Source organism: Sphaerodactylus townsendi, linkage group LG09 (genome assembly GCF_021028975.2).
Source record: "Sphaerodactylus townsendi isolate TG3544 linkage group LG09, MPM_Stown_v2.3, whole genome shotgun sequence".
In the NCBI taxonomy this organism is placed as follows: domain Eukaryota; kingdom Metazoa; phylum Chordata; class Lepidosauria; order Squamata; family Sphaerodactylidae; genus Sphaerodactylus; species Sphaerodactylus townsendi.
Window position 1 is genome coordinate 59,679,820 of NC_059433.1, and position 63,063 is coordinate 59,742,882.

General features: G+C 40.9%; 2 protein-coding genes and 1 non-coding gene across 3 annotated transcripts; all 3 read right to left on the reverse strand.

The window, feature by feature from the left end:
• Nucleotides 1-13,259: 13,259 nt before the first annotated feature.
• Nucleotides 13,260-36,316, reverse strand: MYBL1 (MYB proto-oncogene like 1). The gene is made up of 16 exons (XM_048508352.1): nt 35,991-36,316; nt 33,121-33,226; nt 32,969-33,040; nt 32,634-32,726; nt 32,154-32,374; nt 29,843-30,026; nt 28,864-28,938; nt 27,096-27,194; nt 24,193-24,423; nt 23,084-23,437; nt 21,030-21,175; nt 20,726-20,840; nt 20,002-20,118; nt 19,809-19,913; nt 18,904-19,080; nt 13,260-17,705 (listed from the first exon to the last, which is right to left on the reverse strand). The coding sequence occupies exons 1-16, from the start codon at nt 36,008-36,010 to the stop codon at nt 17,577-17,579; spliced, it is 2,244 nt and encodes a 747-aa protein (XP_048364309.1). The 5' UTR covers nt 36,011-36,316; the 3' UTR covers nt 13,260-17,576.
• A 482-nt stretch (nt 36,317-36,798) lies between these two features.
• On the reverse strand, nt 36,799-36,892 carry TRNAY-GUA. Its single transcript has 2 exons — nt 36,856-36,892; nt 36,799-36,834 (listed from the first exon to the last, which is right to left on the reverse strand). It is a non-coding gene; the product is annotated as a tRNA-Tyr (tRNA).
• Nucleotides 36,893-43,039: 6,147 nt separating this feature from the next.
• Nucleotides 43,040-56,725, reverse strand: VCPIP1 (valosin containing protein interacting protein 1). Its single transcript, XM_048507951.1, has 3 exons — nt 53,830-56,725; nt 51,498-51,584; nt 43,040-48,047 (listed from the first exon to the last, which is right to left on the reverse strand). The coding sequence occupies exons 1-3, from the start codon at nt 56,510-56,512 to the stop codon at nt 47,197-47,199; spliced, it is 3,621 nt and encodes a 1,206-aa protein (XP_048363908.1). The 5' UTR covers nt 56,513-56,725; the 3' UTR covers nt 43,040-47,196.
• Between the last annotated feature and the right edge of the window lie 6,338 nt (nt 56,726-63,063).

Genomic DNA, 63,063 nt, shown 5'->3' on the forward strand with positions numbered 1-63,063 from the left:
GGCCCAAAACGAGCTCCTCATGCGCCTCGCAAAGGAGAACGCCTCCACGGAGTGCCGCAGGGCGATCACGGGCCTGGGCAAAAATCCTGAACTGGCCGACATGCTTAAGGCTTGCCAGGACATCGGATCCTCCGCCCACCAAGCTAGCCTCCTCGCCGCAGCACTCTCCACCGGCGGGAGGCAGTCTCAGGATGACTGCTTTAACTGCGGCGGATCCGGACACTTCCGAAGGGAGTGTAGGCAGCCCGGTGGGGGGGCCTACAACCCCGATGGAGGAGGGTCCTCCCCCAGGAGGAGAAGGCCACCTAAAACCCGGTGCCCACGTTGCCAGAAAGGCTTCCACTGGAGAAACGACTGCCCGTCGGGAAACTCCCGCCCGGGCGTCTCCCCAGCCCAGGACCAAGGAGGAGAGTACTAGAGCAGACCCAAACACCAAGGCCCCTGCCAAAACCACCCCCACCCCCCTCTCGTGGCATCTCGCTCGCATGCACCCAGCCCATCTCCTTTAAGTTCCCCCACGAGGTTCTTGTCGCCCCAACCCAGTATAACGAGCCTATCCCTACCGGGACTATTGGGCTGGTGCTGCCAAAGGCCTCTGCCGCTGAACAGGGACTGTTCATCGTCCCGGGAGTGATCGACTCCACGCACCAAGGACCCATCCATCTCCAGGTCTGGACAAACATCCCACAGGAGTTGCCTGCCGGAGCCAGCTGCGCTCAGCTGATCCTCTTGCCCCATGCGCTGCCCGCTGCCGACCCAATAAAGGCTACGAGCCCCAGCAGCCAACATGGCGCAGCCTACACCACCGTCGCAGCGGTGGAGACGCCTATCGGGAGCTCCCGCCCATACCTGGAGCTCGCCATAGAAGGATGTAAGTTCAAGGGCCTGGTGGACACCGGCGCTGATGTTACCGTCATCAGAGCAGCCGAGTGGCCCGACCAGTGGCCGACCGAGGCTTGCCCGCACATCTGGGGGGTGGGGGGAGACAAACCGCGAGACGGAGCATCCGCCCGCTCACGGTCAACAGCCCAGGGCTCGAGCGGCAGCTCACAGTCCGCCCCATCGTTTTAGACATCCATGTCAATCTCTGGGGAAGGGACCTCATGAGTCAGGTTAAAACGACTCTGGTCTGGGATGGGTAAAGCCGTCACAGATCACTGATCCCAATCGTGCCTTCCAAAGACTACTTGCTAATTTCCGTAAGGAAACTGTTTCCCTCTCCCCTCCTCTTCTCCTTCTGTTTTTTCGACCAGTAGAGGCGGGAGGGCCAATTGGCTGACTGGCCCTCCCTGGATTAAAATCTGGGCCCGTCCTGATACCGCAGCACTGTCAGGACAGGCCCCAGTTTAAAAAAGGGGCTGCCGCCATTATGCCGCTAATACCCAAACCCGTTTGGGTTATGGCTGCCCAGCGCCTGGCAACTTTATCAGTACCACGTTAAAGGCCAGGCGCTCAGCCGAAACCGCCCCTTAAGGAGCGGTCTCGGCGGGCGGCAATTCCCCAAGATAATTCGGTCAAAAATTTTAGCACCATCCAGCTTCCTGCATTGGCCACCAAGGTCACGGTAAGTGCAACTCCCTTGCAAAGAACCCCCCCCTCCTTTCCCTTTGTGTGTGCGAGGAATTTGCCTCTAATTGCCTGATTGCTTCATTCCCCGGATGCGCCCATCCCCCCAAAAGGCGCCCCCAAAGCCCCCTTTGTGTTGCTGATTAAGCATGCATACCCACAATCCCCCCAGGACCCGCCTGCTCCCTCCCCCCTCGAGGCTCGGACCCTCGCCTTGACGCACCCTGATGACGCTCTGAAGCCAATTCCCACCAGGGTCGCCTACCTCCTGCCCTCCCTGCCAAACAACTAAAGAAAGAGGAGTAGGCGGCCCCCAGGAGGATTGCATTAAAAGCAACCTTCACAGGCTGCAAAACAAGCCTTCTTCCTTCTTATACTAAATTCTAAACACTAAACTCGATCCCAATCTCCTGCCATCCGCTCTAAACTGAGCCTGGCGGGACCCGGGCCCCCCCCCCGTAACCTGGGAAAAGGGGGTGTGTTTCAGTCCCTCTTCCTACAGGTCCCTGTGGACTCCGACTCACCATGACAGGCCAACCCATGGAATGGCGCCAAGAGGAAACCAACCCCATCCCGGAGATGGAACGCATCTCTCTAGAGGATCCCGCCCAGCGATCTCAACAGGAACGCCGTCGCCAGCGCCCAAAGACCCGAATGACCTGGGGAGACGTCAAGGCGACCACCAACCAAGCCCTAGAGCTGCTGCGCCAGCAGGACCACCCCGAGACACCCGAGAACCTCTGTGCCGCTCTCCTTGCGATCATTACCGCCAACTCGGCGACCACCATCCTTTGCCTGCTCTACTGCCTCCTGCCGATGGCGATCGGCCACCCCCTGACGAGCTTTCACCAGACCAACATCTGGGAGCAGTTTGCTGCCGCTGCCAACGTCTCATCCTTCTGCCTGGGCCAGTACCTAGGAGTCGGGAGCCTGCTAAGCTCCTGCCTGCTCCCCGTCTGCAAAGCGCCCGGAGACTTCCTAGCGGAGTCTGGGCTAAGCCCCTTCATGAATGCCTCATCCATCAGGTACTCTATGAGCGCCGACTGGGGACCTGTCGTCCAAACCCTCCCGGCCGGCGCTCTCTCTCTTGTCACCAAGACTGTCGCTAACCACGAATCTAACACCTGCGCCCGCATCACCGGCGCAGCCAAGCGGGGAACCGACCCGGGCCCATTCATCGGCTCGGCCAATTGGAACTGCACAATTTATTTATTTATTTATTTATTTATTTATTTATTTATTTATTTATTATACTTGTATACCGCCCTCCCCCGGAGGGCTCAGGGCAGTGAACAACAAGGTATACAATAGAGCTCAAATAAAATCAATAATACCAAGGCTAATTAAATAAATAATTATAGCTCTATACACATTAAAACCAACCCTGTTAAAATGCAGCTTCCAAATACCAAACATAATACCAAACTTTTGCAAATGTTTTAGGTGATTTGTGTGGAAAGGACCTATCAGTAGTAAATAGGAGGGGGAAAGGAAAGCAATATTATTAATTTTTGTGGGTTGCCAAGCTTAAGTTCAGGAAAAGAGCATGGAAAGTGATTACATATATCCCCAAAAGATTTCACTGTTGATAAACTTGACTTTGCATTGCCCATAAGTCTCTGAACAGTCCCACAAAGAGTCCATTCCATGATTTGCTCCTCCCCTTCCTTTGCAGGAATTTCTTGCAAGAGGCTCTTCTCCCACACAACTTTCCCCCTCACCTCCCCTATGGCTCTTCTGGGCAGTGAAGATGTACTTTCTGCTGTGTTCATGCAGGGGGCTGAGTCCAAACAGTAGAAGCCCTGGCAGTTCATAGGTAGTTACGTCACTTTCATGTCTGTCGTATTTATTCAAATAAAGGAGCTCTTCTGTTGACTGAATGCCTCATGCTAAAATTCGCTTTGCATTTATTATGTATCCCCCCCCAACAATTGTTCCATATAGTGTTGCAATCCAAATCTCTATTAAGAGAGTGTTCTTTGTACTGCATACCAATAACAATGAGATTTCCCAGGTGTCTTAAATGGCCCAACAGTCTGCGTGAACAGCCAGTAACTTGAGTAGGTCACATGATGTGCCTCCCTTTTGTGCGTTCTTTGGAATTAGGACAAACTAATGCTCTGTGTACAATAATAATGCTCTGTGTACAAAAGCAAATTTAAGTTGTCCTGGTCCAGTTAGCACACATCTCCCAGCAGCTTTTTGGTTTACATTATAATCCACACTGCACATTAGGACAGAAACTCATTGTTTGGTATCCCAGGTTTTAATAGCCTGAAAGCATCCAAAATCTGATTCCTAATGCACATTTATTTCCACATTGGAACATCAGCTCAATGAATGGCTCATGATAGCACATGAGTCATGAAATCCTGAGAGCTGCCTCCACCCCAACAGGTGACTACCACCAACCGCTTCCTATTGTGTTCTGGTAGAGGCTGAGAGACAGCCAAAATACTAAAAAAGGAGGGTTGTAAGGGCTATAATTACCATGCCAGTGTCCCCAGAAACCACAACATGGCCACCAGAGCAAGTCCGGGGTTGTGACAATAGGGCTGTGACAGACAGGGCAGAAAGAACCAAAAACAAGCCACCAGGAATGGTGACATGGTTCTGCTCATAAATGCAGCTAAGGGATGGGGAGGGGAAGGCCATGGACAGCAGGGCAATATCCACAGTACAGCTACTCACCCATCTAAAGGAACAGGGTCCTTCCAAACAGCAATGGGAAAGATAACAGACAGTAGCTGGCAACTTTCCCACCAGCAGCAACTCCAAGAAGGTATACACCACATGAGGCCCTAAGGCTGCAACCTCAAAGAAGGTGTTCAAAGAGATGCAAACAGGGTGTACTGGTTAGGGTACCTCCCAGCAGGCCAGATATAGTGCTGAAGGCAGCCCCAAGGCTTCTCCTCAACCTCCCTTGCCAGCAGCGAAACAGGAGAAAGGACCAGGAGAAGGGCCTGGTGTAGGGGCAGCAGCCCTATCCCCAAATAGCACAGCCAACAGCTTCTCCAGAAGCGCAGCAGCTATTGCCACACGTGCCAATAGCCCCTCCAAAGATTAGTGACCTGAGGAAAAAATATATCTCCATTCACAGCAGGTCTTTAGTTGCTCCAGCTTGACACAACCCTATCTCCTTTCCCCTCTCACCTTGCAACTACAGTCATCTTCTACTATTAGCATTAGAGACCTATATGGTGGGTGGAGACTTGCTAACACCTGGCCTACTAACCATTGTGATTTTCACTTGTACCAATTCAAATGCATTGTTTTGTCTCACAAACACCATTATTACAACACAAGGTCAAGGAAAATAATACTGATCTTGCAGGCAGTTATAGGACGGTAATAAGTCTGGCAGCTCCCCAGCAGAATTAAGTACAATTCTGTGGAATAAAGCTTAATTCCTCCCAGGTGGCTCGAGGCCATTTAGCATCAGATCTGCATTCACCTTCCTGGCAGCTATCCTATTGTTCAAGAAAACCAATAGTTTAAAGACTGTTAATCACATTTGATGAAGAGTTGAAAAGACAAGAACAAAAATACAATGTTTTGACAGGCTAGGGTACTTTTAAGACATTATGCTGAAGAACTCACCTGTGGTTGTGAATGAAAGCTGCCACCTGACAACTTATTCTGGAAATATCTTGACAGAAATGGAAATAAACTTTATTCTATTTTTAGAAAGATTTATAACAGGAAGTGATGTACTGAAGTGAAAGGAACTGCAAAGATCAGCTTCCACCCTGATACTAGGTGGCTTATCCCTTGTGGACAGAAAGCTTACAGACAGTACATGTGTCTGGGAATACAGATATGTACTGCACATGTACATATAGGTTCTTGCAATATACAAGCCCTTCTCCAAGAGCAAAAGTTCCCCAATCGCCCCTCACTCCACAGCACAGGCAGTCAGAAGGACTAGCCCATTGGTAACAAAGTCTATTGATACCTATTTGTAGTTGTGGAAGAGACCTCAGACACTTTATTGGGAACTGTAACAAAATAGTTTCAACATATTCATACATGTAAAAAAGCAACCTCGCTATCTGGTAGTGTTACCATACCCCCCACAAACACGTGAACGTCCAACCAGACTGACAGGAGAATCAGCTTGAATATCTGTAGAGGGAGCAGAAAATCTAAATCATTTACCAGAGAGGTGGTTGAGAGCAGTGATTTTCAGCAGGGAAAAGATTAAAGAAGACTGATTGAAAAGTTTAAAAGGAGTATGTAGTTTATTGAGGAATATATTGGGGGGGGGGATTCTCTTAAGCAAATACTAAATCAAAGAACACATGAACAGCATATTCCTTATCGAAACCAATACAACAACCAAAAATAAACCAGAACAACTGAGGTCTGGAGTAGGAGTTATTTTTAAGCTAAACGTGTAAATGTGGGGAAGATGGAGAATAGAAGTGGAATACATTTTGGACAGAAGTGTCCAGGCTTCCAGATGTGAGGCCTCCCTGTGTGGTGGTGTGCAGTTTGGAGAATAAACGGAAACAGATCAAGATGGAGAGTTAAAATATACCTGCCCTAGACTGTATAGAAATCAGATGAAAGGAGAAGGGGCCTAGTGCGCTGGGAACCTGTGTTATAGTCCGTGTTATAGCCCAGGTCAGACTCAAATTATTGGCTCTAAAGTCAGGCCAGTTATACTCTTTTAGGTGCACAGTATAACATGGGTTCTTCTCAGGAAACAAAAAATTGTAACAAAGGATGAAAGAATACTTGAGAGTTCAGCAATTTATCAGGAGAAAACTATAGAACTGACTGAATCACCAGGGAAGGGAAGTTTTTGATTGAATTATAATTCAGAATTACAAATCTAGAGACATGATGCTTAGAAGGACATTCTTCATCTACATACCATAATTGAGTTCCCATTATCCACAGTGCTCCTGTTATCCATCCCAATTTACCATATATTTCCTATATTGCTGGAAAATATTCAGCAGGAAGTTTGGGACAATGGGAAGATTCCAGTTCAGGATCCAGGCTGTCACAGGGATAACATCTGAATTGTATTAATGGTCAGTGATTGCCTATCATATGGGTGGAAGCATCTTTGTCTTCTAGCCTGGTATGGCTTAATTGCTTTCATCCTATTGCCACACAAAGAATTTGTTGTTGAAGGCTTTCATGGCCAGAATTATTAGGATGTTGTGGGTTTTCCGGGCTATTTGGCCATATTCCAGTAGCATTCTCTCCTAATGTTTCGCCTGCATCTGTGGCTGACCACAGATGCAGGCGAAATGTCAGGAGAGAATGCTACTGGAATATAGCCATACAGCCTGGAAAGCCCACAACATCCTACACAAAGGATTCTTTCAAAGTTGACATTCCTGCAAGATGCATCTAGAGATGCAAAACATGAAGATTGCTCCCTATGGTCTGTGCTTGCCTCACAGGGGTTGGGACTTGCGCATGTTGTTACATATGCAGCACAATACATGCAGGCTGGGAGGGAAGTGTCTGCAGATTAAAGTGGCAGCAATAGCACTTCTACTTTCCAGAATCAGGTAAATGCAGAAAAGTGTGTTAATATATAACCACTGGGTGAGATCCAACCAGCTTTTCTGCAGGGAAAAGGATGCCCTTTGCAGGTCCTAAGACGTGTGAATGATGGCTGGAGAAAAGAGGGGGATTTGGTCAGAATGAGGAAAAAAGTTGGCTGTATCTAACCCACTGCCTCCATAACGATGTAAAGGCTTGTGATAGCTCCCCAGGACATTCTTATTCTATTTACTATAATTGATTTCCCATTATCCACAGCGCCCTGGTTATCCAAACAAATTTATCGTATATTTCCTATATCACCAGAACTACCCAGGAAACAGTCCTTGCTTAAATTCTGGATTCTTCTAAACATTTGGGCTTCCCCACAACTATTCAAATGCAGGAGATTCTTTAATGTATTATAGTCATCCCTTTTTTTTTCATTTTACACTGGAGGCATTTCTCAAACACAGGTGTACTTCCTCTGAAGTCCTGTAGCCTATCACATTCAGATTGTTTATTTCCTGCTCAAAAAATTTAGGCCTTTCTTAAAATACCACCTGCATGTTTCTCTCTCTAAATTAAGACGGTGGGAGGGGTCTTAGCCAAATGTAGACCATTTCAAATGTGCTGAGTGCTTTTGGTTCAGAGGTGTGACCTTCTGCAGACCCAGATTAGTCATCATTATTCTCCACTTGCCACTGCAGCTGGTGCCTTTTCCTGGCAACAAAGAGACCAACTTAAAATGCTTGTTTGAATTGAGCTGTCAAAGCAGAGCTGAGCAGTGAACTTTCACTGGGCGGTCACCATGTGGAGGAGATAGCAGAGCAGCACTGCAAGGTTCCTTAACAGCTCTCAGGTTTATTTGGAGCACAGCTTGGTTTAAGTCTTCCTAGTTCTCCATACTTCAAGGGACAATAGTTTTGCTACAATTACATTTGGGGCCTTAGACGATTACATCGGCTTCAACTAAGGTTATGAAAAGAGAAATGGCAATGCTCCTGTTCATGACAAACAGGAATTCAACTATTGAAAATCACCCCGCTTATGCTGACTCCCCAGGATGGGGGGGGGGGGATCCACCTGATGAATTTGCAGCATTTGTCACAAAACCATTGAAGCCCTGACAGCAAAATGAGAAAGAGAACATTTGCTCATTTGGACTAAAATGCAGCTACTCTTATTTTTTCCAGTTCTTATGTTTTATTTTATGAATATTTTCCAGTTCATATGTTCTTATGTTCTTACTCTTTATTATAATTATCATGCTGGGAAGCTTAGGCAATCTCTAAGGGACTGCCTAAAAATATCACACTCACTACACATCCTCACTCTACAATGGAATCTTGCTGGGAGATCTTGGACCAATCATACTCTCTCAGCCTAACCTACCTCGCAGAGTTGTTGTGAAGATAAAAATGGAAGAGAACGATGTGAGCCACTTTGGGTCCCCACTGGGGAGAAAGATGGGATATAAATGAATTAAATCAATCAATAAATTATTTTTCATTCGATAAAATGTTATACATTTGATTGCTTCCTTCTTTTCTTTATCTGTAACAGAGAGATGTGATGATAGACCAGAGGTGGCCAAACTGTGGCTCATGAGCCACATGTGGCTCTTTGCCATATAATGTGTGGTTTGCAGACAGGGAGACTGGTTGGTGGAGTGGGTTTCCCCCTCTCTTGGCAGGTCTCTCACTGTGCACATCCTTGTCCTGGCTGCACTGCTGCTCTTTGCTGAGGGAAAAGGAGGCAGGCAGAGGTGGCAAGAGCTTGGGAATGGGGGTGGGGGATGTCAGAGGCAGAAGTGCCCAAGGCCTCGTAACCCCTGTCATTCATATAAGCTTGACAACATATCTGATTTTAAATGACTCACAGCAAAATTTCTACTCCCAGTAACAGCCAGTAACTACTGTGTTTTTACCCCTTTTGTTTTTTTATTTTTGGCAGACTCATTGAATGTTAATAAAACTTAATAAAATTAAATACATGAATAATTATTACATATGAATATTTCTTAATGTTCATATAAAAGGTTTGAACAAAATGTGCATGTAACAACAAAAAATATACGTGTAATATTTGTTCATGTGCCTCTCAGACATCTGAAGTTTATTCTATGTGGCACTTATGTTTGAGCAAGTTTGGCAACCCCCGTTATAAATTAATACAGCTACCCTCTGAAAGCTGCTTAAAAGCAAGTGTGTGTCTCTTTATTCTACCTCTCAGAAGAACCAGATTAATGTTTCACCCTGCCAGGAACACACAATCGTTAGTGAACTGCAAGCACATCTGCCTTGGAAACAGGAGAATGAGCTTGAGTAAACTACAAATGTCAAATAAAACATTTACTCATTCAGCCACAGCCATTTGCACGCTGAGGGGAAAAAAAGAACGCTTCCTTCAGGGACTCTGCTACCCACTGAAACAGTTAACATTTTTAAAAAGTCAGAAGGAAGTGTTGTTCCCGCCAAAAATTATGCCAGCAGAGCGCCTGGCAGATGACCTGCTTGTCGCATTCATAATTGCGTGCCATCTGGTGTCTGGCATGCACAAAGCCTGGCCACTTGCCAGAGCAGGACAAACCTTGCAAGTTGATCTGATTCACTTCTTATGTGGCAGCCTCTGGGGGATACGGTCATCCCCCTGTGCTTAATACTTCCGAGTACGCTGCATTCACTCATTCATAAAAACTATTTTACTCTGCTCTAAATAGGCACCTAGGTGTTCGAATGAGAAACATCAGTAGATTGGACTTTTTTGTTGGACTTTCCCTTGAAATTAATCCAAACAATTTAATGACATATCTCACTGGGAGGTGGACAGCAAGATTCTGGCTTCTACCCTAAATGCTCACTCTGCAGTATTGTTAAAAAGCAATTTTTAAAACACTGGCTGGCCTTCAGATCAATGAACTGCAGTGCTACATCTTGACAAGTAGCTTTCCACATTTTTATTACACATCAGTGCATTTTCCTTTGGCTCCGCCCTGCAAAACGTTTAAAGGTGCTACCCTGAACAGACAGAAGTGATTCATATTTGTGTGCACCTAGTGAAGTTAAAGAATATCTGTTTACTGCCCATCAGATTAGTTCGAAAGAAGTCATAGTGTGGTTGAGCAAACAATATAGAAATCAAACTGAGTTTTTGCACTTTATACATGTCTGCTGTACAGATGCCATACTGGTCATATTCCATGGTCCATGCTGATGGATCCCACCACAACCTAATCTGACCTTTTGCACAATTACTCAGGAATAATCCCCTCTAGACTCAGGCTTTACAGCTAAATAAAAGTGAGCATAGGGCTGCAACCATAGCCTGATGGTTAATCAAGCTTTATGTGTGCCACAAATTTTGTCTTCCCATCTGTCCAGGGTTCCTGTTTCTTATGACTTTTCCAAAAGCTTGATCTAAAGCCATCACAGCACATAAAGTTCCACATGTTGATTTTTGGAAATCAAAGCACTGAGCAGGCCAGGTGATTTTTCAACCTGTCACCTGGCAACCCTCCTATAAATTATAAAACTGAGAAAATTAGGCCACCAACTAGTTGCATTCAATAATGTTAAACCCATTACGTTCTTTATTTTTGATAATTTGAATTGGTGTGTGCATGTTCAATCCCCTCTGGAAGTTGTCAACACATTAAAAAACACACACAGAGAAAGGATCCCCCCCCCCCCCGCCCTGCTTATCTAGTTTAAGTACTAGGTTATTTCAAGGGTTCTTTTGTGACAGATTTCATTAATATTAAATCAACACTTTAAACATATTCCACAGAAGTGGTAACTCTCTTCACTGGAGATGGAAAAACTGTGAACAAAGAGTTGTCGATATTTTTTTGTAGACATGGACACAGTGAAAAGCAACTTGAAGATCCTGTTCCAATTTAACACTATACTATAACAGCAAGAATTGCCCAAATAGCCCAGCTTAGCCTGAGTTCATCAGAGCACGGAAGTCAGCCAGGGTGGACCATGGTTAGTACTTGGATGGGAGACCACTCAAGAAGACAACGAGAGTTGCTATAGAGATGAAAACAAAGCAAACCACCTCTGCTAGTCTCTTGCATGATTACCATTAATAAGTTGCAACTTCATGGTACGTTTTTCATAAAAACTGAAACATTTGGAAGGGCCAGGAAGATTAGTAGACAGCATGGGCATTAGTATTCCAGCAGTACAGGCTTATCTAGTACTCTAGTTATACTGGAACTATACCCTACAAAGGCGTAGAATCATGGCGTAGAATTGACTTATCTGCAGGACCACCTCTCATGATACGCTTCACTGCAGCAACTTCTCTCGTCTGAGTGGAGCCAGAAGGTGGCATGCTGCATACCTGTGCATTCTCTGTTGTGGCTGGTCTATCTGACAAGATGAAGAAGGCAGCCAATATTTTTGTCATTCTGCAGAATGCGGAAAACGATCAGGAGGGCATTTTTATGAGGGCATTGTTGTTATTATTTGCTGCTTTTAACTTAATTCTTTTAAAACCTATATGTAATTATAATTTTGTTGTTCACCGCCCAGAGCCCTTCGGGGGTTGGGCGGTATATAAGACTAAAAATAAATTAAAAAAAATAAAAAATGAAGGGAATAAGATAGTAGTAATGAATGTGGAAAATTTAACCCAATTTTCATTACATTATTAATGCTTGAACTGTTCTATTGCATTATTCTGTAGTTTTGTTCATTCTTGATTGCATTGCCTGTTGTATAATATATTGTATTGTATAATTGCTTTTGCAATGTTTAATTCTGTAATCCAGTTTTCATACATTATTTGTATTGTATCGTTATTGCTGCTCATTTCTTAGCTCTACCGTGATCCTCTTAAAAAAGAAAGCTTGTAAATGAAGTGAATCAAGTAAAAATAACAATAACATTTCTAAAAGCAGGTAAAGCATACTACAGATTGAAATGAATTGCCAGTGCTCCAACTAAACAGGCCAATTCCAACAAGACGTTTTCAGAAGCCATGTAATGGTTGTTTGTTTTTCAATCACCATCCCATGACCCCAGGAAAACTACTGTCATTGCTGAGAAAAGCTACCTCTGAACTGTTGTTAATACCTGCTGGTAAAAAACTTAAGGACATCCATATGTTTCCCCAGCAAGACTAAAAGCAGCTTGGGACTGTCTTCTTCCAGTGAGAAAAAGGTTACAGTTTCCCTTCCTCTCTTCATGCCTTTCTCCTCTTTGATCAACCATGACACTTGGGGGGGGAGGGGGGTTCAGCCCTAAATCAAGATAAATTTGACAAGAACAGCACCAAGGAAGACATAGAACTGCATAGGTTCAAGAATTGTTTTTCACATTTTTTGCTCCCTTAAAAATACTTTAGGGACAATCTTGACTTTTACAGATACCGTTCATCAGGTCTAAAAAGCTTACATAAACACAATTCATTATATGTCTCTTCAAAATAGTTACAAGCAAAGGTGTATCCTTGTTTCCAAGTTTTACATACACATGGTTGTCAGTCTTGAAAAGATCATTCACCACCTTACAATCAATCAAGAAAGCATCAATCCCAAGTCTAAATTAAATGGGTGTTTTTAGCGAAATAAAGATCCCTTTTTCATTCAATTTACATTTTATTTCGCTCTTCCCTCCTTCATAACTTGAGCATTTCTGAATTCTTCTAGGTTATTCTCTCCTACAAGAATCTGTCAGGTTTGCCCTTGTTTGCCTTAGGAGATCTGCATTCTCTCCTTCCTGTTTGACAAGATGCTGGCTATCCATCTGCTACCCAGTTTTAATCCCCAGGCACCTATAGATTTGATCAGTTGGCTTCCATTTTCTTAGCCCAGATTCCAGCTCTTTGTCTTCCATCTCCCATCTGTTACTGGGTTTTGCCCCCAACACTCCTCCATTCTAGCTCTTCCATATCACTGTCACATACCAACTTGCCTTTGCTCAGACCCTAAGTGTACTTGCCACTGTCAAAATAAGCAGCCCCTGGTCTCGTTCTCTTCACCAAGGGAACAATAGAGTGGCCTGTATCAAAAGCTGGTTCCTGTTGCTCCCATTAGCCCAAGGCATTAACTAGGTTGAAAGATGTTGTCTCAATTAATGGGGAAATGTTAAAACATCTACAAGTTAGAAAAAGACATACCTCATATTTTGGGTAACAAGGAACAACATAACAAATAAAATACACTTGTATCCAGCAGATGTGTTCATAAATGTTTTATTTCTGATGTTATTACGGACCTGCATTGCATGCAAAATACTTTTAAATGAAACAAAGACTGCAGTAAAACAACAACAAACACAACAGAACTTCATCAAAATTATTCTTATAATTAAAGCCAAAACTTTAAAACAAATGTAACTATTAACAGTTGCTGTCAGTTTCCAACATATATGTTTGGCTGCTGCAGGTATATTCTACTTATAAACTTAAAAAAATACAACGTTCCTAAGATGGATAAAGTATTTTTACAAACAAGAGATGCCTAATGTGTCATAGGTTTTAAACCTTCTGCTAAAGCAAAACTAAAGCACTTAACTGAAAAATTCAACCAATACCAAATCCTCTTGGTACTATGTACCCAAGACTTCTGTTAAATGCTGGTAATGGTGGCTTTGGTACCATTTTTTAATGTCAGAATAATTCACATACCTCCTGCAAACCAGCAGAAGGATCCAAAGAGCCGCAGGCAAAGTTTACTAATATCACAGAGCTTGAGTCTCCCCACCCCAATCCTACTCTTTCATATCTCTTTTCTAAGAGCCACTACATAAAATCAGGGGATACTCCAAAGGAGGTGCTAAGGTAGCACTGGGAACTTCAGCCAAAAGGCACACACGAGGATATATACACAAAGGAAAATCTTTGGATCCTGGCATACTGGCTGTAATCCAGACAGCTGATTTAGGTACAAGTTAAGTACTCATATACACCCTGAAGGAGATGTCACTCTCCTACACGACCTCATAACATGCCACTAAGCTTCAGAATTGGTTTTCCAAGTGACTGAATTGCAATTTAAAAAGCTATGGCAGAGACATGTTCCTGGATTGCAGCTTTACTATGCCTGCTCCATTCACTTAACTCCTTTGTGCTTCAGCCAGGGAGTTTTCAGAAGAAGCTTCCTAAAAGAGTGACTACACCAAAACTTACAGTGCCATAGAGAGTTCCAAACTGGTTCCTCACATTTTGATAGAGAAACAATTCTCTTCTTTAGAGAATTGTTGTGGAGGGGGGGGGGGGGGGGGCCCAAAACAGTTTTAAAACTGGACAAAACTTGTGTGCCTACTGAAGGCAACTAAGTGAACATTCTATATATAAATATTCCTTTAGAATAATAAATAAATTATTACGGTATGGGGCTTTGAGCTTTTTTAAAGGTACTCTTATGTTTTACAAACCACACAAAACAAGGGAATTCATTCTGAGATCTCGTGGTGGTATCACGTTTCTTGCTAGTAGCTGTGTTATTCCCCACACCAAAACTTGAGAACATGCCATCATTCTATTTGTCATTTACATACAGTGCATATGATGCTCGCTCTTTCCATCTCTCATAGCAGCAAGCAGATTCTGCTGCTATCTATAGCAGCACACCCAGGAGTGGAGAGGAAGAGTGTCAGATTTATAAATAGCTAACATCTACAGTATACAATTCTATCTACCTGTCAGTATTTAGGTTGACAGCACACCATTATGTTCTGCAAGAAATTAACTAAAAATAGCTACAGTACAAAGCAAAACCAAGACATTCCTTCAAACAGGGTAAAATAAGTGCAAATTTCTAAGGCAGGTAAACTGAAGCAGCTGTTGTAACCTGTGATGGCATGAAGCATACATAAAAGACTTAGCTTTTAGAAACAGTTTAGGAGTTCTGTAGTTGAATGTTCCAAGGGCAGATATTAATGTGTTAGAACTTGTTCCCATTCTCACGATCCCTCCCATAGCCATGCACATGCACATGCCTACACGGGAAAATATCAGTGCAACCCGAGCTGTAAGCAGATTATTGGCAACAGCAAATACAGCAGTTGCAGAAGCACTTCTTCCAGCTACTAAACATGGTATGTACATAAAAGCATACCTACAAGCATACCTACAGCTATATCGGTCTACAATTTAGTTCTTGCCACCAGTTCTCAAAACAAAAGCAGGCAAAGGTAGAATCTGGAAGACCCATGGGGCTCATGTGCAGAGATTATGTGAACAAGCCCACAATTTCTCTCAGGCGCATAAATAAGTGTAGTATTAACCTATGAACAGGATCACAAGAATTAACGCTGATGGTCACCAACTTCTGTCCTTACACAAATATGGCCCTCTATAACCAAGTTATTGGAATACTTGTAGTATAACCAAGCTGAATTTAAAACTACTATGTAGACCAACATGATTTAAAAAGGGGACAGTGCAATTCTGAAGTAGATCAAATGTAAGCTTATGTACTTCACAGCATATAATGTTGCTGCTATTCTCTGCACCAAGGTTAAAATTTGCCTTCTCATTTCTGCTATGGTCACTTTATCAGGAAAACATCAGCAGCTTCTAGACAACCTGCATAAATATAAATAACTACACATCAAGGCTGCAATCCAACATAGCATTTATGCCAATACAGATGTTTTTGAGATGCTGATATTTACAGAACTTCAAGCACTCTACCACAGCAGATCAACCACCATGATCCTTCACATACAGTACCATACATTTTCCCTTTTCCTATTTACACTATGCAGACTACAGGAAAAAACAACCCAAGCCTACAAAAGAGGAAATCTTCCTCTTGGGGAAGTGTTCACATTTAGAATGCTTCTCCATTACCTCAATACAACATGCTGTCCTCTACTCTTGAAATGATCAGACACTGTGGGACAAGATCAGTTCCAAGCATCTTAAAGACACCCTTCCCTAACCAGAGAAGACTCACATCACACAACTATTGAAATCGGTTTGACAAGGAGAGTTATCATGCATTTGTGAGAACTGGAATTTAGGGCACTTGCTAGAAAAGACAAGGATAGATGTGGGCCCTTCTCATTTTCAAAGCTTGTTACATTCTGCCAGGCTCAATATTCTACAGTCCTTCCGCAAACTGCCAGTTATGATATGTTATGTGGTGCTGGAATTTAGTCTCCTTCACTTCCCTTTTTTGGTGGGAGATGTGCATCCAGTATCAGTTTGCGCCTCATTTTCCCAAATACATACACTTCAGTATTTCTGGGGTTAAAAGATATTCTCAGAACTTACAATACAGTCAGCCTGAGTTTGAGCATAGCTGGTAAGAATGTCCTCTTCTCTCTCCGCATGCAGTCCATGTCCTTCTGGCCCACAGTCCTTACAACTTTCCTTGGGGTACCCAAGCTAGGACTTATCTCATATTTTCCTTTTGCTTTCAGCTTCCTTGTTAAAAGAAACTTTTTTGCTGCCCTGAATTGTATGTTTCGCACAGTTCTTCTAGTTCCTATCACATGAAGGCAGAACCTGATGTTCTCACAGCTTAGACATGGGAAGAAGGAGTTCAGTTGGCAGAGTACGTTCAGATTTGCTACCCCAAGGAGATGGACCGACTACCTTCTCAGAACTGAGAAACTACCGTATCTATTCTACAAATACTGAGCTGTAAACATTGGGAATAGGGGGCAAAAGGAGCTATCAAAGGAGTTGAGGAAGAAAGCAAGAGATACAGGCCCTCTCAAAGAACTAGAATGGACTGGGTCTGAAAATATATTCTTTTGCCAAAAAACTGGAAGAGAGCCAAGGAGGTATAGTCTGAGGTACTGGTGTGAAAATACTAACAAATCTGCATGTCGTAAGTATGCCACTGGCTTTGCAGTACAGGAATGTGCACATGCTTTATGAGATTGCAGCCTTCAATTTTATAATGAAAATAAATTAAACACTAATGCCCTTCCAATTTACAAAAGCTTTCCTACTCCTATATGCTGTACAATACATTCAACAATGGTCTCAGTTAAACATTTATGAATACTGATGCTTTATCCTAATAAAATTCACCTCTATTCTTATACCATTCTCAAATAAATATATTTAACACTGTAGTTAAGTCTATGCAGCATACTCTAGAACTAGTAGTGCAACGTTCTATTATTCCTTTAAGTCTCTTTTGTAATTATAAAATTGCTACAGAAGCAAATAAGCTTTTAAGCAAAAGTGTTTCCATTGTGTAGGTTATTCTTTCTCTAAGTACCTATAACCCTATTCTACATTAAACCTTTCTTGACAGAAAAAACATGTACTACTAATAATTTAAAATTGGTTTAAAAAGACAAAAAGGTATTTCTTTCACAATTTCCTTTCGATTGTTTTAAAAAGACCATTTAAAATTCACTTTTTAAAAAGGTGTACATATGACAGTTGTCATTTGCTAAAGAGACTTGTTCTCCCTTATAAGCATCCTTATAAGGCATCCTAAAAGATTCAAAATGTACATCACTGAAAAAAATTCAGCATATTGTCCATAGGAAAAATGAAAAGGCAGATTGGCACATTTGTAACAATCACAAGATTAGAGCTCTTGAAGTGCTGCCGGTAGCTGTGTATGTGTTCAGGTATCTTCTTGCTTGCTCAGTCATAATAAGCTGATCTTCTGTCTTCCCATAAACAACAGTTTCCCATTCACAATTTGCCTGTAATCCAATTGACAATTAGTGTGAACAAGAACAATTCAATTTACTTGGTGGCTTTAGAGAAACTGCTATTTTCAACCCCAGACTCAACACCTCAGACCCTTGCAATACAGAGACTGCAATAAAGGTTACAATAAAATTACCAAGAATTTATGCAAAAATCAACTGAGATATGATCTAGGTCATTGCAGGATACAGTCCACATGTGGAGAATTCTGACAGGCAGGCAGAGCAAAGAGGTCTGTATACAGTTCCCACCCACCACTTCCCTTCAGTTGGGTGGGAAAAGGCTGGTTGGGAATGTGGGAATCTTGCACAGATCTTCCATGCATTCTAATGGCTCCTTGCATTACTCGTGTGCACAGACAATGGTAGGAAAATAAAAACAGCCCACAGAGTCACTCATCTGTGGGTGCTGGATTGTGGCTGGTTGCAATGTGCTGTTAGCAGTATATAATGCTTCCTGCTGAAACTTCAGTAGCAGTTATGCTAACAAAACAACACGTCACTAGAAATAGGCTTGTACAAGGAAGGGACTCTTGCAAGTAGGGGCGGGATCTCATTTTCTCCTGTATCCCCTTCCCTGACTATTTCCTGTTTCCTTTCTCTGGCAGCCCTCATAGTCTTTCCCCTTTCCTGCTTCCTTCTCTACTTTCCTGCTCCTGGCAGTCTCCCCCTGGAAGAAGTTGGGCACAGTTGTTCAGTGGTCACTGCCATTAGGGGACACGCCAGGGGTGGGGAAGGGAACAGAACTTTTTCCAAGGCTGTTTTGGCTTCCAAGTTACAAATTACATGCCAGAATCTTCCATTCTTTTTTTACTTCTGATCATACTGAAATGCATAGTAAAAGCAGGAAATGGTTGCTATTTAGATTTTTTAAAAAAATAAGAGTTTGTGTATTTATTTTATTTACTATAATTATATCCCGCCCTCCCCAACCAAAGTTGGGCTCTGGGCAGTGCGCACATATTTTTAAACAATTCCATTAATACATAAAATAGGCTATCATTAAAACTCAGGATGATATCAAAATTTACTTGGTGGCTTTAGACAAACTGCTATTTTCAACCTCAGTCCAATACCTCAGACCCCTGCAACATAGAGACTGTAATAAAGGTTAAAAATTGAATATAATATAATATAATATAATATAATATAATATAATATAATATAATATAAAGATAACCAGAATACAGACCTGAAGCACCTTTTCTGTTTTGACATTTTTTGAAGTGCAAGTATTCAATTTTTTTTTCAGTGCTATACTCGGCTTCGCTGAGTTGGAATCCTGCTTCTCTGGAGTTAGGTTTCCCTTGTTGTCATGTATTTCCAACAGTGGAATCATAAGAAGTGATGTAGTATAGATATTTTCTGACTATACGGAAAAAATGTAAAAAAATAACCTGTGCTGTGGTAGTTTAAGAACAAAAAGCTGATGTAGTTAAAATAGTGGACGTAGTAACATCCAGAAGATTTATACCTCACAAGCCTGTAGTAACTTTAGAAGCATCTCATTAACATCCTTTTAAAGTTGAGGACCTACATCAACACATCATTACAGGCACTACAGTCAATAAAATAAATACGTGAATCTTTGTTATCCAGCCCCCAAGGTGATATAATCAAATCTGCTGGATACCCAAGCTCTCACCATCTCCTACCCAGAGGAACAGGCAGTGACAAAACCCACATCATTGGGAATGTCACAATGACAGTCTCCACAGATGATAGGACCCCCTCCGCTTCCGCCCAAGCCAGGGACCCATCCTATGGAGCAGAAAGACAAGCAAGCCAGTGGCCTAGAGGGCCTCCAATATGGCTGGTTTCTGATAGTTTGATGCATACAGTATGAGATAGATGCAGAATGATGTGAGATGCAGCACCAGCCTTCAGAAGCCCTGCAACAGCCAAGGGCAGAAAGCTGGCTCACTGGAGAGGCAAGAGCTCTGTGAGAATCCAGTTCCAGATAACAGAACTGCTATTGTTTTTGTTTCAGATGCTAAGCAGTGGCCCAATCAAGCAACAATAAAAAAAACTTCAATTAATTGCAAACAGGTTTCAAGTTTCCTCAAATATCAGCATCATGTGTATCACGCTGCTCACCTGTACATCTAAAATACTGTCTTCTGTAAAAAACTGAGCACCAAGCTCTTCTTTCTCCCAAGGATCCAAGACTAATGACTTCCTGACTTTCTTTTCAGAAGAGTTCTGTGGCCAACATTTAAAAGACAAGGAAACCATTACAATTGTTTCCAGAGTTCTTGCCACTCCAAAGATGTAATGTAGGATAATTTACCTCTTGTTTGCAGCTCTTATAGACAGGCTCCTCCTCCTCTTTGAGAAATATATCAGTTCCTGTTTCCTCCTTTAAAACTTCTCTAATATCTTCTTCCAAATAGGCAAGGGGCTGTGACTATACAAAAATGGCAGAAGACACACATTCCAAATGATAATTTTATGACTCCATGTTCTTTTTTTTCTATAACAGGAATGGAACCATCTCTACAGATTAAATTATTTAACACAGATTAAGTTATTTAAATTATTTAACACTTGCAGTGATTCAAATTTTTGAACATCACCCAGAATACTAAACATCTATATAAGCTTTTCCTCCATTCTGCAGACAAAGCTCTTAAAGATGATTCCTTGTAAAGGTCAGAATCCAGTTTATGCCACTTAAAAGCCTATTTCATTCTAGTTCCAGGCAGCCCACTATAAGAGAAATGTGACACTGAAAATGAATGTCTGCACAAGCTTTTTATTATTCAATATCATAAGAATAACTGTATTTTGAATTTGTGTACATGTTCACACACAGAGAAGGAGGGAAGTTTGCCATCAAGCCTCCAAGCTCAACTTAAAGCTAGGAAGATGAAGCAACGAACATAGCTAGTTTGGAGCAAAAAGCATAGGCTATGCTTACATCTTAATATTATTTCTTCTATTGCTGTGCATGTTCACCACCAAATTAACTCAGTGCACAGGGTAAGGGAAATACAGACCAAAATGCCACATACCACAATTTTCAGAGGACCGTATTTTTTTTCCTGAGCAGCTAAAGCATTCTTAAAGGGAGTTGGAGTTCTTGGTGTTGTACCCAGAAGAGATCTTCTAATAGTAGGCGTCCGAAAACTGTCCAAAAGCCAAAATATGTTACACTGTTAAAAGCCAATGATTTTGGGAAAAGGTTTCTCAGGAGGGTCAAACCGATTTTGTTCTTTTGCTTTAAATGCAGGTAATTTAAAAGAAAAACACAGCTCTATTTATTTTCACTTTAAAATAGACCCAGTCATCCTAACTAATTATTTAATATCAACATACCCTGCATTTTCTTTTTGATCTTTGGGTGTTGTTTCTTTATTATGCAAGGGAGTTGTAATAAGAACTTTCTGTCCGCAGATTGGTGTTGACGTAAGTGCAGGATTTTCAAGGTTAAACTGCTCATTTCCAGAACAGGTATTAAAGAACTGCACATAAGACAGACAAGAATATGAATTACTCCACGCAAGTCAAGCAAATGATTTCTTATTATTCTTTTCAGAGTAAATGCACTGAATTTGACAATATGGCCTTAATTCCCCCCACCCCCTGTTATATATATATACATACACACACACATTTGTGAGAGACACATTGATGGGAACCATGATGTAGAATACTGATTGACCGTTACAGCATTCTGGAAAAATCCAACTACATCATTCCAGGTAAATGGGATCAAAAAACCCTGGCAATGATAAAACCGGTTTGCTAATTACTCATTTAAATTATTACACCCCTGTAAATTATACCTTTAAATTACCTCAATCAATTTTGTATATACACAGTTTTAAGAAGGCTTTGCCATATTTTCTGTGTTTTTCTCTGAAGTCAGCACACTAGACATTGGAAACAAACTATACAAAAAAACTGTAATCTAGTCATTCCTGCCGTGAGTCAACTCAAAATCTTTGGCAGGAAGGAGGCAGAAATCTTAGGTAGAAAAGACTTCATTCACCAGACAGAATAAGGGAAACATGAGGCTTAATAACCGTGTTTCCCCGAAAATAAGACAGGGTCTTATATTAATTTTTGCTCCAAAAGATGTGTTAGGGCTTTTTTTCAGGGGATGTCTAATTTTTTCTCATGATTTTTCACCCCCCACGTGACCAGATCAGCTGTGCCGGGGAATCTGTAACTAGGGCTTATTTTTGCAGTAGGGCTTATATTTCAAGCATCCTCCAAAAATCTCAAAAAATCATGCTAGGGCTTATTTTCAGGGTAGGGCTTATTTTCGGGGAAGCAGGGGACTTCTAAATCGCAGTGGAATCAATTTGCACTTAACTAATTTTTAGTAGCAGGTTATCTATCCAGCTATCTATCCAGCTATCACAACCAAATTTATTATTAGGTTAAAAAATGTGGAGAACCCCCAAGACTTGTGGGTCACTTCATTTTCCCCACACTATTTCCTTCCTCCTGCCAGCCCCTATATCTTCTGCTTCCTCTCTTTTTCCCACACACCCACCTTCACTTCAGCTTTATACCCCCTCCCCCTGCCTTTTACTTACCGAAACCAAGACTTGAAAGCTTGGCAATATTACTGGGATCATCTAGCAACACCCACAATAACCACAGACTTCTCAGAAAGTATTCATTTCTTCTATCATAGAGGAGTTAACCACCAATGTAATTTTTTTCCAGATCTTTCTGCAGACATGTGGCTTTTCTCAAGTTTACAGAAAGAACTGCTTTGTCTGTCCATATGTCCCCATTTGTCCATTTGTCTGTCCATATGTCCCAATTCGGCCTCTGCGTTCTGCAGAGGCCAATCTGCTGGTGGTCCCCGGCCCCTCTATGATGCGGCTGGCCTCCATGCGGGCCAGGGCCTTTACGGCACTGGCCCCGGCCTGGTGGAACACCCTTCCTCCAGCTGTCCGGGCCCTGCGGGACCTGGGTGAGTTCCGCAGGGCCTGTAAGACCGTGTTGTTCCACCGGGCCTTTGGAGTGTCCAGCTGCTAATATGATGCCCCCTCACTGCTCTGTGCCTGGGGCAGTTACATCAGGGTCCCCTCATATGAGGAGCCCCCCTGGCCCTCCCTCAGGGAGGTAGGTTTTTAAATTGGGGCCAGACACCTTTTATTTATTTATTATGTATTATGGTTACTCGCTGTTTTTATGAGTTTTAAGCTATTTTATGGGATGGAGCCTATGTATTTATATTTGTATGATTGCTCCTGTTGTTCACCGCCCGGAGCCCCCCGGGGATCGGGCGGTATATAAATTGAAAAAATAAATAAATAAATAAATAAAATAAATAGTTTCAAACTCTGAATTTAAGTATCCGCTGATGGGGCCGGGTTGAGATTTAGATATACTGATTAATTTGTGCTTACCTGGGAAGGAGAAAATGGTAGTGTTTTCACTGGTGTTTGTTTTAGTGCAATATTGGAAGCATTGCTACATGAGCCATCATTCTGCTCACTGACCACTGACTGTCCAGCTCTAGGCTTCTTCTTTTTCCGCAAAATGGTCGGAGTGCTGAACTTGGTTGTGCTTGGGGATGTTGACACAGTTACTTCTTCTTCACTTGTTTTCTTGTCATCGAGTACAACGCTGACATTGAACTGGCACTCCATAGCCCCAACATTGTGTTGAATCTGCATCTGTTTTACTGGTACTTGATTGACAGGGGAGGTAGCCGCATCAGAAAGGTCAAAGCTGGTGACATCACACCATGCTACAGGATCCTACCACATCCAAGTCACATAGAGGAAAAAAATAATCATATGCTACACTGTTGATGAAAGGAATAGCTATTTCGACTGGAAAGAATGGGCGAGATTAAATCAGTATCAGCCGAGTCACAGTACATCTTCCTTCTAGTAGGAAGTGAAACACTGAACTTTGTCCTGAAACGCAGATTTTACTGGTTTTATAATAGCTAGATTCAACCCCAGCAACATCTTAGAGACCAGCAATATCTTAGAGATTCAACTCCAGCATCATCTTAGAGAAAACAGATTTTCAGGTATAAGCTTTTGAGAGTTAAAGTTCTCTTCATTTAGCATTGCCAATATTGTCAATATCAGATTTTCTCAAACATTATTGTAGTACTTTGGTTAACTCCTAACTACAAAAAGCTACCTGTTTATGACAGCAAACACTGTACATGATGCTAATGCTCCTGTAGGTTTGTGTGTAAAGTGCCATCAAGTCACAGCTGACTTATGGTGACCTTGAAGAGTTTTCAAAGCAACAGACAAACAGAGGTGGTTTGCAATTGCATGTCTCTGCGTAAGAACCTTGGACTCCTTGGTGGTCTCCCATAATAGTATTAATCAGGGCCAACCCTGCTTAGCTTCCAAGACTGGGCTAGCCTGGGCCGGGAAGGTTAGGCCACTAATAGACATATTAGTACATTAATTGGAAATTACTCAAGTTGCAACCTTTGAAATAAAATTAAAGTGTTAAATCCTGGGGAAAAAAGAGTCTTGAGACTTACGGATTCAATGAGTTCTAGGGTCTCTGCAAATTCAGGAATAGTTTGTAGAGAAGATAAAACCGCATTTGCCTCCACAGCGAGATATTTGGTTGGAGAGTTCTGTTGAGCTCCTGCAGCTTGGGTTTCTTCTATGGCATAAAAGTCATTTGCTTGTTCCCCAAAGCTATTCAGGGTATTTGACATATCTTCCATGATGAAGCTTCCAGACCAATTAGAAAAATTTCCAGCTTGCTAAAATACAAAAAAGTATTGATACTTTATTAAAATTAAGCATGAAACATAAACCAAGGGTTAAAAGGTTGCCAATAAATAAAGTTTGTGGGCAGCTTTTTGTGACTGTTTAGACAATTGTTTTGACATTTGTTTTGTTTTCCCTGTGCTCTACACAAGCTGGGATTCTGTAAAGTTCAAACCAGGAAAAGACGAAATAACTCATTTCATTAATTAACACAGAGCTAACACAATTAGCTCTGTTAATTCTCTGATCCTCTAAATTTCAGGGCTAATTCATATAAACATATTAATAAACTACAGCTATGGTGTGATTGCTTGGCCTTGTGAAATATGCAGTGACATCTTAACAAATACTATGTGGAGGAAGTCAGACAATTTTCTGGCAACAGTACACGGATTACTGAACTGCTTCCAAAGTTTGACCAAAAAGGCAAGTTCATTGTGAAATAAAATGCTTGCATTCAACATTTCCATTTTTTCTTCTATATTATGTATTTTTTAAAAAGCAAATTTGGGAATGAGGTAGTTTGAAGCAGAAAAGAGAAAAAGGTAATCCCAACTCTTTCCCACCTACCTCATCTGCTGAAAACCACAAGCCCTGCACACCACCTGTCTTGGTTGCTTTTTTTTAAGGAACTGGTAACAAGCAGAACTCTACCTTGTTCTGATGAATTTCACTAGATTAAGGCATGGTGACTGGATTGTAGCCCCCCAGCCTGCTGTTTGCTCAAATGGAATGTGGGATCTGAGACTTCCAAGCAATTGAATGAATATATATTGGGGGGGGGGGAAACTGTGTGCGTCACCTGCATCTATATCCATAAGTTTTCAAGTGTGGTATAGTGGAAGCATGAGCCATAGTGGTTATAGCATCAGACTAGATCAACCGCTCTGCCATGGTTCTTGCTGGGAGACCTTGGGCCAGTTACACACTGTCCGTTAACCTACCTCAGAGGACTGCTGTGAGGATAAAATGGAGGTGAGGATGAAACAGAAGAGTGGAGAATGATGTAAGCTGCTTTGTGACTCCACTGAGGAGAAAAGCAGGGAATAAAGGAAGTAAATACTCAAAATGTGCTTCATGCCATGCTATACAACGCTAGAATAGGCACAACAGTGCATATTGTGCCATGGAACACTAAAGGGAAGTCCTCTGAGCTACCGCCAGAATTCAAAGTCCTATGGGCAATAGCTACCCAGGTTTGTCTTGGCCAAGTCATACTACACACACAGCTGAAGCATAGAGAAAAGCTGCTGGAAAGTAGCCCTATGGCCACAACTGAGTCTCCAGTACTTAAGGTGCTAAAAAACAGCAGAAAGGAGTGGTAATATATGCTTAGGTACTGGGTCCAGTGGCTACTAGATGAGAGGTGGCTGGAGCCTACCAATTTGGTCAGTTACAATGGACAGTTAAGAGCTTACTGTAACCTAGCCACATGGCCCTTGGGCTCCTCAAACCCATGTATAAGAGCTGAATTACAGGAGTCTATACTTTCAAGATATTAATTCATGACAATAAGGGCTTTTTAACTTTGTGGTAAATTACAACTGCAGTACTGCAGCTCATGCTCTGAATTCAATCTTGACAAGTCAGTTTCAGGTAGCCAATTCAAGGTTGACTCAGCCTTCCATACCTCTGAGATTGGTAAAATGAGTACCCAGCTGGTTGGAAGTAATGCATAGAGGACTGGGGAAGGCAGTGGTAAACCATCTGGTGAACAAAGCATGTCTAGTAAACATAGTGATATGAAGTCACCACATGGGTTAATAATGACCAGGTGCTTGCACCTTTACCTTTAAATTACAACTGAGTGGCAGATTCTGGGAATATACAGGCTTCTGGAATCCATAGAAAAAATTTTCTGGAGAAACTGCACAAATCAACGTGCCTCTAACCTGAATAAATGTAGATGAAGATACATCTTCCAGACTTTGCCTGTCTAATCTGTAAGAAAGCTACCATCCAGTCACAATTTTGGGACTTCAAGACGAAACAGCTACATTGGAGTCCGATAGCATTTAGTTTTTGGGTTGCAAGGTTTTGGGTTGCAAACCTTTGAGTCAAAGCTCCCTCTTTCAGATACGAGTTGGAATGGATATCTAAGTCCTTATATCCCATTCAGAATGTGGGAAGTATGTTGCAAAAAAGGAACTTAGGATGCAGATATACTATGAACACAGTGATTAGTTAGATTAGGGCAGATGGGAAATGCTTGGGGGCAGAAAATTAGCATCTGTAGTGATGTAAGAACCCTATGTCTCCAGAGAAAGAACTGAAGCATGTTGTACATGCTGCTCTTGTACATGTGATCTTCCCCTGTCTCCCTGAAACTTTCCTTTGTCCTCCTCAATTTGGCCTTTGAAGAAAGGAAAACTGTGAAAAGCAAAAGAGTACATACATGCTTTCTTCTGAGTGCCAACCAAGCAACTGTTGGAAGTACCACATAATGTTACCCAAACATTTTACCAGCTACTGCTACCCTTGCTTTACTTGCCCCGGGAAGAAAAAGAGAATCTCTCATCAATGTTCCTTGATTCACAGGCACAGGAGATAACAGGACATATATTTTAAAAAATAGAAATATGAAGTTGCTTATACATATCAGAAGGGCTCTAGTGCTATTCATCACTGCATCAAAGAAAAACACATTTACTCAAGCAGCTCTTACAGATGAGACTCTCTTCCTTCTGATTTCATTTTCAGCTGACATAAGTAGCAACTCAAGTTCTTTTATTTTCTTCTCTTTGTCAGGATCATCATCAAATGGCTGGTGATGTATGCATATTAAAAAAGACACAAAATTTTGTGTTTAACATATGTCTTTAAAAGTAATAATGGAGGTTCAATTTTTAAAATCCTGCCTCCCAGGACCACAGCTACACAAACCGTTTCAGATTGAGTTTGAAATTCTAATAAATATACTAAGTAGCTACCAGAAGCCAACGGTGCTCACAACTGAGGAATTCCCAATTTCTCTCTTCCTCCAAGCAGCCCTCAGACTTCTAAAAAGCTGATGTTGAGAACTGTAGGAATCTTGTGGGTCAAAATGTCATATGGCAAAGGGTACTGTTATGAAAACTGGATGATCACACCCACTTCTCTCTTCCACAAGCAGAAATTCTGCCAGCCAAGACAGAGAAATTCACCCAGTTCTCTCTCCTCACTGCAACCCCCAGACCAGCATTTTGTCTAGAAGGTCTCCATGATCACTCACATCAGTTTTTCAAGGGCTTGCAAGCAATAGTCCCACTGTTGCAACCATCCTCAGACAACCTAAAATTAACAATGCTTTGCAACATTCCACTCTTTCTTAGGGATGTGAGAATGCAGCTGCTGGGCTCTCTTTAATTTCTGAGACTTTCTAACATTGCAGTCACCATTGATGGTTAGCAAGGGCAGCTGTTGGGGCTGTCACACCAACCACCAAAGATGGCTGAAAAGTGTAGACTGTGGGGGTTCTTATGTGAGTGCACTCCCACTGGCTCCCACTTTTCCTTCCATTTGATCCATCACAAAAGGAAAGGAAATCTATTTCCCTGAATCCACTGGCCTTCCCTTCCCTCCCACTTCCTGCTCCCTCCATATTCTTTTATCCCCATCTCCTCTCCAACTGGCTTTCATTCTCTCCTGCTGGATCAGTCCACCCGCTTCATACCCCCATCACTGCATTTTCTCCTTCTCTTCCCCTTCTCTTCCAACTCATTTCCTCTTATTGTCAGCTATCATATAAGGTTGCTCTAATAATGCCAAAGGTCACCCAATATTTTTTCACCTCAGCTGTTGTAGCAAGCAATATTTGGTGTTCAAAAGATGAGAAGAAGCCCCTGCAGGGGGCAGCAAAGGGAAAGTTAGTGAGATAGGAAAGTGGGGGTCACCACCTTTATTCACTAATAAGTGTCATTCCTTGTCTGGCTTCAGAATGCTTATTTTAGGTCTCTATCCTGATCCTTCTCAGAAGTTCCACACAGCAAACAATGCGGTGAGGACTCCACTCTGCCTCTCGCCTTTCTTTCAAACATGTTAGCTCCACAAAGCTTTCTTTACTCCAGTTTGGTCACTAGTGAAAACTCATTCTGCCAACATCAACACCGTTTGAGCTTGTACAGATGGCACTTTTACTATTTGCAGTAGGAGTTTAGAACCACTTTTTAACTTTTCAGATTTTTCTGCAAATCTGAACATTTCTTAAGTTTGTAACAATGCCCCCTCCATTTGGGTGTGACCCCACTGTGTAGATTTTTTGACATACCATGGGACATTTGAAATTAGAAATGATAATTTAATAGAAACAATAATAAATTCATAGACCAAACACTTTTATACAAAGCCTTTAAATTGTACCATATTTTTCAGTTCTCCAGCTACAAAGAATGTCCATGATTTTTTTTTTTGGGGGGGGGGGGATTTAGAAAGTCATGAAACAGACAGGAAGTTACCTGAATAAAGTTGGAAGAAGTCGGAACATGGTCAATACAGTTGCTTTCTGATGACATATACTGGTATCCTGGGATCTAACAAGTCATAATTGTTTTTATACATTCTTTCAATTATTTTTTATGCATTTTTCAATTGTAGTACATAAAATTTTCATAAGTTTATTTTTAAAACTGATCATCTTTTGACACATAAAAAGAACACCCAGGGCTTTAAATCAGGAAACCAAAATACATCTCAAACTACAAATTCCTACAAAGACAAAACCCCTTGTTGAAATGCCAAACTAAGTTTTAAAAATGTATCCAAAAAAAACATGTCAGCTTTAGAGTTTTGTAAACTCTAGTGTTTTTGTAGTGTCCACATGTAAACAATATGCCATCCGGTAGACCCATCCATGAGCTGGGTGCCTGACTGCAGCGCCACAGCTGCACCCTGAAAATACTCCCCACTACTGAGAAGCCCCAAAGAGCCACACAGCATTCATGCCAGCCAAAAGACTGGCTTAAGTGAAGAATGAGGCCCATCGGCTTATTGCCAGTAGCAGAACACTGGCACAGCATTCAGTGCTACATTCCAGTGCTGGGGGCGATGGCCACACACCAGCAAGATCACGCCTCCGCCAGGGTAATTGCCCCAGGGAGGGCGAATCTGCTGGCACGCTGCTACCTGAAGAGGATTCACACTGCTCCTTTGGATGAGGTCTAAATATGCAGCCTTTTATCATGTGTGTGTTTTAATTGTGTATACACATATACTCCCCCCCCACACACACACACAATTACTGCTTTCAGGAATTTACACTGAGTCCATTCATAACAGCATTTGATTTAAGAATCTGATATTTTAAGCAGACTCTCAACAAAATAAAATATTTTTGTACACCAGTTTTATTGCAATATAAATAATAAATCAACCTTTCTTCCATTCTCATTAATATTTTTTAAAATATGTAAATACAAAAATCTTTTGAGAACTTACATGGGCCTGAACTGGTATATAAAATTGATTCTGGTTATGAAGATGTTCATTGGATGAGCAAGTTTTGTGGGGAGAATCTGATGAACAAGATCGTTCTGTCTTGTTTCCATCTTGTAAATATCCTTCTTGTTCAACTTTTCGTCTCATAGTAGAGTTCCAATGATTTTTAATTGAATTGTCAGTCCTAAAGGAAATTACAGGGCATGACCAATCCAATCCAAAGTTAAGAACCTTTAAGTCACACTGAGTTCAACAGGAGAAAGTTGATTAAATGTTAGAATCCTACACAATTCCCTGGGAGCAAGGCACATTGATAATAATGGGAATTCTCAGTAAAAACACATAGGAACAAGGATGTAAGTCTCACTGAAATCAGTGAAATATAAAAGTGCTTAAACTTGGCTGGATTGTGCCCAAATTCTAGAAATTATATTCATTGCGAATTGCAGAGAAACTGAACTAAGTTACTTGTAGAAACAATGGGATACATCCATTTTTATAACAATTAAAAATATATTTCAAGACTTTCAAGATTGAAGAAAAATTGTTGAAATATTTCTAAATAAGTAGTGTGGTAATTTTGGCAAAGTACTGGCTTTCCAACACAAAAAAACAGGAAAACTTCATTACAAAACCTGCATTGGTAGATTTACTTTATTTTTCTCTTTTTTGCAAAGTGACAGTCCAATCCAGACAAATGGCCTTTGGGAGCAGCAGAGGGCTGCACTGATGCATTTCTCCCCTCCACCAGTGTAAGGGGCACCCACACTAGTGGAGGGAACAAACATGTCAGCATCCAGCTGCCCCAAAGCAGGAAAACCCAGAAGTGGGTGCCACTGCAGAGCTGTGGTGTTGTCTGATTGGTCACTGGCACAGAGGGTGGGCTGGGATGTTCTCAGGGGTGGAGCCAGCTTCCACCAACAGTCCAGCCAGGAAACGCCATTGTCCGAGCCTGCAGACTTACACCGCACTTTTTGTGGCAAAAGTCTATTTGAGAGGATTTTCCAATCACCCTCCTTTCCACACGGCCCAAAGCCCCTTTGGAGACCATCCCCAGTTGCTGCAGCGATCCAACCTCCTCAATCTGGACTGCATTCTGAGCCATATAAGAGACGCTTGTGGAAGTCTCCTCAATTTCAAAAGTAGACTGCAATTTGGCAAGGTGACTAGTGTTTAATTTTTTAAAATGTTAATCCCCCCAGAATTCCTTACATTCCAAGAGCTAGTTTCATTTTGATTAAAAGGAATATCTATTATATAAATATCCAGCATTAACCACTTTAAAACCTCAAATACCTATCTACAGATTAATAATATAAATTAAGATTTTTGAAAGTGATAATACCATATACTTTCCTCACATTAGTCAATGAAACAAAACAAATAGCAGTAAGTAGATCACAATCATACTATTAAATATGCAGGAAATTGTCTAGAGATTCACTAGATTTCATTAATTAACAAAACAGTTAAGAAGATAGTACAAGAAGTTCTCTTCAACATTTCAGGCAGATGCAGAATGCTTTTCATTGTGCATAGCCAAGTAGAAGTCCTACTTGGTAAAAGACCTTCCCAGCCCTTCACATGTTCTAAAATCACTTGTCAGGTAGCAGGTAAAAGTGTTGGGGTGCACCATGGAGCTCAGGGTGCCCATGAGCCCCATGCTGGGGACCTGTGGCTTAGGGTCTGACTAGGATCTGGGAGACACAGGTTCCATTCCCAGCTCTGCCATGGAAGCCTGCTGGATGAGCTTGGGCCCATTACACACTCTTAGCTTAACCTACCTCACAGGGTTGTTGTGAGGATAAACTAGAGAACAGAGAATGACATAAGCTGATTTAGCTCCTCATTGAGAAGAAGAGAAAGGATATGAAATAAATACATAAATAACATGCACCCCTAGTCCTGCATCAGAAGTGAAGTCAAGCTGAACATCCTGTAAAGAATAACTGCTACATCAAAGCCTACAGGAGAGTTCTATGTCAGGAGGCCAAATGCCAGACACTTGTAGCAAAGAACTCAGATATTTGCATGCTTGCTGCTGAAGCCAAGAGACCACAGGACAGTTGATCTACCAAACAACTCTCAGATTATTTCAAGCCACCGGGATGTGGCTGGGTGATTCAACTACATTTGCATGTCATGGCAGCCAGAATTTGAAGATACACAGCAGTAACTACTTAAAATGAAGAATAACTGCTACATCAAAGCTATGACATTAAGGCACCTTAATTTGGATATAAACTTTACAAATCTAGAAATAATTTGCTATTTGCATGTACAATATACAGCAGTAAATTTTTAAAAATACCTTCCAGGAAGCAGTTTTGCTATTTCAGCCCACCGGTTTCCTAAACGTTTGTGAGCTTCATAGATGATTCTATCCTCCTCTTCAGTCCAAGAACATTTTTTAACCTCAGGATTAAGATGGTTGTGCCACCTTTCCCGACACTGTTTCCCTATTCTTCCCTTTAAGTGCTTTGCAATCAAAGACCAGCGCTTTGGACCATATTTCTGAACAAGTTCAATAACCTAGAATACAAATTGATCAGAGACAGTGCTGAAGTTAGCCTGTAAAGAAAAGCATTACAGTCACATTTATGATGTTTGAGCAACAGAACTTTTAAGTACACAACAATGACACTGCAAATATCTATAACACGAATATTTCTTCAATTGATAAATTTGTACACCTCCTAAGGCTGAGACAGCCATAGAGTAAAAAACAGGATGATGTACTCTTACTGTACTGTTAAAACATTATAATTCCAGAACAATTTAAATTATTTACCCTCTGATCTTCTTCCTTTGTCCAGGGACCCTTAATCAGTTCTGGGTTTAAGACTTTTTGCCATCGATGCTGGCACTGAAAATCAGAACGGTTCTGCAGAAGAATAACATAAAATGTTTGTTGTGCATCTTTGCTAAATCAAAAGAGCTGGGGAAGAACTAAAGTTTGAACATGTATTCTCACTCAATGTGACTTAGGTCACCCTAACTACAGTTCGCCCTCAAACCAGAACTGGAAAACTGTGGCTGCACCGTGCCACAAACCAGCAAGGAGAAGTGGGGAGGGGGAATGAGGGTATCTCATGTATGTCTGAGCTTAGTTGAATTTTCACTCACTTGTAGATGACTAGCAATAAATGCCCAATCATTTGTCCCATGCTGTTCCACTAGTTTTTTCAGCTTTTCATCCTGTTAAGACACAATTTTTAAAAGCTGTTAACAGCCATATGATGCCAGATTCAAACAGAAGGAAATCAGCTAAGGCTCACCTCATCACGTGTCCATTTCACTCTATTACAAATCTTCTTTATGCCTTTTTGTTGTGGTACTTCATAGTCATGATCTGCATAGTGAAGGTCATCATCATCTTCCTCACTGCAAAGTGCAAGCTATTATTAAGTTAACATTGACAGTGAAGCGACGCACTTGTTACAGCTCGTTGGATACAGAGATATGCCCACCATATTTGTCTTTGAAAACATTCTACTGGTTTTTTAAACTACTGAATTATCTTCATCTGCTGCAAAGTCTGCTAAATTAAATAGCCAGAAACAATACGGTCAGATCAAAATGTGGGGCTGTGAAATATCCAAGAACCCATCGGGAACAATATGTTTCTCAGCTGAGCTTAACACCAAGTAAGAACAGTTACTCTGTTCAAAAATAAGTCTCCTTTCTTGCTGTATAAAAACAAAAAAAGGTTGTTACTGAAACAGCACACATACATACATGGACAGGCAAACCAGCCCTTCCAATTGTATCATTCTGTTTGTCACAGCTTATTAAAGAAATTTAACAGCAAGCAAATTTTGACCTTTATTAGCCTTGAGAGGCATGCGCCATCTGCTGGCATAATAAAATACTTTTGTATGTTCCTATCACAATTATTTTCTCATGTTTCTTTCTTCTAAGGAGTTCAGTTAGTATACATGGGGCTGCTGTAGTTATTTCACAACAAAGTCCTACATTACCTTCACTGCCTCTAACTCTTTTACAGCATATGACTTTTATCTTTAACATTTGCAAAAAAGTCAATCTACAAGAATCTTGGATTCAACAGCACTCAGTTAGTTAAACCTTCTAAGTAAAGGGTCAAATAAATACATCCAGTACAGAATTTTTTTTTCTTCACAAGAGAACTTTGCCCCCTTATTTGATGACATCATGACATATTCAAAGGCCAGATTAGCTAGGGGGCCAATCTGAAATTTTTTTTCCTATCAAAATATTTGGGGAAAAAAAAGTTTTAATCAAAGGCCAAAATTATGAAAACCTAAATATTTTTAGAAAACACAGTTCTGATATGTTCTTTTAAAAAGTATTTCTAAAGGATGTCTATAAAAACATTTTTGACACTGATAGTATACATGAAGTAAAAAGTAACACAGGCAAAAGCATACAGCTACCGTGAGCAAGACCTTTAATGCTTGTCAGACAACTGGTTTGGGTGCATACTGTGGTGTGTAATTGTTTACAATAAATAAATTCTAATGCTTTGAACTGGTGCCTTTTAAGTTATATTAAGTGGAGCCTCATTGCAAGCCATGATATTAACAAGTAATATAAATAAGTAATACGGAACGCTTAGGAATAAAACACTAATGCAATAGAATATTATTGTAATTTATTGTTATGTTTGAGTAATACTTACTAGCCTTCTCTGTTCTTCATGTGTATTAATTTTTCTAAGCCCATATTTTGGGTTAGAAAACATACTTAAACATAATTCATTTACAATGAGTGTGTGATGACATCATACCATTCTGTATTATGTTACTCCATGTCAACTAATTTCAAGTGAGATGCTATGCCCTCAGGACCAGTGATCAATGACTAAATTTCTTTACTGTACGGATAGCAATTAGCCATGTATCTTTAAAACAGCACCAGAAGATAAGCATGCATCCATCAGAATATCCTTACTAGCCAGAGTTCATCCCTCAGAATATCCTTACTAGCCAGAGTCCATTTTACCCAACTGTATTTACATATGAGGATGATAGACTGATTCTATTTGGAATTAATTTCCACTGATTTCAAAGAGAGTTGCTGCCCCTGTGACAAAGCATAAGATCAAGATCCTAGAAATACAACAGCAAGCTGATGACATGCCTGACAAAGCACAATTCTACTAGATTTATCTTTACCTATGTAATTTGCACATCAATACGCTACCAACTCAAACCAAATTGCCAAAGCAGAATAAGTAAACAAACACTTTGCCCCAATCGCCCCTTCTCACTTGACTAACAGAAGAGAAGGATTCTGCTAGGCCCAAGGTCTCCACCCTCGCCTACCCTCTCCCTGCAAAAACAAAAACATACAACACATCATAAGATGCAAGTCCACTTTTCCTTTTGAAGTCTCTCAACAAGGGAGGGCCAAAGGAAAAACAGCAATCATTATTTCCACCCTGTCCACTCAAGCAAGAAAACTCAGCATCTGCTTACAGACAGACAGCCCACTGTTCTCTCTCATATTCGCCCAGGCAGCCTGAAAGAAAAGTGAGGCTGGAATTGAACCCCAAGGACACAAACACGGCCGTGACAAGTGAGCCAGCAGCGCCAATGAGGAAGGCGTTTTAGCACTCGCGTGTGTCAGACAGAGCCAAACACAAGACCGGGATGGCCAGGAGGAGGAGGAGGCCGGGTCAGCTCCCAAACCGGGAAGGAGGGACTGGGCGTACCGGACTAGAGCAGCGGAGCAGACTCGATCGCCGCCACAGAAACTGGGAAGAAGTTTATTTATTGCAGTCACAGCCATCCGTAAAACTTAGAATAAGCCAATACACATTCCAGCATATAACAAATAATTCGTATTCTGAGGAGATCTTATTCACCGTCCTACAATATGTGACTTAAGAACTGGGAAATAAACATAACAACCCGTTACAACCAATTCGTGTCAAACCCATAACAATTCTCAAATACTAACCACATTAAGTAGTAAAATATATCAATAAAATAGTTGTAAAATTTATCACTTTTTATACTAATCTAATACGTTCGAACTGAAACTGGGAACCGGCCAGGAAAGGGACGCGGGCAGGAGAGGCTAAGCGGGAGCTCCTGAGGAGAGGGCAGCCGCCGAGGTGACAAGAGGGGCGATCGGGACGGACACGATCCGTGCGGCTACTCACCTACGCGGCCTCTTCGCCATCCTTGGAGCGCACCATAAGGCGAGGGAAGGGGAGCGGGAGGCCACCGACCAAAGGCTCGTACGCAGCCGGGTCCGGCGCTTTAGCCGCGGGTGGCCCCCCAAACGGGGGACATGGCACCACCGCAGAGCCTTTTGGCGGGGGAAGGCTCGGGAAGGGCTCGGCGTCCGCGTCGTCGCCCTGCCAGGCTGTCGCTTCTCGGCCCTCCTTGTGAGCGCCCCCGCCGCACTCGCGGGATCGGCGGCTTTTCTTTTCCTTCGTCCCTGCCGCCGAATCTCGCGCGCAGCCTTTTTCCAGAGCCACCGTTTGAATCTGCGCACGCGGACTGGAGCCCCATTGGCTGCTGCCGGCAGCACGCGGCTAAGCAGAGGGGCGGAGCGAATGAGGAATTAGGAACGGCCAGTAAGGAAAGCAAAATGGGGGGGGGGGGGAGGAAAGATGAGGCGGACTGAAGCGCAAGGTATACTGGGAAAGAGAGTTTTCCCCCATTTCAGGATTTGTGGGAAAGGGACAGGCTTCTTCTGCAGCGTCTATCAGCGAATACCATAAATGAACATGCTTCTCCCAACGCTGCAGCTACTTTGCCTTTTTAATTAAAAAAAAGTTGATCTACTGCGCCTCCTGATCTCACGTCAATCGACTCTGTTCTATCAAGTCCCTCAAGAGAAAAATGTGATTATATTAAAATGAGGACCCTATTTCATTAAAATCATGACACAGGGTCTACAGGAGAACAGGAAAGCGCACCAAAGTTAAACATGAACGTATACGCTAAAAATAAAATATTGTCTCCTTCGAGCCGGAATCGAACCAGCGACCTAAGGATTTCCACGCTGAAGCAATGCCTCTACAGTCCTCCGCTCTACCAGCTGAGCTATCGAAGGGACCTGGAAAAATGCTTTGCTTTTTCTGTATACAGAGTTTCCACTGTGAATTTTGTAATTTTACACATTGATAAATGTGTAAAATGCTGGTGAGGAAAAATATCACTTTTAATTGCCAATCCAAAATATGCCACAACAAGCAATATTCCTTAAGCATCTCAAACATTGCTTCAGGTCATATGCATCTGTTCCTTTTGTGCTCCCATGTTGGGTTTTTTTACACAATCTGCTTGTATTTGTTTTTAAAATTTATGTATTTATGATGTTTTAAACGTTTTCTGTATTTATGTAATTTATGGTATTTACTAGGTATGTTTTATTGTGAGCCGCCTTGAGTCTTTGATGAGATAGCAGGATAGAAATGCAATAAATAAATAAATAAATAAAAGTGACACTGGTGTATCTAGGAGGGCCAGAGTAGGATTATAACCCTGGCATCATTCACCTGGGGCGCACATTTCCCCTCCCCCTCTCCCCCACATCCAACCCTTGGCTAAACTCCCCCACCACCATCGAATTTTCCTGCCCCCCCCTCCACCGCCAAACTTTCCCTGCCCCGCCGTGCCACCATCCCCACCAAAAAACCCAACAAACTTTTCCCTTCTCCAAGAGGCACCAGCCAGCTTGTCGCCACCCCCAGTGTGTTGCAGGCCAGCTCCATTTGGACAAGGAAAAGGTTTATTGGGGGACGGCCCTGAAGGGAGTTTGGCAGTGGGTTTGGCAAGGGCCTGGGCACTGTTTTATAGCAGTACACTACCGAAGCATGGCGAAGTGTTATTACACCATATGAAAATATCAGTCAGTCAGGGAGCTAAACCTTATTCAGAAATAAATGCCAATGAGATCAACACCATTTGTATCGAAACAAATGAATGCAGCATTGCAACTGTAAAGGAGAAAGTGTAAGCCAAATTAGCAGCCCACTCTCAAGTTTGATGTAAAGACAATGTTGAACACAGTCAGCAAAGGGAAATTAATTATATCGTTGATAAAAAATGCCTTTTCTCTCATAGTGGAAGATTTTTAAAAACTTAACTTATCGCTTAACAAAAGACTGCTTTATGCCAGCGCTCTATAAACCAGTACTTATGGCACTCATTCAAATCTAGCACTGATTTATATTGTAACCAACTGAGTTTGTAAGGACTTAAGCCAATTAGAGTATATATTTAATTAGAATAAGTTCAACACTATTGTTTCTACCTCCTCTGCCACATTGTTCTGATTCGCTTGTTTTTTGTATTTAAAATTCTAGCTATTTTGCATTCAGGCATCTCACAAATTAAATAATTATATGTCACTATAATTTTCCAGTTTTGCTGATTTAGAATTCTGTTTAATCCGGCAAGTTTGCAGACTTCAGCAACTAGAATCAGGCTATCAATGCATCATCTTGTTCATTTTGCTTATACACCAACAACAACACGCACAGGAGAAGGAAGGGCCATAAGGGCAGGGGAAATGTTATGTTCTGTGGGTTGCCAGCCATAGGAACTGGAATGCTCCTGGAATTGCAACTGATCGCTGGCCTGAAGAGATCAGGGTATTTTGGGGTTTGTTTGTTTGAGAAAAAGGCTTTGAAGGACATACTGTAACACAAGGATCCTACAGGCACTATGGCACCCACGAATAGTTTTGACCCTGTTCAGGATAAAAATGACAGGATATTTGTGAATTCATCCACCATTTCCAGGACGTCATTTTTCTAGTATGCTCCTTGGGTCCTACTGCCTACCTAGTTCTAACTCCAAGCACTAGGACCCGAGCATTCTAGAACAAAGATGGTCCAGGAAATGGTGGATGAATTCACAAATCCTGTCATCTTTATCCTGAACAGGGTATCCACCAAGTGTTTTTAGAAAATGGATGTGCTCAGGTGGGGCTTTTACCCAGCAAGGTATCTGATTGGCTGTGCAGATATTTTATAATGTTACTTTGGCAGCAGCTTGCTTGCCTCAGACTAGTTTGCCTCAACCAAGGCCAGGCCTTTTTTGGCCATGGCCTGAGCCTGGTGGAACGCTCTGTCTAATGCGACCAGGGTCCTGCAGGAGCTAATGCAGTTCCACAGACCCTGTAAGATGGAACAGTTCAACCAGGCATATGGTCAACTTCTGAGGCAGCTACAGTTAACATCTGAGATCCTCCCATCATCTTACATCAACTTTTATCAATTTTTACTGATTTAATCTGTTTAGCCGATTCAGCCATTAACCTTTATTACCTCATTATTACCTGATCCATCATTTAGGTTTCTTGGTGTGTTAAAGTTGTATTGGGTTGGAATTAGTCACCACTTGGAAGACTGTATTATTTGGATGACATATGTAAATGTTTAATGTTTGCATTGTCTTATGACTGTTGTGAGCTTCCCCGAGCCTGAAAGGGGGCAGAAGGATATTAAAGCGAATGAATGAATGAATGAATGAATGAATGAATGAATGAATGAATGAATGAATGAATGAATTGCCGGTACAGCACAAGGATCTTCACTTCTAAGTTGCAGCAGGCATTTTGGTTCTGGCTCTCCCTCTTGCGGCACCAATTTTGTAGCTGAATCCACCACATTTTGTCAGTACCAAGTGGAAGAACTTTACTTAAAGACACATAATAACTTTAGCTTTTACCAATTAGGGTAAGATTACAGAAGTTCAGCAGAATAATAGTTACTACACAAAGCTAAAACAACCATTTGTACAACTCGGTAATCCGATGGAAACCTATCCCTTTTCTATAAACTCTTTGCCTTGGCATAGCAAACAATCAATGCCGAACAACATAAGAAACTGGGGTCGAGTATAGCCAAGCTCACAAGTTACAGTGAGTGCATCTACAATACATGTACAGTGTACACTTCATTTCTCTTTAAACATGCACTGTGTACTTCTCATGTTACATTCAATGCACATACAGCTGAACATGTAATTGAAACCCAATATACACTCAGGTACTGATCCATGGTTTTCTTTGTAAAGTGAACTCAAACAGAAAATAAACAAACAATACTTAGACTACTCACAAACATAATTAGGAATAAATGCATAAGAAAGGTGCATATTTAATACTTAAGTCTGTGTGTCAGCATCAGAGTGGAACCATAGCAGATACAATGGACATGGAAGTAGTCACAATATTGTCTGCAGATCCACAATTAACAAGTAAGTTACACTGGTCTCTGAAAGTAACTTGCAAGCAAGTAGAACTCTAGAAAAGGTCCATACAAGTCCAAATATCAAATAAGCTCCCCAGTATATGCCCATTTCGTAGAAGTCAATCTACTTCCTCAGCGTAGTACTCAATCTTGACCATTTTACACTTAGATCACTATCATCACAATATAATAGATTTCATGTATGCTAGATCTACTTTCAAATATGAGACCCTTCTGAGAGGGGCTAAGTCTGCAAGAGCATGCTTGGGTACTATTTATTTATTTAATAGATCCGTATCCCATTCTTCCTGCTGGAGCAGGCTCAGAGCAGTTACCAATGATCAAGTAGCATGTCCTAGATTAAGTAGCAAGTACTAGAAGTAGTATGTGAATTCCCTCGAAAGGCCACCCCTTCCACACAGGTGTGGCCTCCTGCAGCACAGGAGTGACAGCATGGAGGGAATCTTCTGGGTTCCTACGCTGGGGAGCTGTATGGCACCATAATGCCAAGGTATGTCCAACAGTATCACTTTACATGGCGCTGGTGGCATTGGCACTGGTGCAATTTCCTCACTACTTCCAATGCAATTACAGCCTTATTCTGGATTTCCTCATGGTTCTCATGGTGGGGATCATTAGTGCAGAACCTGAAAAATTGGCAGTTATGGTTTTGTGACATATGCTCTTGGACAGACTTACTTGGAATAAAATTCACATTAAAATTCAAAAGTGCCAAAATAGCAAATGATTCCAACTGTTCTTAAGCACAAGAAGTATTAACAAGTATTTGTAATAGATTATTTTGCTAAACCAGCAATGTTTCAACTTGCAATATTTCTAATTCATGAGTAATCCAACTAGCTGATGAACAGCAACTATTTCTAGGCTGTTTTCAACATATAAGGATGAATCATATAAACCCCTTTAACACAGTAAGCCCATCTTGAAAGGTCCTATCTTAGAGTCAAAGTTTAAAACATTTTGAATATAAAACAAGTGACATTTTTGTTAAGGTATTTCTGGTCCATATTCATTTAAAAGTTATAGCGTAACTTGCAATAAACTTTGTAGCTAAGCTTTAGGGAAATAGAGATACTCAAATGGATCTTGTGACTCATAAATTATGCCCATTTCTATTTTTGCACATTTCATGCAGACTCATGGGTTGCAGTCTCCAAAAATAGGATGGTGTTTCCAATATGGTCAGCTGAAGGAAGTACGAAGATAACAAGTTCTTATTTAATCACTAACCTGTAGAGGAACTTGATTCACGACAGGGAAATTAAAACTTGAATGAAATTCCCACACCTGACAAATGGAATTGGTAACAAATTTGTATGTGTGTATAAATATAAATTTGTTCATTCTAATAGGCATGGAGAATAGAGCACAAACAGGACAAACCCTTTTTATGAATCTTTACAGATCAGATGTTTGAATCACAGATAACTTAGCCTCATGTGTTTGAGCCATATAATACATCAAGATCTTGGATTTAGATCCCATATTCAAAGTAGTTTTTTAAAATATGAAGATAATGACTCAAAGGACCAGAAGTAAAGATTCTAATACAATTTTGGAGGGGAGAACCTATTCTCACATGGTGGCAATTGACCCCATTCTGATTTCGGCAACATTGGGCAGCCATTGGGGGCCATGTGCTTAGTTTGCTGCCTCTTCCTAGGGCATAGCTGTATTGTGAAGAGAAGGCAAGCACCACTTGGGTCACCTAGCATAGACAGCAGCTTATGTGGTTCTCTGGGTACGTGCTGCTTGGACATAGGACATGCAAAACATAACACACTGTTGCAACTATTTCACCTTATTCACTATACAGAACCGGGCAGCCCAATTGCTATCTGTACACCTGCTCAGCAGGAGCATGGCAGAGTTTTGCTCAGTTCAATGCAATCAAAACATTCATACAATTCAGCCACCTAGGTGTGTGGCCACTTCATACTCACCACCTAGTTGCAGCATCGTGTGGTCAACAATTTGTGGATGTAACTCCCTGTGTAGTTGGGACCCTTTAACAATCACACCAAAACCAGTGCCCTTCTTTTTTGGGAAACTGTGCCATAAAGGTTAAACACCAACTATAAAGAGCTGCACCCTTGCCAATCTGTTCCAAGTACCCATGAAGTCTTCTTTGAAGGCAATTCACAATTTAAGTCCAAACTGTCTTAAACTTATCAATAGGTGCTACCTCAATATCAAGCTGAAAAATAATAAAGTTAATAAGTTATCTCATAAAACTTCCAGGTCCTCCTAAAATACCATCACCATCTCTCATCATGGGTTACACTATATCGTTAATGCTAATTCAACAGTAATTTTGAAATAGAATTATACAGACTATTAACAAAGATTAACATCTGGTCACCAGCAGATCGTCTTCCAGTTCGGTATGTTAAATGAGGATCAACCATGCTGTGATAAATGTCATTGTATTTAGAATTCTAATCTGCTAGGCTCAGGGCAAGTTGTGCTATAAAAACTGAACCCTAACACAAAAATACCTAGAAACATTATAAATCCTTTGAGTTGAAAGAATCATTCTACAATTCACTTACTTTCATTCACGTAGATGGTTTTGCCTGTCCCTTTGTTGAGTCAGCTATTTCCTCACCCATCCTGTGTCTTTGCAGCCACAGAATAAGGGGAGCTGTCAACACATGCATTTTCCCAGATTTCTTTGGAAGAGCAGGATGTAAATTATTTTAAACAAGCAACTCCATGGGCATCTTATCACAGCACAAGTTCCCATATTAATTTCCATGCTCTTCAAGCAATATTATATTGCAATTAAAACTCAAAGGCTCAATCAAGCACAGGCTATGCCACAAATTGATGGCTTCTGTATCAAGCTGGGTAGGTAGACAACTGCTGCTCCGTGCCAGCAACATAAAGCAGCTAGCCCAGATAAAAAGTGTCCAGTGAGCAGGGTTTCCCCCCCAATTCCAGTGGTGGCCATTTTGGCAGAGATACTAGAAAAGTTGTTTAGCTCATATTTTTAATATAGCAATCAAAGGAAATTCCAAATACTGTACAGTGAAGTGTAATATAATACACTATTATAATACACTATTGTTACATTACAGATAAAAAACAAATTAGTACAGCAAATCACAAATAAAATCCAAATGTGCTGAACAGCCAGCATTGTGAACATGGTATCATTGCTATTCTAATTTAATTCAATATGTAAAGCACTTGCTGTTTTCAAAGAGTTCCTAAATATATACAGTTCTAATGCTTATTTATACATTTTTAAAAATTAATTACTTCCAAAAGTGCACTATTTCTCTTCCTGGCAATAATCCTCATTAAAATAAAAATCTAAAATTACCAATCACAGTTCAGTTTTACAACTTTACTATAATCATAGGTACTAAGTGGGAATTCTGCATTAGAGAATTTTAAATGCAACACCGTAAATGTAAAGATTTTGTGATATTCACACATTTTGATTAATTATAATGCCAGTCCCCAAACGAAGGAGACAACATTCTGAATTGTAATGTTCCTCATTTCAAAATAATCCAGAGAAAAAGTAACTAACTAGGATCCTAAACACACATATCTGAATCTCACTGGGATTTACGGATGATTCACACCATCCAATATTGGGTTTGTATAAAACCTATGCTTCTTTTTCAGCTGGTCTGAAAAAGTATCATTTCAATATCCACTGCATAGTCATATCACAATTTATCCCTTTGAACAAACACAGCAATGTTGGTCTTGAAAATATACCCCCTCAATTGTTAAGTACAGTGACAGCTTCATGTTTTACTAAATAAGAGAACAGGAACCATACCTGGACATGGCAATTCCTAAATGCTTTTGGTAACAGGCTATTTTCAATTAGATATATAGAATCTTTAAAGCAAAACAGAAATAATGTATCTACTGGGTGGCGAGAGATGAAAATAATATTTCAGAAAAGCCTGGAATCTGGCTATTCCATAGGCTACAAGAAAACATTTTTAAAAAATTACATGAGCAAGCCATTTTTGCAGCTGTGTAACAGAAGTGTTACTTTTAACACTGTAATGAAAACCAAATGTGAAGTTTCCATAAAAATATAAAACAGTAGTATATTAAAGAACACATATACCTAAAACACTTAAATTCACATTTGAATGTAAAACTAGAAGTATGTTTTAATTCCAGCAGTTTTCAATATGCACTTCATTTTTAATTTTTTTTTACATTTCTGTGATTGTACAGGGTCTAATCCCTCTTAAGCAAACCAAAGTAGTAAATGCTGCTGGGCTATAGACCTATTTTCCATTCACACTGAGTATCCAGAACTGCTTGGCTGTTGAACAAAGTACGCTCAACCTTGAAGACAAAGTAGAAGATAGCAATCTTTGATTTGATAAAACCACTGTTTAACTGACAAACTGGAAATCAAATACACATCAAAAACCTGATGCGAATCATACATAAGGAACCTGGTAATTTCTAAAGTAAGTTCATCCTACAGGTCTTTAACATTTCCTCTCCAGACTAGAAGTTCCCCATAAATTCATTTTATATTTGCCTGTCCATTATTAAAGAGGCAATTCCTTGGCTATCCTTACAACGTACTTAAACTCACTTAGTGCACTTTTGCAACTATTGGTTGCAATTGCTACTGAATTCAATGGAACTTTCATAGTACTTAATTCAATTTTGACTGAGATAACTGGTGAACAACTGCAAAACTAAGTTCAACTGCATCTACCGCCCCTTTCGTTCAGACATAGGATTTTCTACACAGCCTCATGACTCCTAGCATTCCAATGTTTCATTGCACAAACTGATTTTCATTCCACACAAAAGAGATTACAGAACAATACCTTGAGCTTTATTTTCTCAGTAAGAGAAAGATGATTCTAAATTAATACCATAAACTATGCTGCAAGTGGAAAGGCTTTTTACGAGTCATAAGCTTTGACTTACTTACATGTGAATTTTGAGAAAGCAGCGTTACCAATATTCTTCTCTGTTTCGTGTACTTATAAGACTAAAGTCAAACCATCAGGCTGCTTATCAACACTGTAAATTCAAGTCAGGTTTAGACCTGCTAAATGCGATGATTCTCACTCAAAGAAATTTTGAAACTGCAGTTCTGTGAAGGGCTAGAGCACAGGTGCCAAACTCGTGGCCCTCCAGATGTTATGGACTACAGTTCCCATCATCCCCTGCCAGCATGTAGTCCATAACATCTGGAGGGCTGCGAGTTTGACACCTATGGGCTAGAGTCCTGAAGAACTTCCTCACTGTAATACTGTAACTTCCAAAAATATTTTTAATGGAAATTATAGCTGTTAATCCAGATTCAGAACAAATTTAGATCTCTCTAGTGTAGCAGGCCCTATTGTCAAAAACAATAAGGTTACATTCTTTCTTGGAATGACAGGCTTCTTACAACATATCACAAGCTACCTTTGACATCTGGTCACGGGCAGCTGGGACGTCAGAACAGAGCTCTACTTCACCTGCTCTCATTCACACATAAATGGTCTTCTGGGTCATAGCCAAACACCTAAAGTTATGGAATATACGGATCCTCAACAAGCCACAGATCAACTGTAGTCCCATGTGTTTCTTGACAAGAGTAAGCAACACAAAACTTAGAAAAAATATATTCAACTTGTTTATTTGTGAAGATGTGACTTGTATGCTTGTATATAGGAGTGTACTGAATAATAAAATATGTATTCCCTACACGAGAAAAGAAAAAATGGTGTTTGAATTCATCTATTTTTCATAGACCAGAGGAAGTTACAACTTCAGTTAATTTCTTGTATAAAAATAGACCTTCTCTGACTTGGGATATTTAATAACAGTATTGTTTAGAATTTTCTTGTGCGATTATAAATGCAGGAAGAGTGACCATATTTTCAGAATGCACACATTTATAATGCAAACTTAACATCTGTGGGCACTCAACAACTGGTGTCAGTAATTAAGCACTTGACAATTCTGTTTTCTGTATTGCAAGTCTTTTATCCTTTCAAGTTTATTTTCCTCATATGAAGCAGTAATAACGCACATAAAACAGAAATATGTAAAGAGGCAAAAGTGCAATATCAGTATTAGGATAAATATTCCATCTTAATGGAGCAAACAATGGTTGCTTCTTAAAATTTAGCACTGTAGATCTGATGAATATGCTGTTTAAGTGGATGACAGTTTAATCCAAGTGGCACAGAAAGACTGCATCACCAAAAAAAAACCCAAAAAAACCCCCAAACTAAATATTTTCCATTCCTGGGAAACTAAAAAGCAGCTTTTACTATACCACTGAAAAACTTCTGATGAAATTTCTTTCTGCTAAATTTCATTAATCCAACATGCTCAGAAAATCTTAATAGCCCCACCCCACTCCCAACAAGAGAATGGATACATACCAAAATCTTCCTGCACTCAATCAATCCACTGGCCTGCTGCAACTACTTCAAATACTTGCTTACAAATGACTGTCTTTGCAATGTGAAAGCATGCCATGGTAGCTAACCAACTCAAAACTAACATGCAATCACTTGCCAACAGGGCAATGAAAAAGCTATGCTGGCTCAGACTGCCATGCATTAACATCACTGACTGTTGGCTTCATGTTATGCTATATTACCCTTTCCCCTATCATTCTGTAAATGCAGACCTTTAAAGAGATCTCAAATCAATATCCTTATATATTTCAAGAAATCTGACAAATGAAAATAAATCCAAAACATTCAAAGCAGGTCTAGGGGAATGTTCTTTTATGCTGTAATTCTGAATGGATCGATGTCTGACAACACACGGTACATTTGTCAGGGTTTATTTCACATATCAATCTTAAAAACCTAATAAGGATCTCAGATGGGCTGCAACATTAAGACTTTAATGGAAATAAAAATTACAAAAAAATTATAACCCACATCTACAGCAGAAATTCATCTCAGTGCATATCCTAACAACTAATTTACAGGTAACTGAGAGCTAACTTGGGCAGCAGAATGGTATATTAAAAGCTAGTCTCTATCACACATTTGCTATCATGCAGTGAATAAGATATAATCTTTGAAACATACAAGATTCAATGAACTAGTTTTATGTGGCCCTGCCAATAAATGTTACATTTGCACATTAATCTCTTTTTTCTTTATCAGCTTTTAACTATTCATGAATGATCCATTGGCTCAGTTGTACTAGTGATTTCTGCATCTTGACTTTCCATTTCTTCAGGCTCTTCAACAGAGTTTCCCTTTTGAGCTTTTGATCTTGTAGGAAATGTTCCTTCCACTGCATTTGACATGTTACTATCTATTTCTGCCTTCAGCTGTCCACTCCCACTTGAAAATGATTCAGACAAACTAGTCTGAGGGCTTCTAGTTTTAGCAGAAGAACCTGCCCCTTCCAATTTCCTTTGTGAGAAATCATGTGATGATGATTGCTCTGTGTTCTGATCCCGCAAGTGCCGGTCCATTGAAGCCTGAATGGAAGAGACCATTTCCTGCAACTTTTTTCGCTGTGCCTCTATCAAATTAGGGTCAAGCTGCCTGCTGTCCCTCATTGTTCCTACTCCAGGAGCTATCCGTATAAGCTCACTGTTAACAGAAGGCTCAGACTTAGCAGAGCTGGGACTGAAGTCTGTGCCTGTACTCTGTTTCCTTGTAAGTGGAGTTTCCCTTGCCACTCTTTGATGAAGGTGTTGACTTCCAGCTGCAGTTCCCAGAGAATGGCCTTTGCCCTGAAATGCAGTTACATTGTGAAGTTGCTCTGACTTCTTTTTAACTACTCCACCACTACCAAGTTTTAGAAGCCCATGCGAAGGACTTGCTTCCCTGCTTCTTGAAGAAGCCTCTGCTCGGACTTGATTCAAGGCTTCTTTAACCAAGTCTTCCACATCAGTACCCACGGGGAAGTGCCCAGCAGCATCCACACAAAGTTCCAATCTGTCTTCTCCAGCATTGTACACAAAAGTCTTACCAGGCAAGTGTGGAAAAGTACAGTGCTTACCATCAACCAGGCCTATGGAGGGAAAAGGGGGACAAAATTAAATGACTGGTTAAAAACAGCCTCATAGCAGGTAATAAAACCCATTAACACTAAGATTCAAGGTAAGAAAACAAACCGCCATTTATTTAATTATTACACGTAAGAAATTAAGTCCTTGAAAGTCAATTGTCAATTTTGCTAAATGCAGAATGAGAAGCAAAGAGGCAGACCTTCCTGAACAAGAAATTCCATAATTTGTAAATGTATTTGTTTTTAAAATGTTACTTTCTTAAGGTTACTTTCTACAATAATAAAACAAAGCGGGGATGGGCGGTTTAAAATCTAATATATTAAATAAATAAATAAATAAATAAATAAATAAATACATACATACATACATACATACATACATACATACATACATACATACATACCATCATTAAGAAAGCCAGGACATAATATAAAATACTCATTAAGCAACCTAAAGTTATGTAGATCCTCAGACCAGAGAAGTAAACCATAAGCACTTCAAAAGACAGAACCTGGGTAAAAAAAGTTTAAAACCTGGGTTCTTAGTTGAAAACCTGGGTTAAAAAGAATGTTTTGGCCTAGCACATAAAAGAAAATAATGTAGGCACAAGAAGACCTTCAAGATACCATAACTGAAAAAGTCCTATCTCTATCTGCCTTAATTCTGAATGCTGGGGCACAGAGTGTAGAGATTCATAAGAGGAGCTTAACGGGAGGGCTGGATAATAGAGGAGGTCCTTCAAGGCTCTTTAAAAAGTAAGAACCAGCACTCTGAATTGCGCCCAGAAACAAATCGGCACCCACTGCAGATCTTTTAGCACAGGGATATGACAATAACCTGGTTGCTACATTTTGAACCAAAGGGCTTTCAATGCAGCCCCACATGAAGTGATTTACTCTAACCTGGATGTCATCAGAGAGCATGGATCACTGTGGCCAAATCTGAAATATACTGTAATGAATAAGTGATTCCGGCCGTGAAAGCCTTCAACAATATACTGTAATGAACATTACTCTGCAGCACTTTACTAGCCCATACAGATCTTCAACAAAATGTCAGAAAGTGCAACAGGACTATAAAAGTATCATCAGATGCCTTATATTGGATCATCAGACATCACTATATAAACATCATCTGCAAACAGCTGCAAACATGCTCATGATGTAAATGAATATGAAATTTCCAAACTTCCAAATACACTTTACATGTGACAATCTACAAATACATAGCCATACCAAACAGACATGGCATGCATCAGAATGCAGCCTTACAGGTCTCACCAAGACTTGGAATTTCAGTTTGCAGGCAAGAAACAAACCCCAAATTGTTAAAACTCCTGAATTTAAATTTAAGGGAATACGAGAGGACACAGGAGCTTTCAGACTGACTGATATTCAAAACAGATTATAGTGTATGATATATCAACATATCCAGAATTTAACTACTAATACATGCTCTCCTGACTTGTAGCAGACCTTTCAATAAAAACAGTGTTTAAGACTAAAGCAAACAACCCTGTATATTCTCATCCAGTGGAACAACATGGGGAAAAGGTGCAAACTGGATCGCATGCTGGCTTTATATAAGTAGTTCTTTGAAGTAAAAGACATTCTATAAACCAACTATGTTTTTTAAAAGCATCTCATTTTCCCCGGGATATGGTTGGAAGGCACATGACACAGAAACATTGCTATAGCTAAGCAAGTAGGGGTGTGATTGGTTTCTGAATAAGAAACAGCATAGTAAATTCATGTACAATGTAAATTCATGTACAACGCCTTGAGTTCTGTGATGGAAGAAGGGTAGGATGTAAATTTAATATATGACATTTCTTATCACAAATAAAATACCATGCAAAGCTAGTGTTAATTTTCATTCCAAGTTTTAAAATCTGGTTATATTATTGTCCTTCATAAATATGTTGGAGCCTGAGAAAGGCTTCTTAGGAAGAGATCAGATCTGAATGTGAGCCATCATCAAAGATTGTCAATTTCATGCAGCATCATGTCTGTTCAAAGTTAAATGCAAATATTAAATAGTGTGAAGATACAGAATTTCACTTTCAAAAGAAGCACTAACAATAAACCTAGCTTTAGTTGCAAGTTCAACTGCCAACAGTGATAGAGCCTTTTCAGAGAAGACACCCAAGACCACAGAATTTTCTCCTCGAAGAGGTACATTTGGGCAACCTGGTTCCTCTCTTTTAAGAGGCCAGACAAGACAGTCTTCACCTGAGTGTTTTTGAAGGCAGCAAGGATGAGAACAGGACACTGTTGCTATGCATCAGTTCATTACACATTACATAGGACCTCTTGCCTAATTTTTGTTATTAAACACTGCAGGCAGTAGAGTGCAGCACCAATGCATTCACCCCCTCCGTCATCGCAAGGAGCAATCCCGCCAGCGGAGTAGGCAAAGATTTAATAAGCTTTCAGATTTTCTGGCAGCAAAACCTGGACCTCGGGACTACCGCAGAGCTACTCTGGCATCCGAGAGGCCACCAGCACACAGTGGTTGGGTAGGCCAGGCTGTTTCAGGGAGTGGAGCCAACTGTAGTTGGCTTCCACCAGCGTTCCAGTCTGGGAATGCTGCCGTCAGAGCCATTAGACTTACAAAAAAAAAAGTTGGTTTGGGCTAAGAGGCAAGTCAGGCGGCAGGAGGGTTTTCAAAAGACCCACCTTTCTGTGCTGCCCAAAGTCCCTGTGGAGGTGGCGCGGCGCCGCAGCCACCTCTGCGCTTCCCTCCTATCTGGACAGCAGTGTAAAACTTCACTCTGAGAACAGGAGGGAAAGTGCAGTATAATTAGAGTATTAGTTTGTAAGTCAAAAACTTCCATAGTAAGAACTGTAATGTTGCTCCTTCTATGAATCCGAAATTGTTACAGTTCTAAACCTTTACAAAGTCATAAACTACTGTGGGAAAACAGGTGACTGGGCTTATTTCTAGAATGTAAAGCCCCTGTACATTAAAAAAGAAGGTTCTCCTGCCATGTCAAATGCTTGTGGGGAGAAAGTGGGGGGACTGGTATGATTTGGAACATCACAAATGACCCTTTGGATCCTGGCCTTATTTTATGCTTTAAGAATATGCATCAAGTGTAGTTATACCTTCTTCTTTCAGTTCAGTATTCAAATTTAATTCTTCCAGAAACTGAATAGCATGTAAAATGCAAGTTAATCAGCTAAGAACTATAATTCTAATTAAAATGAAAAATTAGTAACAGAAGTCTACCATTTCTGATGTATCTCTTTCCAACTGCCAGCTTTTAAAATTGGAAGCAATATATATTGTGAGCAGGTATGTATGATGGATCGCTGACTGGCTCTACAAAAAGTCAGCATTAATAGCTTATATTGCCAAATAGAAACAGGTAATCTCCCACCACCCCATGCATGTCTATGAGAATTGACATTTATTGCAAAAATGTATTAACAGGGAGTCAGAAACAATACCCATTGTTTTCTTCATTATATTGTAGAACACACCACCCTGCTGGAACAAGTGAGGAAGCCCCTTTGCATAAGACCAAACATCTTCTCCTGTGGATGAGACACAAAAATAATAAAATTAAAGTACCACAACAAAAAGCAAAATCAAAGTACAAATTAACGACCTTCATTCATGATTATTGTAAAACAGAGTTCCTAGCATCTCACAGTATTCCAACATAGCATCACACCCTTGTGAGACCAAATATTCAAGTAGGGTAGACCTATGCAAATAGGACCACGCTTGTGTTGAGTGGCATATAAATGGCAAGTAAAAAAGTTCAGCCCCAACTTAATGGTGCCAGTGAAAATATCTCTTATCTTCTTTTAAATAAACACTACTATCTGTAGTCTGGTGTCAGACGAGGATATGGGAAAGCAAGGTTTCCATCTCCACTCTGCCATGGAAGCTTGATGGGTGAGCTTGGGTTTTGACTTGATAACATAGCAAACTTGCAACAATTCAGGTTTTTATTCCTACCCAGACTGAGAACCATTTCGCACATTGTAAAGAATCAAGAATTATGACATGCCTAAGTAGACCTGTTCAGAAGGTCTCCCCCATAACAAGGATTCACAAAAATTACAATAAAACCAGAGAAATGGGGGGAAAGTCACATGTCTTTTTTGCTCAAACAGTAACTGGAGAGCTGTTTCACATTACAAAGAAGCAGCAAAACAGAGTTTAAGGGCATTTATTCCACTGAAAATCAATTACATCCAAGTATTTGGTTGAAAAAGTCCCTGAAGATCCTGATCTGAAGCGTCTGGAAAGAGATCAGTACTCTATTAAACACCTCACATAACATGCTCTAACTAGATAACACAGATAAGTATAAAAAAGCATTTGAAAACTTATGTACCATCAAGGGTGAAAGTCAGCTTTAAGCAATCCAGTTAACTTCCACCACCCCCCACTGAAGATAGTCTTCCAATAATATGTCTGCAGAAGAACATAAATGATCTTTTGTTACTTTGGAAGGACTGACTGCCTTGTCGTTAGAATACCATATCTTCAGAGCATGTGCATGATGTTGGGAAAGTATTTACAAGTAATGCAGAACAGTCACTGCAGAAGCCCAAGTTTCTACTTGAATGCTCTACACCTACTGTATATATTCATCCTTTTTTTCTCCTTAGTTCTGAGACATCACCCTTACAAGACAGAAACAGGATGGGTAACACTTCTTCCCACTCAGCCCCTGAAGGCGCTGGACTCTATGAACCCCCCCACAGACTTTCCAGGCTAGTAGAGGCTTCTGTCTTTAAGACTTGATTGCAATTCAGAAGATTCAAGGAAAAACTGAATATACAACAAAAAACTCATGACCAGACAGTCTGGTGAGCTTTGGTCCAATTATAGTAATACTTTATAGTTTCACTTTTGTTTCTTAATCTCTACTCAGTTTCGTTTCCTAGAACAGATTATCAATTCAATTTCCTTTTAACCAGACTTTTGGATAGTTTACAGTACCTTGACAATTTCCTTTTAACCAGACTTTTGGATAGTTTACAGTACCTTGACAACCCAGCTTAATTTTCAAGTTGTGATTACAAAACTTTCAAATTTAGGAACCACATATTATGGCAGCACTTGAGACACTAAATACATTCAAGCAACAAGCCTTCTGGAAGTCTTATGCCATTCTGCAGTCATCTGAGGGGCTTTAGATGCAGCAAAACAGACCTTCAAAAAACACTAGCCAAGCATTACTTTTGATGTCATAAAGCCAGTGCAGCCAATGGCAAACACTGCAATATATTGATTTTATTTGTAACACTGCCAATTAATTGGGTTTAAAAGTCTTCTTAAAATATAACCTTCAACCGATCTGGCCGAGCAGCAGAAAACACATTTGATATATTAATCATGCTGGAACATCTACATTATGTACATTCCCTGACAAGCTATTCTGTCTTCAAACCCAAGAGTCTCATTTACTGTTATGAGACCTTCCAATTCTACCTGCTTGCTGTCTGACGCATTAAATAAACTACAGCACTTTTAAACACTAATCTATCTTGTTCAAGGAGGCCCCGTAGTGAGTAAAGCAAAAGCATTAATTGGCATTCAAATATACTGCAATGTCTAAGTTACGTGTGTGTGTATAAGCAGACAACCAAGCATTTTCATTTTTTTCTAAAAGGAAAAACTGTACACATGTATACAATCCTTTTGAAGGTCACATTAATAGTGTTATTTATTTCAGTTTGTCATAGCCCCTATAAAAATCAATATTTTGCCACATGTCTAGCAAGTCAACACTTGGAAAATGCCAGTCAAGTCCTCTCTTACCCATAAATGTTGCTAGAAGACACAGAGAGTACATTTCCTTATCAATTTGCTCTTGGAGTTCCTTGGAAGAGATTTTACTAGTAACTGCAGCATCTTCATGTTTCACAGCATGGGACGAGTGCACCAAAGTAGACTGGCTATTATCCTCCTTTGCTTTAAGGATCTCTATGGTTATTCTGTCACCATGCAACAAAGGAACAGGTTCGTTTTCCTGTCCTTCCTTGGGTGGGAGAAGTTCTTTGGGAGGAAAACCAAAGCGAATGCATTGCAAATGAGGAGGAATATTAAATTCTCTAGCTATGCTTTCTTGTAACTCTAAAAACGTGGTAGTGGACTTCAGTGTAAGCATTGCCTGCCGCCCATCGTTTGTTGTTATACGTATTTTCTTTTCTTTTGTAGATGTTGGGGAATAAGGAGTCTTTGTTGGTGTAGCAGGTGCCGATGATGGCCCATCGGGAACAACACCAGGGGAAGCAGTTCTAGCTGGCCCTTTCTGTGCCTGTTTTAATTGATCAGTTTTTCGTTTCTGCATTACAGGAGCCTGTTCTGCAATGTTTTGCTGAATAGTTCTTTCAGTCTTACTCATATTCAGTTCCTCTTTGTGCAATGTTTTTGTTTTTTGTCCAGTAAGTATAATTTTGGTTGGAAGCTGAGATTCCATGTCTTGTCCATGCTGAACATCATCAACTCTTCGGGCATGAGCACCATCAATATTTACAGGTGTATAATCATCAGGGTTCTTTTTGGCTGTTTGATGAAGTATTGTATTGACAACTTTCTGAACAAGAATCTCACTACCAAATTCTCCAGGAAAATGCTTGGTAACAAGTTTCATTGCAACATCATACACATTGCTGTTCAGAGACAGGTCACTTTCATACTGGAACCAGTATACAGACTCTCTTACCACTCTCCCACCCCATTCTAAAGTAATAGGAAAAGCTTCAGGAAGATTGTCATATTCTTTCCCTTCCCAATAATGCTTGAATCCACAACCACATTTGCCACCTACAGATCTAGTATTAGTTCTGTCCCCATCTAAATAAACAACAGAGCCATCACTTCTGACACGACGTACTAAGGTTCCATGGCACCAATTACAAGCATTCAAGCTACTCAAATTGTAGTCTGGTACAAGCACATCCTTCACAGGATTATACGAGCACACCAAACTGTTGAGGGGAAAGCTATAATTTTTATCAGGCCTTAGCTGCCCATGAGTACTTTTTGCCAGATTATAGAGCTTCCCTCCTGGAGCCAGCCACTCTGGAGGAACATGAATTTCTGAAAGGGCACCACAAATTAGACACTTGTGAAGGCGGTTGTCTAGCACGGCCTTTTTAGCAGCTGCTGTGACATCTTCAGGTTGAACTCCAATTACACCAGTCCGTCTGTAGAAATATTGATGCACATCAGCTACTAAACTTGGATGAATACCATGCTTATCCATAAAGACCTCCTCCATGGCAGCAACTAGTCTCATCAAGTATTTGTCTTGCAAACTTCTGTCTCCTCCTATTACACAACCACCATCTTCTTCCAATTTTACATACTTTTTTATAAGATCCTGAGGTACCCCCCAAGCTTTAGGGAGTAATTTCATAGGCAATTTAGGCAAAGTAGCACCTTTTATTCCAACGAGTGGAATATAATGGTTACGTCCAGAACTACTCCAGGCAATGCAGATGGGTTTGTTTAACATGCCATCTTTCCCCATGCATTTTTCTTCAGGTATCAATCCAGGAAGGAACGTTGCTGAGTAGTCTCCTGAACTACGCATTCCACTTAGGGAATCCAAGAGAATGATAGGCCGATGTAGCACATTGGCTAGACCAAAGATGTGGATGTTTCTAAGGCCCATTGGTACACCTTCTGGGGGAATGAAACTAGGGTCACACTCATTGATGATGTCTTCCCACTCCACAGCATCGATGAAGTCGTGAAAAAGAGCTTTGTAGCGGGCAAGGTTCTCTATGAAGTGCTTTTTGAGATTCTCCCGTAATGCATGCCAGAACAGTTCTCTGCCCACTAATGCACGGGAGATAGCATGGACCAAGCAATGACCATCTCCATCCACATGGACTGGGATGAGGCATTCCTGGCTGTTGTTGGCCTTCTTTATATCTTCAAGGGTATCGTGCAAGTAGAGAAGGCTGCCAGAGCGATCTTTGCCATAGCCCACCGTCTCCACATGTTCAGGCTCGATCAGGAAGGCACGATCGCCAAGAAGAGAACAGTCAAAGACGTCTCCTTGGTTCATCTCCGTCAGCAGTTTGGCCTTGCCCGTCTGCCTGTCCATGCCATACCGGGCCAGAATAGGAGACAGCAGCTTGCAGTGATAGTTGGAGAGGCCCATAACTTTGATCACCTCCGTATTCTTCCGGGGAGGCCCCGCCCCGCTCACCCCCAACAGCGCGTTTCGAAGCAGGTTGTGCAGCACCAAGTCCGGGTCCGTCACCTCCTCCACCCCCAGCAGTTGCCGCTGCTCATAGCGCTGCCCGCAGTCCGTGCACTCGATGCTCCCGCTGCTCAGGGGCCCATGCGCAGGGAAGAACAGGCGCGCCTGGCACTTAGGATCCGGGCAAGTGCCCGAGAAGATCCGCCGGTCCCTTTTCTTCGACACCGGCGCCGCTACCGGCTGCTGCTCCTGTTGAGGCGGATGTTGCTGAGGCGGCTGAGACATCGCTCCGCGCCTCTCTGCCTGCCTGCGGCCGGTCTCCTTCTCCCCTCAGTCTCTGCGACTCGCGGCCCCTCAAAGGCTCATCCCCTCTTCTCCACCCGTAACGGACAGAGCTCGGCACAACCCGCCCTTCCCCCTCAGTCCGACAGTAAACACGGAAGCCTCCGAGCCCAGCGCTTACTGCTTCTTCACTGCCCTGGCCGTTGCCCTCAACGTAACGGCCTTTCCCCTCCTTCCTTCCATGCAGACTGCGCAAGCGCAAGCGCTCTACACCACCCGGGAGTTGTAGTTTTCTTTGTCCAGAAATCCCAACCGAATGGAATAAGCAGGCCGTTTCTCAAAGACTACAAGTACCGTCGTGCCACACAATACAGGAAAACAGTGAGAGAAACGGAGCGGGCTATTTTTACATAAGGCTATTCGGGAAATGTAGTACAGTCTACAGTGAATGCTTAAGAGGTCGAAGAGGCAAGAAATTTTAAAAATACACTTCCTAGAATGCTTTGCGCACTGTTCTCTGGAGAAAAAAAAAGTTGAGGGCGCGTGTAGTTTACAGCTGACGCGACATTTGCAGATCAGTCTTTGGCGTTTTACTTGGAAGCAAGCCTGGTAGACTTCCCAAGGGCTTGTTCCTTAGTGAATTTGCTGAAGTATCTAGAAAGTGACATAAAAGTGGTTTTGGACCGAGCATCTAGTGATGGTTCCTTAATTTCACTGTTGTGATGATAGCTCATTACGGATTTAGTTTCAACGATTTTAAGTAGCATGTTGATTCTGTTGACCCCAGCGCTGACCCCATGCATGTATTTATGAGTTTCAACATCCTAAATTCTAATAATTATAATAAAAAAACTTAGGAAAGGTTACATGCGTAAGGATCTCTCTTAAAGATAATTGCGGACAACTACGTATTAATAATTACGTGTGCTAAGTTTTGCATGAATTCCCTTGTCAAAAGGTCGTAGCTTTCATCGTGCAATGCTTCCTTTTAGGTAAGTATGCATAGTGTTGCAGCTTTCCTTTGCAATGCATTCCTAAATTGAACTGAAATCAATTGTTTTAGAAGGGTATACCCTGTTTAAGATTACATTGTTAATCTTGGATCCCTGATTCATTATTAAATTTATGCTTCAAAAATCATAAACAAAGTGGCAGTAAATAACTTTATCAGGGTAAACTAGTCCCTCAATCAGAATCCAACCCTTATTTGTTTCATTTAAATGCTTTGCAGAGTTATAGCCTTCTAAGTCTATTAAAGTACAAGTGTGTTTAGCATTCCACCACAAAATTACTGATTATAGAGATTTACTATATGCTCTCCTATTATCGTTCTATGTAAATATAATTTCTGTATAAATGTCTCCTTGGGGTTGATTTAAAGGGGATGCTGGCAAGCAATTGAAACTGCTTGTGCAAGCAGCTACATATTATCATGCTACAGATTTGCTGCTCATGCAGGTCTTATTTCAGTGTACTAAGCTTGTAGAGCTGCTTTGCACAAACAGCAGCACAGTTTCAATGAGACAAATACAAAGTCTTTCAGGTAAGCCGCCCAGAGCCCCCAGGGGATGGGGCGGTTTATAAATCGAAACAATAAATAAAAATAAATAAAAATAAGCGCTTTGGCCTTCTCAAGATTGTATCGAATTGGGCATTAGTGTTATTTTTTTAATATCAGGTGTGACCAGGTGCCCTGATTGTCCCATTCTCTTGAAGGGCAGACACAGGGAATCTCAGGCTGTGCAAGGATTGCCCAGTAGCCAACATTCAAAAATGTGAAATATTGATCAATACACCCTCCCTTATTTTACATTTTGAGTCTGGCCACATGGGGACTGCTTCTTCCTGTAACATTTCTGCTCCTGGCTGTGGATAGGATCCATGGCTGCCAGTTGCCTCTTCATCAGAGGAGTCCTCAATTACTTCTGAACCTGGCTGGCTATGACAGGCAGTATTCCCAGCACCAGAGGTTGATGATCAGCAGGGTTACGGATGTGACTCTGCATCTCAGGTGGATGGCAGTCATACTCCCTCAACTCTGACCCTGGCTGGAATTTGAATGGGAGATCTCCAAGGATTACTAGGGTCATGACAAGGGGGCGGGCAATGGCAAACCACTTCTGCACTGTCTCTTGTCTTGAAAACTCAGTGTAGTTGTTATAAGTGACTTGACAGCAAGGGAAAAACAATGAAAGTGCATGCAGCATCAGACTGAGAACTGAGATATGCATATCCAAGTCATTAGTGGTCTGGGGCCTTCATATCTGCAGGACCACCTCCTCCGATATGTCCCCATGAGATCTTTACTCTCCAGAAAACAAAATCTCCAGGGACCCTGACCCTTAACCTGAGCTGTTCCACTAGGCCTATAGCCGAGGACAGTGTTAGTTTGTACCATCACTACAAACTGGCCTCCTACCTATACTGTTTCATATGCCACTGACTTATTGGTTCCCATGTAGTATGTCAATCCTCCCCACCCCCTGGATTTTCTCATGGCAATTTCCTAATGCAAAATGCTCTCCTGTTTTACAATCCAACATTGGGAGATCTGATTTTGAAACAATTCTTAAATAGTTTTTATGGGGATTAACACCTGTGATACTGGTAGCTTTTAAAAGTTACCCTGAACCCAATTGTGGTGGGAGTGGGGGGCGGGATATAAATCAGAAGAATAAATAAATCAAATATAAACATGTTTAGTGCCAAATTAACCATTATGCACAATAAACCAGTGACTAGGACCTTAGCCAAGTTAATTTGCCAAATGAATTCTTGAAGCTGGACCATCTACAATTACTGCACTTTTATGCGGAGAGTGTGTTTAGCAGTCACTTCCTATTCCATGAACTTTTAAAATTAATTGGCATTGAAAAGGTGGTAGAAAACTTTTCTATTTCTGTACAGCAAGCCTGGGAAAAATAGTTTGAGTTCCAGTTGTAGGAACATCCATGCTACATTGACTAGGCCAACATGAAGAAAAACAGAATGGAATGGGCTGAAATGTGAGAGCTTCCTTGTGTGATTGTAGCAGCATTAATGTGTGCATGTCTGACAATATGCATAAATATTACTTCAAAATAAAACATTGCTAATAGGTCAGTGCTGTGGGCCCCCAGAATTAGCACACAGGGCCTGAATGTCCTTTAATCCATTCTTAGCAAGGATGCCATAGTTTTTAGACAAAAACGTGGGAAATGCCTGGCAGTGTAATAAAGCTCTTGATCTTGACTTGAAGTTGATTCAAACAAGTAAAGTGTACAGTTACAAGTTTGCCAGTTAATATATCATGCTGCTCCTTGACAATGCATAGATGAGTGCTGTTTGAACAACTGTATGATATTTTTACAAACTTCTATGTAATATTACAGAACATCTGAAAACTGATCTTGCTGCTACAAATGTATGTTCTGTTCTTCATGTGAGTGGGGGGTGGGGGGAGGTTTAAATAATGTGATTGCTATTATAAGAACATAAGAGCCTGCTGGATCAGACCAGAGTCCATCTAGTCCAGCACTCTGCTACTCGCAGTGGCCCACCAGATGCCTTTGGGAGCTCACACACTGGCCATGCCAGCAGGGGCTGATGGGAATTGTGGTCCATGAACATCTGAAGTGCCAGAGTTGGACACCTCTGTTCTAGACTTTAACAGCATTGGGTGCCTGTCCTGGGAAGGAGCAGTCCTTAACTAGACAATGGGAGTAGCTCACAATGCAAACATATTATGAAACAATTTCAGAATTTAACAGCAAGTATTTCTTATTATAATGTCCAAGGTCCTTTTGTGAATCTAGTAAGTAATTTTGGTGTATTGGGTTCAGTTCTCTCAAGACGATATAGCTTTTTTGTCTATGTAACATCTCTCTTCTCTTTTGAACAATTTAGGCATGGCTGGATATAACTTGTTAGCAGGTCAGGCAGGGGACAAAGATTCAATTAGGAAATTACATAAAGGATGGATGAATTTTTGCCATGTAGAATGAGAAATAACAGAGAAAGTAGGAAGTATCCTGGGAAAAGGAATGTACCCACATCCAGAAGTGTCCATGTCAAATTCAGTCCTTATACTATACCTGGTCTAGGCCCTGCTGTGTAGTCCAATAGCACAGCATTAGCTAAAATCCCCAAAATGTTTGGATTGAGAAACTTTGGAACAGCACTCACAATCCCCAGGTCTGAATCTGCATTCAAAAAAAGTGGCCAAGGTTTACTTGGCAGTGCCTTTAATGATTGTGCAAAATTCAGCATGACATTTTTAACTGAAACGTAATTACTGGATTTGTCCTGCCATACAGTTGTTGAAGATACAGAAACCTAAACATAAAAGTCATTACTTAGGTGTATATGTACACAACTTAATTTAAACAAACAAACAAGCTCCCAAAAAAGCTTATGAGAAGGACAATCTATCATAAACATAAACTATAAAATATCTGGTATGGAGGTATATGTATGGCTTTCTCTTCTGGTCCCATAGCTGAAGTTCCAAACACATATCTCCTTGGGGAGGGACAGAAGACACTTTAGTTGCAGAAGCATGTGATTTGTGGAACAAAGGAGCCTCAGTGATATAGATGGCTTGCAAGGTTTTAATAAAGCTGTATGTAATTCTTATCTAATAAGTGGTTCTTTCTTGTTCACTTGGATAGAGCAATGAGTTGAAGTCTCCATAACATAGACAGAGCAATGGCCCATTGTAGATATAAGGAAGACAATCAAAGCCAATAATTAAATTAAATAGAAAATAGTGAAGAAAACTGTTTAAGTTATGAATATTGCACTGTGGAACCATAAACAGAGAAACTTGTGGATGCAAGCAAATATATTCTTAACCTCAGAGATCCTGGATCTGGGCTGCTAAATTATGTCTAGTGATCCTGATGAAAGAAAAAAGGAAGGGCTGACAACTTCCAGTCATATTTTTGAAGCCAGCACCGATGTGCTTCAACATGGCCAGGATTTGTCCCAAATATTGTTTTGACCTGTGTGTCATGTCATGTGCAAGTCTCATCTTTGCCTACTGTGTTTAGTGGGTTAAATAAATCTAGACTTCAAATATGCTTTAGCAACATTCCTTTCTTGCAAGTGGCTTTCCAATTACAGCATATGCTAACTAATCCATTTTTAATGAAGGAGAAAAGCAGTAAGATGATCGATAGTAGGAGCGACTCTTATACTCCAGATGCTATGTATTTCATGTTTCATTTGCCTCTGCCGGCCAATTGGCCATGCTGGCAGGGGCTGATGGGAATTGTAGTCCATAACATCTGGAGTGCCAAAGGTTCGCCACCATGGCTATAGTGTGAATGTAGGAGCTGCCTGCTGAACTTGGCAATTGTACTATGAATCCAAATTTATCAAGTCTTAGTAGCCAAGGGGAACTGTCAAAAATGTTATAAAATATCAGCCCCTGTGAGAGTTCATTTTTGCATAAAACTAGAAATAACTCAACACATCCAAAATTCATAATTAATTCAAAATCCAACTGTTTATAAGTGCCATGCAGTATAAAAATCACTCCCATGAGCAACAGCTACACATTCTTTTGATTTTAAACTTGCTTGAATTTTAAATTGAGAGCCAGTGTGGTGCAGTGGTTAAGAGGAGTAAACAAGAATCTGGAGAACGGCGTTAGATTCCCCACTCTTCCTCATGAAGATTGCAGGGTGATCTTGGGCTAGTGTAATAGTTCTTTCAGAACTCTCATGAGGTGTTTGCTGTGGAGAAGGTAAGGTGATTGTGAGCCACTTTGAGACTCCTTAAAAACAGAATAAAAAAGGAGTATAAAACCAACTCTACTTCTTCTAAATGTGCATTACTAAAATTGTATTTATAATTTTAGGTAATTACAGTGCAATCCTAAGTAGAGTTATACTCTTCTAAGACTTCAGTGTATTTAGAATGGTCAAACACCTTTATAGTCTTAACTTGCCACTGGAAGTGCGTTAAAATCATAACCTCATGTTAACAACTTTGGAAATGTCTGTTCAGGTTATTCACTTTACTATTTACCCCTGAATTTGCTGCACTTTGGTTATGCATCTGTCACATGGTTACAAGGAGCTGATAGAAGGAAAATAACACTGATGGAGGTTGGACCTTTTAAAAATATGCACGTTCCCATTCAGATAGCTTGTTGATGCACTTAGTCATCAGAAAGATCATACCAAACTAAACATCAGAAGGAACATACTGAGACTAGGGAAAACCATGAAAGTGGATGACTAGAAGAAGAAGAAGAAGAGTTTGGATTTATATCCCCCCTTTCTCTCCTGCAGGAGACTCAAAGGGGCTTACAATCTCCTTGCCCTTCCCCCCTCACAACAAACACCCTGTGAGGTAGGTGGGGCTGAGAGAGCTCCAAGAAGCTGTGACTAGCCCAAGGTCACCCAGCTGGCTTGTGTGGGAGTGTACAGGCCAATCTGATAAGCCTCCAGATAAGCCCCCAGATAAGCCTCCACAGCTCAGGCGGCAGAGCGGGGAATCAAACCCGGTTCCTCTAGATTAGATACACGAGCTCTTGACCTCCTATGCCACTAGAGGACAAAGCTGTG

Excerpts from the sequence above, each read along its gene's own strand:
- MYBL1 (XM_048508352.1), bottom strand. The coding sequence starts at position 36,010 with ATGGCGAAGAGGCCGCGTAG. Across the intron at positions 32,727-32,968 it reads TTATTGCTAGTCATCTACAA|AACCGTTCTGATTTTCAGTG; the intron begins GTGAGTGAAAAT and ends ATTCTTCTGCAG. Across the intron at positions 21,176-23,083 it reads TACCATTTTCTCCTTCCCAG|TTCTTTAATACCTGTTCTGG; the intron begins GTAAGCACAAAT and ends TCTTATGTGCAG.
- VCPIP1 (XM_048507951.1), bottom strand. The coding sequence starts at position 56,512 with ATGTCTCAGCCGCCTCAGCAACATCCGCCTCAACAGGAGCAGCAGCCG. Across the intron at positions 51,585-53,829 it reads TCTTCTAGCAACATTTATGG|GAGAAGATGTTTGGTCTTAT; the intron begins GTAAGAGAGGAC and ends TCTCATCCACAG. Across the intron at positions 48,048-51,497 it reads TATAATGAAGAAAACAATGG|GCCTGGTTGATGGTAAGCAC; the intron begins GTATTGTTTCTG and ends TTCCCTCCATAG.